General features: G+C 41.2%; 2 protein-coding genes and 1 long non-coding RNA gene across 8 annotated transcripts in view; 2 read left to right on the top strand and 1 right to left on the bottom strand.

Moving 5' to 3' along the window:
- Positions 1 to 4,557: 4,557 nt before the first annotated feature.
- Positions 4,558 to 43,261, top strand: LOC119025862 (dehydrogenase/reductase SDR family member on chromosome X-like). 3 transcript variants are annotated; one of them, XM_037109870.1, is made up of 7 exons: positions 4,560 to 4,782; positions 6,533 to 6,640; positions 17,556 to 17,624; positions 32,890 to 32,991; positions 34,017 to 34,224; positions 35,662 to 35,869; positions 40,765 to 43,261. In XM_037109870.1, the coding sequence occupies exons 1-7, from the start codon at positions 4,677 to 4,679 to the stop codon at positions 40,942 to 40,944; spliced, it is 981 nt and encodes a 326-aa protein (XP_036965765.1). In that variant the 5' UTR covers positions 4,560 to 4,676; the 3' UTR covers positions 40,945 to 43,261. The 3 variants fall into 3 exon arrangements, with proteins under 3 accessions (XP_036965767.1, XP_036965765.1, XP_036965766.1); XM_037109871.1 differs by lacking the exon at positions 4,560 to 4,782 and adding an exon at positions 4,881 to 5,252; XM_037109872.1 differs by lacking the exon at positions 6,533 to 6,640 and having other exon boundaries at positions 4,558 to 4,782.
- LOC119025861 lies at positions 26,736 to 30,822 on the bottom strand. Of its 4 annotated transcripts, XM_037109866.1 has the most exons (5): positions 30,429 to 30,822; positions 29,195 to 30,197; positions 28,906 to 29,061; positions 28,383 to 28,472; positions 26,736 to 28,048 (listed from the first exon to the last, which is right to left on the bottom strand). In XM_037109866.1, the coding sequence occupies exons 2-5, from the start codon at positions 29,990 to 29,992 to the stop codon at positions 27,731 to 27,733; spliced, it is 1,362 nt and encodes a 453-aa protein (XP_036965761.1). In that variant the 5' UTR covers positions 29,993 to 30,197; positions 30,429 to 30,822; the 3' UTR covers positions 26,736 to 27,730. The 4 variants fall into 4 exon arrangements, with proteins under 4 accessions (XP_036965761.1, XP_036965763.1, XP_036965762.1 ...); XM_037109868.1 differs by lacking the exon at positions 29,195 to 30,197 and having other exon boundaries at positions 30,429 to 30,820; XM_037109867.1 differs by lacking the exons at positions 28,383 to 28,472; positions 30,429 to 30,822 and having other exon boundaries at positions 29,195 to 30,412.
- Positions 43,262 to 69,074: 25,813 nt separating the features above from the next.
- LOC119026003 overlaps positions 69,075 to 70,816 on the top strand; it is a 7,116-nt gene continuing 5,374 nt past the window's right edge. The window contains exon 1 of the long non-coding RNA XR_005076987.1: positions 69,075 to 69,425. This is a non-coding gene — a long non-coding RNA (uncharacterized LOC119026003). The remainder of the gene's footprint in view (positions 69,426 to 70,816) is intronic.

Below are 70,816 nucleotides of genomic sequence, written 5' to 3' on the forward strand. Positions count from 1 at the left end.
ACAGGTGTACATAACAACGTTGACTACATTTAATTATGCCTCCTCTCCAGTAAGTGTCCTAATAAGCCATATCAGTGAGTAACCAGAGCCCAGGAACCTTAATCAAATGCAGCCATCATTAATCTTATTAATTTTGCCAGGTGACTGTTTAAAATATGAACGGATCTTCCAGGTCTGAACAGTGAAGCTATAAGTACCGTTAAAATGCTTTAAACGTGCAGTATTCATAATGAGTCCACTGGTTTCAAAAATAAGTCAGATTGTATGTAAGCTTATGAGAAAATGGCCCTAACCGACAGTTTTAAGTCTTCTGCAATACAGCATGATGTTTAGTTTGTAAACTATGGTTCCGTTTAGAGTAAAATATACAATTCAGGAACATGGCTACCTTTCCAGAGAGCACAAAGACAAATGTAAGTTATGTTGGAAAGAAACAGCATGGGGAGCATTTGGGGAGATATCGGCGATTTGTTGGCAATCATTCGACGTCTCGCCAATGTGTTCCCAATGAGCTCCCCATGCTTCTTGAAAAATCAAAATACATGCTGTGAAAAAAAGTCCTCAGCACACTCTATCTCTATTGTTTAATCTGTACACAAACTAAAATGTTGAACTGTGACGTTAATTCTCTTCCATTTTTCAAACATCTGTAAAATGCGTGACGCTCATTCTGTACATCCACAGTCACATTCAGAGATAGAAACACTTTCTCCAAGCATCTCTTCGCCTGCCTCTCACTTACCAACACATTCACATACGGCCGACACCCTCCAGATAACACGCAATCTCACTCGGTGCACACAGACCTTTTTTCAAACATTCCCCATGGGTTTCCTACATATACACACACACATGTGCTGTCTTGTTAGAGGTCGAACACTGCGTAGCCCGCAGCTCTGTCTGAGTCTCCGAGTCCATCTTTGATCGTCTGCCTCTCAGATTGGGGGCGGCTTCTGAGAATAAGAGGCATCTCCGAGAGAAACCGAGAGAAAAAGACAACATCAATTCAAACAAGCTGCTGCACTCTTGAGCCCAAATTGCCCGCGACACACCCGGAAAATCTCGCTTCTTCCCAATATGACACTTCACCTGCCATCTCCCCTCGGTGGGAGCAAAAACAAATGTGGGGTAAAGTGCTGAGGGAGCGGCGTGTCAAAATATTTGAAAACTGTCAGTGCTATCGAAATATCCAATATCATCCACCCTCTCTTCTCACCAGGAATAAATATATGTGAAACATGAAATGAAGATTACATTTGAACTGGCAGCACACACACACACGCAGGCGTCCTGTTGAGCTGTTGTCAGCCTGGATTTACTAAGTAAGACAAGTCGGGCTTTGCAGCCAGCCAGTGGTTGTCATATAAGACTAGGTGACTGTTGTTTGGAGCTATTTTGATGCTGTTCACATGTTATTTGCATCACGCACCCTCCTGTCATTTCCTGTTCCCAGCATATCTCATGCGCGTGTGTGCGTGCACATATGTCTTCATTTGTGTGTTGTAAAGGACTGTCTCCCTGATGTCCCATCAGCCCAAATAATCATCCCGTAGTCATGCGTGAGATGCGATTTCCTTTAAACAATAGCAGGCCAGCGCGCCTCGATGACCTCCCAACCTCTCAGGCTGCAGCGGAACAAACACTCACACGTGCACGCACACACACACACACACACTCGGCTCCCCTCGGCTCGCATTAGCGGCAACACGTGCACATTTAAATACACAGCATCCGCAGCTCAGCCTCCATCAGAGGAGCGGTGATGATGACACAGTCTCTTTATGTTGCTGCTCATTTAACTGCCTTCTAAGCAGACTTTAATAACCGGGGCCAACTTCTTGTCAGTGCCGCCTGACCTTAACCATTGGATTGCGGGCAAGACACAAACTAATACTAATGATTTCCCTGCCAAAGAGGAAAAAGGGAAGTGACTGTGAATGGCCCAGACCTGTCTTTAACATAGATGATTGTAATTTAGTTGAAATAGAGGACTTGGAGACTGTGCCTGGCCTACTTTGAGTGCCAGTGATAATTCCGATGGCTCTGCACTGCCGGCCAAACACAATCCATCACAGCAGCAGGCTGTCTCTTCAGATTTGCGTTGTATAGACAAGAACATAGGCCCTATATTTGGCCTAAAAATCTTTTTCTTTTGGTAAAGAGTGATTCTGATTTTGTCCCTTTCTTTTAGGCCGAGTCCTCGGTCCTGTGGTCTCTGTCAATCAGCTGTCAATCGAACACCATGGCAGGATTTTCATGAGATATCTTTGTTGAGTGGGGTTGATACTACACTTTACTTTTTGTTTATACATGGCTATATATACCAGCAACCAGATGTAGATTCATTAATTGCCCTTAATTCATTTCCACTCCCACACAGGACTGATTTGGTGATTTAGCATTCGAACATTTTGCTCAGGGAAGGTGACTCAGCGCAGCAGGTGTCCTTTCCTTCTATTTCCAGGAGACTGAAATAAACACTAGTCAAAGATGAAAACGCTGAATGACAACTTTGCTCTTTTAATAACTCATCAATTACAAGCATTCACGTCACTACTCTCAGCTTGTAACGACTTTCAGCTGAGCTCTTGTATGAGGGTACGTGTCATTCAAAAACAGGTGGGTGAATGTATTTCATTAAAATAAATCTGCTGGTATCATGCAAGCATATATTTACAAGGATGCACTTATCATTGACGTCGGGGCTCTTTCTAGTTTACGTAGTTGCTCTCGTAATCATAAACTTCTATTCGTGTAGATTGTAACAAATCCTAACAAGCATCTGGAAAAAACATGATCACTGCAGGACTGAAACATCCGAGGATCACTATCCCGAAAGTGTCAGAGTGCTGAGGTGGAAGGGACCAAAATGAACCTCAGATAAAACTTAACATTATCCTGAATGTTTCTCTGGCCTGCCTGCCTGCCTGCCCCACTTCGGGCTGCCCTGGTGTAGCAGATGTTATTGGAAATCCCACATTTATTTCTGCATATTTGTTTAGGGAAAACTTTGTGCTGATTAAATCAGAGGAATCAGTGCTCAGATGGTAGGAGGCAAAAAAAAAAAAAGTCACGATTTTCACAGCTGAGGTCCTATTTGGCTAATTATCACAGCAGCATGACTCGCCTCTAATAAGAGGAGACTGGTTTCATGGACTCAGGTGATCCCCGGAGAGGGAAACCTTACATCCAGCAGAAAGGCAGAGAGAGCTGCAGACGGGAGCCGCACCGCTCCAGAGACATGTTCTTAAAGCCCATATATCCTGGGAAATTATGGATCAAACTGGTGTGTCATGCCTCTGCTGCCTCTGTGGTGTGTGACCTATCTGGCAGCAGTTAATAAGATAGTCAGTGAGCTGAAGGGAGCAATATGCTGGATCTACTGAGAGGGATCATACGGCACATCAAGCAGCCAAGCAGCAGCGACGACTCGCCCCTCCATCATACACTAATTCCACCTCCACAGATAAGTGATGGATAGCTGCAGCCTGGAAGAGACACATTTTTTTTTTCAAGGTCAACTAGACAGTTGGCTGTCAGGACAATTAGTGACGAAGGCAATTTAAAGAAGAGCCCATTTTCAAAATAGGATTTTAGTGTTAGTAGGTCTTCAATAACTCACTTCTATGGAAGCAAATTTCTGACAGAGAAAGAAAAAACATTGATGAAACCTAATTTAAACAAAAGTTACATTAAAACAAATATTCACATGGACAATCATATTAATCAGATCACTCAAATTTATGAGAACAAAACTCATATTATGATGGATAAATTATTACTTTTATCTTGATTTTTTTCATCATTATTTGTTATAATTTTGACTTCTTAATCTTTTGTTTTTTACTCTTATCTCACAATTTCACTTTAAATCTAATACATTTTTTACTTTATCTCATCATTTTGACTGATTTTCGATCACATAATTTCAAGTCTCACACACTTGAATCACATTACTTTGATTTTTTTTGAATAATTTTGGCTTTTTAAAATGTCATCATATGACTTTTTATTCCATAATTTGTATTTTTATATCATAATTTCGACTCTGTATCACATATTTTTTTCTCTTATAATTTTGACTTTTGTCTCGTAATTATGATTTTTTTAATTTCATACATTTAATAATTGATTCATGATTTCAACATTCTATCATATATAAATAATTAGTTTTTAAAATTTCATAATTATGACATACCATTCACTTGAGATTATATACTTTATTATCTTATTTATTTGTCTGCTTTATTATTTAATTTTATCTTATTGTCTACTTTACTTTTTATTTATATCCTTATCTTTATCTCTTGTTTACATTCATGCTGTATTTCTGTTTCTACTTTGCACGGAGCATCTGGAACAAAAACAATTTCCCCCCGGAGAGATAAATAATAAAGTATTCTGATTCTGATTCAGATACCATGTTAATATTTTTCCCGTCGAGCTTAGGTTTCAGGCGGTAATAAGCTTCCATACTCTCTGCTGTCTCTCTGTAGAAAATATTCACTGAAAGATGTGACAAGGAAGAATAAGAGGATGGACGTCTTCATATTGGGACGTGTCCCATAGTTGGAACTGGCCTTTCCCTCCGGAGCAGCAGCTCCTCCTCCTCCTCCTCGTCCTCCTCCTCACCGCCCGCTCCGGTACAGGACTCATGACAGGACCAGGCAGCAGAGATGTTGTCTGCTGTTCGGTCTCAGCTTCTCCCAGTTATCAGACTCTACCTGCTCGGTTTGAGGCTTGTGTTGGTGCAGCTGTTCAGCAGACCGTTCAGGTTGCCAGGTCAGTTTGACTTCAAGTTCAGCCAAGTGTCTCACTTCTTGACCTGGCAGCCGTGTGATGTTAATAACAGTCATGGAGGTTGTACGTTAATTAGCAGCTACGTAAAGAAAATAAGTGTTAGGTTTTACTGTTAATTAGTACATTTAGCTCGAAGCAATAACTTCTCCCTCGCAGTGAGCTGTCACCGTGGTGCCTAACGTGAACGGCTAACTGAAGCTAAGTTGACGCTAGCTAACCTGACCGTATTAGAAGTGTAAAAGTCGAAACATGAGTGAAATAGAGTGCTGTCTTGTGCATTATGATTGCCGAATTCAACGGAAGAGCCTATCGCTTCCTGCTCTTTTCAAATTATGTCCCTCAAAGTTTTTACATGTGTCGCCCAGCGATGTGGATTTAAATTGACCGTTTTTATAACGCGGCTTGGTCCAGTATGGCTAATCACAGGAGTACAGGTCGCATCTCGGCTTCAGGTCAGTCCAGGCGCTGCATTGCCAGTGGAACCGACTCAACCAATACAGTACAGAACATGGCTAACAACAATATGCGTTAGTTGTTCAATTAACAGGTATTGTTCGAGGAGTTATATCGATGCATACATTTATATAACATACCCATTGAAAATTAGACATGGATACTGGGATATTTTAGTGTTTTTATTGGATTGATTTGGATTTTTGGTACCCTCAAAAAGTAATGTGAAACGTTTCATTTGACTTTAATTGCTAATCCATGCACATGCATTTACGCACCCATATTTCAATATTCCTTGCTAATTTTGAGTAGTGTAATTGTGTTGTAGTAGAGGGTGATGCAGTCTACACTAGGTCAGCAGTCAGACATGCATTTAAAAATTACTATTTGTGTTTAATCGGTATTAATTGTGATAATTAGTTGCAGACTGGTATTTGCAAAAATGCATGAAAACAACTTGTTTTTTCAGTTATGGAAAAATAAAAATATGTCTGATATTGTATTATTACCTCATCAATACTGAAAATCTGAGTAGAATTTTGTTCTCACAAACTGCAATGCCTCTTTAAAAACAAACAAAGACACCTGGATCTTAAGATATTACAGAGATAAAGAGTGAATAAATACCAATAAATACCATCAGTGAAGAAAAAGCCCTGCAAAATTGAGTTTTGAGACTTATACGAGGATACTGAGTTTAAGGGGCGTCTGGACAGCAAAAGCCTGGTCACCTTTGGTCACAAGTCGAGATTTTGGAGCCATTCATAGGCCCCTGTCAGAGGATCTCAAGCAGCAATTGGGCTTGTGGGGAGTTAGTAAATCACACATAGGCAGGAGCCAAAGCACTCAAGGCTTTACAAAAGAACACAGTAACATCTTAAAATCAATTTTAAACTAAGAATGAAGTGCGGCAAGGATTGCAGGATTTCAAGATAGAGTGATTTATTTTATTTTGTATCAATATATACTGCATATACCACTTTTGTGAGACATGCTGTCAGCTCACAGGGCAAACCATTCTGCTTATTTCTTGAATCCATTTTTGGGACGGTATAAAAGCAACTCAGAAACTGTCCAATACAACATCCTTTATGAAAGCAAAGTAAAATTGTCAGACAGTACCAGAGGAATTTAGAAACCTAGATAAGGTCTCACAGATCATCCACAGGTCTCACCGCAAGGACTTCTTATGTCTTGAAATAGCGGCCCGTCTTGCAGCAGCCACCTTATCAAATGACATTCTCCCTGATATCTGTGTGTCCTCTTCTGCCTCTGCCAGTGATGCCCAGACAAGATGGCAAGGTTGCCATAGTGACAGGAGGAGGCAGGGGAATCGGCTATGAGGTAGTCCGCCACATGGCCAGACTGGGGGCGCATGTTATCATAGGTACAGTATGAAAAAAACACCACATCACCTCTGACACCGTGAAAGACAGAATTGATTGAAATTGATAAAAGCGAGTATATTAAAGTGAATTTTGAAGTTTCATCCAATGTTAACCTCCATGAACAGTGAGTGTTGACTGACTCAGTATCAGAAAATATGTCAGAACATACATGGATGTAAGAGGGAAAATCTATACTAAGGATTACTGTATTTTAATTTGTATCACATGAAAACAAAATGATCTGGCTGTCCAACGCACATACACAACATAACAAAGTGATCTGTCACTTGTAGATGTGAAACTGATGGCAGAAATGAGCCTTGTACTGTCACAGATGATGGTGGGAATGCCTCAATCACTGCTAAACAGGCTGAGATTAGTTTCGCTCAGTTGTGCAGCTGTTATTCAGGGAGAACTGAGGAGACTTGTCAGGCTGCGTAGAGGACAGGGCTGATGTTATAATTTTATGGCCCTGTCCAGACCAGGTGTTAGCATCCATTCTGAGTGGACAGCTGTAAGTACAGGTGTCAATGCCCGAAAGATTTATGCAGTCACATTTGAGATCTGACTACTCAGACCCCATTCGGACGTGGTCTTAGCCACGTATGACCACGTTCTTTAAGCAGTGTGTATTTGAGTGTGTCCTGGGTCACGCTGAATGACTATCTATTCAACACTTTACTTACTTACTTACTTACTTACTCTACCGGGTGAGCTATTCATTAGCTTTTTTAAAAATATCATGTTTTGGTCATCCAACCTCAGCATGTGGGGTCGGCGTATATTTCAAGGTTGTGTGTCCAAACATAGTATTTAATAAAGCTCTCCTGGCAACCTTCATGCAGGCTACCTAGATTCTATCTACCTTGAAGCTTTTGCTGCTTGGAGTAAAATTGGCCATCCAAAAAAGTTAAATCTTTTTTTTTTAGTTCTTTATGCGGCTGTAACTGAGGTGAAAAGATGTCTAAAACTACATTGTGCAAGGGTGTCACTTCAATGTCACCAGTGAACATTGAAAAGATGTATGAAAAAAGACATCAAAACGCTTTCATTGTGTCTTTCCACTGGGCATCTTTCAACGGCATCAAAGATGTTGAATTGACGTCTTTGTTTTTGCTCAGTGGGGCCTGTGTGTGTGTGTGTGTGTTACAACCTTAGGAGATAAATGAATGACCTTTCAAATATCTTCCACACACTGGTCTTGAATACACAGGATTCACTCTGGAGGGTTTTCACCATCTTTGAATCCTGTTGCCACCGGGGTCTGTAAAAAACATAATAGGTGGAAGTCTTAAACTCTTAATTAAGTATCCGCATGGAGTGGAAAAACCCAGTACATTTAAAAAGTTTTTTTATTTTTTTATTTTTTTTTTTTTAGTATAGCTGAGTAGAATGTGATCCATGATCCATCTGAGATACCAGGCCACAGATCTTCTTCTAATAAAGCAATGTGTATGGTACAGTGAACAAAACCAGGGCTCTGCAGTGCCAGACATAATAAAGTGTGTGTGCCTGCTTAAAAAGCCTGTTGCTGTCAGGGAACCTTACTTAGCATCAGACGGTCAACGGCGCGTTCTTGACATCCCGTTGATCCGTCTTAAGGTTTGGAATAACATCAGAACAGTTTGTTTTCATCATTAGGAAATATGCGTGATGCACCATTGTGAGATGATGTAAAAGACTTTCTGAGCCGTGCTGGGATTAAAATGCCGTTATCAAACCAAGTGTTAAATGCAAATTTAGGATTACGAGAGGCAGCTTTGCATAAAACAAGGCCTGGTATTGTTCCATTAATTATTTAGTAATATTTTCGCAGATAGATGCAGTGCAACTATGTTTACATCTATGAATATCTCTGTCTTTTTTCTTTTTTTTTTTTTTTTACCTCCAGTCGAGTACTTACCTACCGAGGATATGTACCACATCCATCACTCTCTCTTCCTGTATCCCTGGAGCCTCTTGCTTAAATATGTTGATCACTCCACCTCTGATGTCTCCCCTCTCTTTCTCCTTCACGTTAAGCAGTTCAAGCCTCCGTCTGTGATTTAGGCTTCGACTCCTTTACACACTTTAGCATTTTTTTGGAGCCCTCTGACTGAGGTGAACCGTTTTTCGTAGATTGATGAAATCTGGAAATAGGCCCTTTTTTGACCAAGGAACGTGTTTTTCCCTCAGAGGTACTGATTCGTTTTCACATGGTCTGGCTGTTGCTGATAAGTCCACATATTGCTGTAATTTTCTCTGCACCTTCCAGACTGTTGCAGGAAGAGCCTCTTGCTCTTAGAGAGTTTTGTATTCTGGGTGTGATGTTGCCACGTTGTTGCCAGTGAGCCGAGGCTGGGTGTTTTCTCTGCAGCAATAGTTTTCACTGCTGATTTATTGTGTGTGTGCAAAAGTTAGTTGTGAATCTCTGTTCAGCCTTTATCTTTGACTTTTATCCGTCGGCATTTGTTTTGCTGGGGTGTTGGGAATGAACAAAATAAATTCCCTTCTGAGAGAGAGGCATTATCTCCAAGTTACTTGTGGATGAAGCGGGCTTTTCTGGCCGCTCTTCTGATCAGAGATGTTTGCATAGCTGTCTCTTATATACTTATCTTCGTGCAACTCCAGTAACATTTAAGTTTATTTAATTTTCCGTTTTCAGACCTCTTAATGAGAGTTGGCTCACCAGGCTCTTAAAAATACATAATAATAATACATCTTAGGACACAATGTCAAAATTGCCGGCCCCTCTGCATCCTGAGGTTACCCGTAACAGCCTTTCTGTGTGCACTAGAGGTTCACAGAATCATTTGCGTGTATCTTAGCAGAAGCCTTAGGCCAGATATATACTGGCTTTTTAACCACACATTTGGGTAGATAACCAGCTGTGTCATGGACCTAGTTGTTCAAATACTTGCCCGAATAATACAAGTGTCCCTGGAACTTAAGATGCAGAAAAGACTTGACGCTGTTACTAACTTATAAGTTTAAACTGTAAGCTCCTGATATACAAAGCAGACAAAGATGACTGTGTGCAGTACTGCATTGGTTATCTGCAGATCCACTTCACATATGTGCAGTTGCTTACAATTTTTTCAGAGGACGGTGATGTCACGTTTGTCTAACAAATTTAGAAGAAGGACAAGAAGGACCTGAGGTTACAAAATAAAAAAATGACAGTTTCAAAATATTTGTGGTTTGCAGAGATGAACATTGCCAACATTTATTTCTTCGATTAGGTTTGAACACCAGGCCAACCCAAAAGTGTGTTCTTGCCTAAATACAAATGAAAATGTTGTTACAGTAAGAATCCCATGAAAACACTCAGTTGTTAAGCAAAGCTCGGTAAAACAACAACTGATGTGTTGGAACAGTGACAGGCTAAATCATAATGTGCCCGACAGTCTCTGAGGCTGTTTCCATCCTGATCTGTAGTTTTCTCTGTGGAACAGACACAAGACTGCAAATATGACATTCTGTTTAATCGTTTGTATTGTTATACTTTGTTCTTTTGTCTGAAGGGTTTTTCTGGGGATTCTGGTGGGTGTGCATTTCCCTTTTCATCTAAGATTACTCCGAGCAACACGCCATAACTGGCAGCTGAGCTAACTGCCGTTAGCATCTTCTCAATTGTACTCTCCAGTGGGGCCTGATGTAATTTGTGCTGCTCCCATTAAAAGTAACAGGATTGAGTTTTATTTTTATTCTTTTTAATAGTCTGCAGTCACAGGTTTTGGTCAAAACTTAGCCTAATCATCAGGTCATCAGAATAATCACTTGCAACAGTTAAACAGGTACTTTACATTTTACAATCTGCAATAATACCCTCTTGACTACCACCTGATTACCTAATTTACAATATAGAGAGGTTGCTGTCTCTGCCCAGGGAGTGCAAATGGTAATTAACTTGAATAAGTTTTAATTGTACATGCCCCTTGCAAATTAAACAGTATACTGATTGAGGTTGTTGGTTAAGATGCCCAGGTGTAACCTTGTGACCTGTATTTGCAATGACTGATACTCCTAATTGGTCAAAATTAAATGATTATATATTTTTATTGCGCATGCAGTAGCTTTTACTATTACTTCTCCCCTCTGTTACCAAAGATGATAAAAGCAGTTGTTTTAGGCATGATTTATCAACACAGAAGAAGAATAAACGATTTCTAAAATATTGTTAAATTCATGCAGAACCTGCGATACAGCTTAATGCAACTACAAAAGAGAGGTACAGCAGGGGAATTGCTCATTTTGTTATGAAAAGGGGTTTGGACCCAAGTGCAGGACATGAAAGATGTTGAGCAGTGATGGGTATTTTATTAAAAATAACAGGGTTTGATGAAAGCGAATGGCAAGAGAGAGGGAAATGGAGTGAGACTGGTGTGAGCGGTAGTGAAAGGGAAACCAGGAAATGGCTGGCAGACAGACAAGCAAATGAGGATGATCCTGAGGCGCTAAGAGGATGGAAGTTAGAGCAGGAAAATCACAGCAAAACCACGAGAAGCAATATCACAGTGGTAAGACAACAATCTGATGGTGTGTGGATTGAAACCTGGGGTAGATGTTCTGCAGGTTGATGAGTTTATTAGAGGCAGGTGTGTATACTGAGTCGAGACAGACGGGAGAACCACTCCCACACCTAAAAACACACAGACAGAGACAAACATTACAAAGAGAGAGATGGTGTCCACAGTGATGTTTTTTGACACATGGCCAGCTTGACCAAAAACGGCTGCACCCTCCCGCAAAAATGCAAAAACTTACTGGCTGCACCTGATTGGACGGACGCTACTCGTGGGCCGCTGCTCCGGGATTTTCAACCAGACCAACATAGCGGCTTTGAGTGACATTTTCTGTTTTATTACCAAAATAGGTCAGTGAAATGTGTTTCTAAAGATTTTATTATAATAAGCCATGCAGTTATCGAAACTGGAGTTTTCAGAGGCAATGCCAGAGGCCCCTGATTTGCATGAAGTAGCCAGAATTCACTTTAATGCAAATGAGGAGTGGGCAATGCAAGGCTCCACTACAAGAATGCATTGCATGTCTGCTTACATAAACAATGAATGGGAAGCCTGGAAATAGTGGATCCTCTGGACACGTACCTAGATCGGCAGGGAAAACACAATGGAGGGAAAAACATTTAAAACACTAGAGAATACTGAGAAGGAGCTTTTAAAAACCGGTCATAGTGTGAAAATATTAGTATTTTCTTTGTTTTTCATGAAAGCGCCTCTTTGACGGCAGGATCTGAACAAACCAAAGATGCCGTGGACATCAATACGTTCTTTTGGTTTCCATGGTAAGTCTGCATTTTCCATTCAGTGCACGAGCTTCAAAACTTTGAAGAAAACTCAGCTTTATTTATTCAGCATGTATTCTGCAGAGTCAATGTCACAGTATCCTTGGAGAGAATCCTTGAGCAGAACATAAATGAGACTTAAGCCCTACGTATGATAACGCACACAGAATCAATACATGAAGAAGTTGTTTAAGTGTCTGTTGTAATCACAGACGTATTAGAGCTGATCCCACAGGGACTCTGAGTGTATCTCCATTTCAGATTCCCCCGACCTGTTGAGGTAATTCATGAAGGGAGAATATTTATGGTAAAGTGGATCCCTCTTTGGTAATGGAGTGGATGCATGTTTCAGGTGGAGTGGTAGCGTAGTGCTTGTGTGAGGAGAGTTTGGTTGGAGGATGATTTGAGCCTCTGCACTGTCAAATACCAGAGCTAGATATTACTGAGCAAGCAATTGCACTTGTGAAGTGTTTTCGAACAGATTTGGAATTAAGATGATGCCTTTTGAAAAAGAGTCTGAGTCTTTTTGAAGATCATATAATTAAACTTAGAATAATTTATGTTGAAAAATGTTGTCTTTGAAGTTGAAACGCAGAGTCAGGTAACACAGGGTAAAATTCCTAAAAGGCAAGAAGCAGGTGGGCTTAGATAGGAAGTCAGTCTAATCACACCACACAAATCCAGACCGGGAGTTCAAAATCCTAAAGCAAAAATCCTAAATCCAATGAACGCCTGAGAAGACACAAACAAACTGTGGCAGAGTAACAGGGAAAACAAGGGGGTATAAATCAGAGGTTGGAGAGTGATGACTTTCTCCTGCGCTGTGGAGATTGGTCTGGCCGGTTGAGACTAGTGTGAATATAATGACTGGAAATAAATGAATTACAGCATGCATGTTGTGCAAAGGAACATCTGTAAAATCCAACAATTGAAGAATGCACATACAATTTCAAACTCTACAAGAAAAGCAAATGTGCTGTGTGTAGGCCATTCTTATGAGTAATTGAGTATGATTTTTTTCTGTTCGCAAGACGTGATAACAATTGTCGTTTTGGACTTCAGTGCCGTAACTAATGTAACAAGGAAACTGATAACTGGGATGTGTCTTTGTCACAGTATGAAAAGAGTCAGTCAGCTAAATATCAAAGTAAGTCTTCATGTTTCCGTTCTGCTAATTGGACAAAACATTTTCGTTTTCCAGACAAGAACACTTTGTAATTCAGATATCTTAAAGAAATCAGCATGTGCACATTTCCTGTCGTCAGTGCCAACCTCCTACACTTCATAAAACCATGAAATGTAGGAGGTTGGCACTGCGTTTATGTAACACATTATATGATATGTGGGGTAGATAAATTGGACTCACACAGGAAATTATATATTATCCTCTGAAAAGCTATATTATTGCATTTGCTATAGAGGAAGAACAATTCTCTGTAGGCAAAATCTGTAACATGAGATGTATTAGTCTCTCCTATCCTATGAAGTGCAGATTAATCAGATTTACCTTGGTAATGTACACATCCTTTTACACAAATAAGCCAGGTCTTGTGAGTGTTAAGAAACCGCCGTCCTCTTACATTGTCCAACACCAAGAAAGGACAAATAGCACAGTAATGGTATCTTATTATCATTTTCTATCTGCTTGTGCTAAATTCCGAGAAAATAATTCATCTACCAAATCTGAGCTGACGAGCCATCAGTCTCAAGTTGTACAATGATTATCTGCACATCCCACTGATACACTTATTGATTATCAAAGCATGATTCCAAGAGCCTGACAAACAATTACTCTGATTGTGACATCAGGAATATACGTGCAGGAACAGGAGCAATCCATTTTACCTTAAATCAGCTAGTTTTTTCATGAATCTTTCTCTGGGCAAAACAAACCTCAAACCCTTTGTCAATCAGATCTGATTGAAAAGCAATAAAGCAAGATTGTGGGACCTCTAAGTTGCTGTTCAGTCAGGTTGTTAGGCTTTTCTTTATGTGATCTGGCTTCTGTAACATAAACTTTGATTTCCGTCTGTCATCTTTGAAAAGCTACTATTTCTATCAGCCTCTACCAGCCCCACCACTGTGTTTGTATGCCTTTGTGTCGGCCATAGTCACGGCTAAAGGCATTATGTTTCTGGGCTTGACCCACCATCCATCCCATTCTTCTAAACATGATATCCCAGGAGCACCTTGAGGGAATTCCAAATGTTCAATTGGACTTAAGGATGAATTGATTCAGTCTTGATCGTCATAGGTCAGATTCACTGTGACCTAACAAAAAACATTGTTGCACCAAAAACTAGCCCTTATATATGTATTTTTAAGTCCTTCTTTGTCTTCACTACATGTATGATATCAGTCCGGACAGACATGATTGTAAACTACAACTTAACTGGTGCGTAAAGGCATACAACCACAAAGTGGTAATTCTAGTTTATTATGTGCCACTATGTTGATGATGTGATGCTTTACCAGAAAAATCAATAGGATTAACATGATTAGGAATTCACCATGACATCACAACTGACCTGACAATTATAAAATAAGTGCCTCAAAATGCTGCAGTTTGCTTTTTAAATAAAAGGGCTTTAACTTTTTTTATTTCCCTTTTGGATCTCTTTAAAACGTGCCAAACTGGCAACTACAATGACTCTTGATTTGTTTTTGGCCTGCCAAAAAATGTTAGCAATCCTTTTAGTCCATATGTTAAGCAAAGTTAAGCATTTTGGCACAAGTTGGGACATGTTTAAGCTAGGTGAGCATTAAGACTTAATCTTTAAAGCTGAATATCGGTTTGCACTTTTATCGGTGAGAGTTACATGCTGGAGCTTTTTCTTTGCCAGCAACAGCCAAGAGCAGTGATTGGATGAACCATATCTCAAAGTCCTGTTGTCACAGTGAAGTTGCCAGATTTTGGACCATCATGCATTTACCAAGATGACAACCAAAACCTCTCGAGAGGTTGATAAACTGCTGTCAAGAAGTAGCCAAAACAAATAACTCTGCTTAAAATCTGTTGCATTTGCAAGTAAAAAACAGGAGAAATTGTATGAATAATACTTAAGATTAAGATCTCACACATGCATGAGATTAATATTGAACTTATTACAAATGCAAGGTTTAACTTTTAGAGTAGGACTTTCTTGCTCTGTGTCAGGCTCAGTTTATCAATTTGTTCAGCTGCAGCAAGATTATTTAAGTGAATTAATTAGGTTACATTTTACAGCCCAAAATATTTAGTAGGCAAATTAATACCTAGGGGCATATTTTTAATAAGTGGCTATTTTAATTGTGAAATTCTGATATGCAGTTTTCACAGTGGCTGTTGGTCTATAAGCAGAGGTGCCTCTTTTATTGTGTAAAAAAACAATATTGAGTGTGCGATCGCTGTCTGCTTGTCCTGTGTGTGGGTTTGTTTGTGTGACCCCCTTGCCACATCACCCAGAAGAGCCACATCCTTCAGCCCAACCTGACCCAAAGTGCATCAGGGTAAATGATGCTGTGCCCTTGAAAAAGGCCTGCGTGATAATCCAAGATTAGTGTGTCTGTTTGTGTATGTGCAGAGACAAAATGAGAGTGTGCATGTACTGCAGGCCGCATGAGTTTGGATAAAAAAAGCGTTTGTGTGTGTACAACGTGTAGCACATTCGACAGCTAGGAACCAGTAAATGTTTTAATGTTTTATCATTCAGTGGTTTATGGATTGACAAGTCCTCTGACTAATCGACTAATGGTCTGAACTGATTTGTAGTCAGTGCGAGTCTGTCCGTGTTTATCTGCGCCCTCTGAATGGCGCTTTTGAAAATGAGGTTCAGTAAATTAGACACCAGCTCTCTTTCTCTTTCTCCTCGATTTGTCTTTCGCACATCCTGTTACCAAATATTTTTCTTCTCTCCTTCATAGGAGCAGGCTTCATTTGTATGCAGACAAGCTCTGTAAGCAAAGTCTGTCCTAGAGTTATAGACGCAATGTCTGTATCTTTCAGTGGGTATCTGAGCATGTTAAAAGCATTTTAAAAAGCCTAATGCACTGTATCTAATGTTAAAATAACAAAATGTTTTTGTTGTGTCTGGAAAACTGGCCTATCGTTTAACCTGTCAATTTAACAATACACATAAGTTACCAGTTGTAAAGTTTGTGCACTTTTTTTTTCTTTCCTAACAGTACAAATCCTTCTTGTAACCTTTTAACCACTAATCCTATTCATATGCCTTAAATAGTCTTTTAGAGTTTTAAGTTGTGTTTTTTTTTCCCCAAGTGATGATATTACACATCTTGTTTGGGCATTTAGAGACTTTGTTCTGAAAGCAGCTACGCCATTAGGTTCTGATTTGTCAGTGAAATCCAAGCAGTTTCTTCCTTTGGGCTACTGTTAAATGGTTGTGGCCAAGCTTCTTTATTGTATGTGTGATGGATAACCGTAAAAAGTAGTTTTTGCTTCAAGGCCCTCTGTATGATTTGATTAACTCTGTAATCTTTGTAATCATCAGTGGATGAAATATATGATTACATCATTTTTTTCACTGAAAAACACTGAGGGCAATATGTAGCTTGCTTAGGAAAGGTTAGATGAAGACAAAGGTTCACATGGAAGTCCAAAACATCCAAGTAAATATTTCTGAAACATTGAACTTTCAGGGGTTCTATCTGAGTTCACAGTCAAACATTATATTTTGATTGGCCTTAAAACAAATCGGGTAAGTTCATCCATTTTCAGATGAAGTAAATGTCTATGTGTGACTTTAAATGAGCCAGATTGAAATGTAAGCTTCTCCTGAATCAAATGACAGATGGCACTTGAGACCGACTGCAAGAACAGGGTCGGAAAAAATAAATAAATACAGGCGAGTGAGATGCCCCAACAAACTGGTCTTGGAGGATTAATAACAGACGAAATGAACCTGAATGAGCCATTGTCCTTCAGCTCCAGTAGCTGGAAAAAGCAATGTCAGCTGTTAATAAGTACATAGTTAACTGCTACTAAATTAATGATAAAGTGTTATTGACTTTGGTATAGCGACAAAAATAGGTAGAAAAGATTTAACACATACATTATAGATATGAAAATTCAGTCATCACCCGCTCGTCATTATGCCAGTGCAAATTCAGGCAACGTTTCGTCCACAAATCATTTCTGGAGCTTCAAAGCAAAACAGCCTTTCTGTATTCTGCTAAACAACTGAAAACAACCAAACGGCTTGTCTGCCGTAATCCATATCTCCTGAAACACTGATAGCCCAGATTGATTTGAAAATAAGTTATTTACACGCTTTTACAAGCTGAAATCTGAAGAAGATGCACAAGCACACATTTTTGGATGAAATGTTCCTTGCTTGAATCAAAGTGTCATTTAGCCGTCAGGCTTCCTTTTTTATTTGACATCTTATGCATATTTGATGGTATAATTAATTGTATTTTTTAAAGTACTGTGCAGTCTTTGAAAAGAGGGGTTGCAGATCTTCCTCAAGGGCTAAATGGTTGCATCAAGCACTCCTTTCATTTGAAGATCCTCTTGGTAATATGTTCTCTACAAGATGAAAGAACACAAGACACGAAGCTGAATGAGTGTTATTTTATTAAAAGACTCTGAGGGCCCCATTGTTTTTATCTGTGTGTGTGTCGTCCTTCAGGTGGGAGGGATGAGCAGGAGGGTCTGGAAGCCATCAGACGGATCTGTGAAGAGGACAAAGAGGCCAAAGGTAACATTGCAAACATGTGTGAGAACACTCGCACAAACACAACCACATACACACAGGTACATGTGTGTGTAGTTGTTTTCATATGCCAGCGTGTGAAGATAAAGGGCAGAGCTGCAGCAGTATGTCCCTCAGGCTTGTTTTTACAGTCTTTTTCCAGGCGCACACACATAATTGCACACTTGCAGGTATACACTCGTACAGACACACACTGTGCTTCCATGCTCGGTTTGCAATGTCAGGCGTGAAGAGGACGATACAAGGGAAAAGGCTACGAGGAGAAGTCCAGGAGAGATAAGTCGAGCAACCTGTGAGAGAGGAGGGGGGAGAAGGGGCAGGCATGAAAGGAGGCAGAATGGTGGAGGAGAGCATGACAAATGGGCAAATGCAGGACAATAAAAGAGGGAAAAAGAAAGATGAGGTGGAGGGAAAATGGAGGTGCAGAGGAGGTGATGGAGATGGGAGGAGACAAATGATATCAGCGCAGAGATTTATTACTCCATTGACTAAAGCTTACAGTGTTCTCTGTAACTCCCATGTTGAGAAATTGATTTCGCTGACCTTCAGAGCACCATAAATTCCAACATAGTCTTGTGACTTAAGAGCCTCATAAGTTATTTTTTTCTGATACAAATGGCCTTGATTCTTCACCAGCTTGTAGAGCTTGTCAGAAGATGTTTGCCTCAGGGGGATGAGCATACAGTGACCACATATTTGACACTTTTTCCATGACAAGCCTTTCATACATACAGACTCAAAAGCTGGGAGAGCGATAGGTTGCTGTTCATTTTAAAAGCAGCCTGCCATTGCACCCAAGCGCCTCCCACCGAGCTACATAGTAAAAAGGCACCTAGCAGCACGACAGGGTAAGTTGAGAAAAGCCCAACCTCATGCAGATTTCTTCTTGATGCAATGCAATCGGCAAGCAGGCGAGAGCCAATCGCGATTATTTTAAATACACACCGAAAAAGTGAAAGAAGAGTTTTTCCATTTCAGGCACCATCATTATATGAAAAACAGCTTCAATATTGTGCACAGTGTTAAAACAAAAGACAAAACAAGCTATTCCTCACACTGGAAACAAACTGCGACCAGAAATTAACAAGTTATTAGTGTGTAGCTACATCAGGACAGAACTGTATGTGGAGTATGCAGATAACATCCTCAGAGCATCACACATACACAGAGACGCAGCTTTATGAAAGGCCACAGATTGCCTGAGAGCTTGAAGCCACTTATAACTTCACTTGCAACTTGTAGCCATCTACCCTCAGCTATTTAAGCTATACATTCTAGATGTTGTAGGATTCATCGTGCTAGCACATTTGTATGGAAGCCAGCCAGCCGTCATTCTCAATAGAGAATTTTTTTGAGTGCTACTTTAAGCCACTGGCAAACTCCCGCACACTCACTGCTGTGTATATCCTGACAGGAGGTATTCTAGCAAGCTATGTTATGTTTCATGGGTCATTTCAGGAACAGCAAAGGAAAAAGACTGACATAAAATCACTGCAACAGGTAATGGATATAGCCTGTCTTAGCTGTTAAAAATCAGAAAAGTAATGTGGTTAAAAACTGTTTGAATTGCATGATAGCCAGATGGGGTAGTGTTTGAAATCTATGAAAGATATTTAATGTAAGCTATTTATTGTTAGATCAGGTAGTAGTCAACTTGACAAGGCTTCGCTGATCCCTGCCTGAAAATAAAGTGATGCATGTATAATAGATATTTCCTCACATTAGTTGACTGACTGCGTGACTGAATGCTTACAGAATGATACAGATCTTGTGCACATCACTTGTTTATTTTTGCCATATTTGTATTACTGAGAGTTTGACCTCTTCTACATACTCAATTTCTACAAATGTTGCTTTGCTGCATTAGAACGTGAAATAATGTCAAATCTGACCTTCAAATTGGTGATTACAAACATTTATAGCACCCATTTTTTATGATAATTCATTATTACTACCTGATTAAAAAAGGTAAAACCTGAATTATATATTGGTCCGTGATAGCTGTATCGTATCCACAAAGCACAAAAATGTTCTTGGAAAATTTATAAACATCAGCTTTCAGGAGACGTTAACCTTTTCAGTGAGCACTGGTCATTTTGCACAGTAACGTTTATTGATAATTGTAGAATATAAGTGTTCAATGCATTTGTATAGGCTGACCAATATCAGAATTATTTTACTACCTAATGTATCGAAATCTGCCCGAAAATCGGACCCAATGTATCGGATGTTCTCAAAAAAAAAAAAAAAAAAAAAAGGTAATGATAACCATATCAACTTAAGCTTAATCTTCCTACTGAAAAGTTAATTTGATAAAAGCAAACTTGCTCTAACGGTAAACATTAATACTCGCTGAGTTGACATCAGTGTATCTACGATACTGAGTGAAGCGCTGCCTATTGGGAAGCGAGCTGTGTTATGCCTTGCATGGCCTTGCAGTGGAGAGCAGCAGAGAGCCGGCTGGCTGGGTCCCTGCCTGTGTGTAAGTGGCTGTCAGGTACAGAGACAGCGGCCATGTAGCTGGTGTCATTGAAGTCGATTTCCCTGGACGGGGCCGTGGTGGAATTGATTACTTCTTTTGTAATTGGCAGGCACTGAGGCATAGGGGACAAGGGGGGTGTCTGTAGCCAGATGCTTGTGCACTGAATGAGAATGTGTTGATGTGTGTGTGTGTTTGAATGAGACAGTAATGGATTCTCATTAGTATGTGAGGCAGGAGCTTTAAACATCTCTCTCCAAACGCCCTTTGGCATCTTTCCCAGTGTTAGCACATTTGTCTGTTGTGAGAAACGGGAGACGGCTCATAATATACATGTGGGCTGCAGAGGCGGTTCTCAAACCGGGGATGTGTGAACAGTTTGGGGATTTCAAGGTGTCACCAATGAGAGAGAATTGAAATTCAGGAGAAAATATCATAATGTATTGTATATAATACATTAGGGTGCTGTGGCCCCAGTAGGTAGAGCATGCTCCCCATGTACCGAGGCTGCGTCCAGGGTTCGTATCCTACGTGTGCAGATGAACAGGCATCTGGTTTTGTCAGCCAGCAAGTTGCCCTGTAAGTTGATCACTATGCAGTTAGCTAGAAGACCTAATTCATGCAGCTAATACTTCATATTCACAGATAGATATCGGAGTAGTTTCACACTTTTCATCTAACTCTAAACAAAAATCGGGATTCAAATTTTAATCCCAAAATGTTGACCTGTTCAATTTGATTGTTTAATTTTATCTAGAATCTAACATGCAATATTAGCTGAAGCAACACATTGTTATGTATTTAATGTACAAGAGACTTGATTTAGAATAATTTAATTCCAGATGTACTCACATGTGCACCTGATCAGCCTTGTTCAATAAACCAGTCACTTCATCTATATTGTATGCGTTTGTGTTATCATCTGAGGTTATATTTTGAGTCTCTGTGCGTTGTTCAGTTCTTGTAGAATGTATGTATAGGCCAATGTGTAAGGTGTGTTTGGTCCCATTTGGTATCACGGTGTAGTGTGTTGCCTGGTGCATTAAAGGTCCCTAGAAAACGTTGAGTACAATCCTGTGGAAATATGCTAATGGTTTTAGACTGCAAGTGGGCTTTAGTCAATGAGGCTTAGAGCATTTCACACACACATATACAAACACGCACACACACACATGCAGATAGAGGGTATTTCTGTATTTGTGCCACAGGCAGCGCTGTCTGTCCACTAACTTTAGTCACGGTGCACTTGAAAGTAACACTTTGTGCCTCAAACCATAGGCCTAGATTAACAGTGTGAATGTGAAGCAAGGCAACCTGTGTGTGTGTGTGTGTGTGTGTGTGTGTGTGTGTGTGCGTGCGTGTGCTTAACACACATAAAATGTTCTCGCTTAGGTAACCCAGCTGCTCCCTCCTTACAAACACTGTTCTTACTCTACCTCAGCTCTTTCACAACAATTAACAACATTTTTTAGTTACAAAAGTAGTTGACCCAGTTACTGCTAAGTTGAAGACTGACCTTGTTGGAGTTTTTTTTTGTACTTCAACAAACACACACACACACACATTTTTATGTAAATATAAGCATGAAGTTGTGTACATTTTGTGAAAAGTGGTATTGCAAGTAATTTGTGATTGTGTGTGCGTTGAGGTTTTCAATATACACAAATTTACTATAGATTTAGTTAGAGCTGTCTTGACTTGTGAGAGTATCAACCCTTCGACACCACAAGCTTGAGTTGACTGGGGCACATCAGGTGAATGAAAATGTCTGTGGTGGAGCTAACACTGGCACAACGCCCAGACCTGATATTCCTGGATATCACTGTGTTGTTTATCAGTCTATACTATATATTTTTCACGTCACTTCATAAGAGGTGGCTTCAGAGAGGAAAGTCCATTCATCCTTTTGTAGCTTCAGTCTTCCTTTTGACCGTATTGTAGTGAAGGAGAGATGGAAGTGGAGAACATGTGGCTTGAAATTCAGGCGACGTGTTGACTTGACAATCATCTTTTACTGTGTTTTATTTGGCGCAGAATTTTTTAAAACATCATTCAAACACATCTGATAGTAAGTCATTGTTTACCTCGTATTTCTAGTATGTCTGAGAGTAAAGCATTTTCCCAAAATCAAGGTGTTTAATGTCTATTATTTTTTTTTTTTGGCTTTTTGGAAAGCAGAAGAGAAATTTGATGCGTTTACTGGCGATGCATTTTAATATCAGATTTAGGTGTAATCCAGCTTAATCATATCTACTGTAGGCACAATCAGGACACAAGATTCATGTTAAAGCCAGGGGATTTATGGTAAGAGAAACAGGTAGTCCTCCCTCATCATTGTTTTAATATATTGCTTTTTACGGTTATTAATTTTTCATGAAAGAAACATGAAATAGAGCGGAAGAAGGTGAAGGCCAGAGCTCCTGTCCTATGAGTTGTGAGTTGTGTGAGACGTGGGCATTAGCAGGCTTACATAAATTACCTGATGTTCAGGATGTAGTGCAGCAGAGGAAAAGCAGGATTTTCATGGGAGTCGTGTGCCGTCTCATGTTGAAGCCTGGCTGGAAAAACAACTCCAGAGTGCATTTGTACCTATGTACCCCCCCCCCCCCCCCAAGTTTGATAAAACAGGTGTAATCCTGGATTACTTGGAACAAGATGTTTTGGTTCACAGCCACAATTAGGTTAAATAGATTCAACTTTGTAAACTGTTCAGTGACTTACCATTGCATTTATCAGGTTTTGATTAGTGCGATAGAGATTACCCATTTATCAGTTTACTACAAAGGATATTTTTGATATCTTTTTTCTTACCCATATTGGTCTATAGCTCTGTGGAAACATTTCCATCAGAGTCAAATGTGACTTAAATTTATGTTGCTACTCCTCAGTGTAGTAATAGTACTTGCGCTATACTGTACCACATTAAGATCAAGCACCGTGCTGCCATCTCTGAGGATGGCTCACAGTCAGAGATGACATTGCTGCTGGGAAGGAAGTGTGATGCGATGGTCTGAGGAAGTACACTGCCAATCAGTGTCAGTCAGCTTTAGCTCTGACAAGCGACTGCTGTACAGCTCTCACAAACGAAAGTTAACGTCACATCTACCTGCAAGTTCATCAGTGCTGACCGGGAGATGCTGTCCAGTGTGGTCTTTTCTCCAAACCCAGTGTTGAAACAGGTTCAGCTAAGCGAGACGTGCTCATCACTCAGAGCCTCTCCGTCCGGTACATGTCAGACAGCCTGGCAGAGAAGCTGACATGGTGCGCCAGAGCTCATCGAGCCAATGTGGCATCGGTTTAAAGAAAAGTGCCCCTTGTATTTCACATTTTTCTTTTCTCTCAGTTAACTGCTTAGTTACCAATTAATGGGTGTCAGGCTTTCGACAGCAAGATCAACCAAAACTGACATCCCTTATAAATACAGAAATTATTTTTACCTCTCCATTATTTCCCTTGCCTGTAGTTAGCAGGGATTTTTTACTTGGAACAAACTCTAGAACAGTGATCGTAAACTGGCAGCCCGTAGGCCACATCCGGCTGGAGGTAGCAGAGGATCAGTCTGTCCTGAGATCATCAATCAGCTTGCCGACCCCTAGCATGAACCTAAAAGGTCATGACTGATAGAAGATCACTGTACAACAGGATCAGATTGTTCTCAAACTCCGTCATCCCTTGGCCTGCTTAGTGAACCTGCCATCAAATGGCCTGGTTCTTAGGTTATTCATTTCCTGGAGCTAACAGCAGCACACTGGCTGAACTGAACAGGCGGTAACTCCAGATGTGTTAGAGAAACACTAAGCTTTTCTTTAGACCATATAGTCTTTTAGTGCCCACTTTTTAAACCGCCATGGTTCAGGAGGTAAATTTCCCATTCATTCACTTCACTGGCTTTTCAGAAATATATATAATGAGTCATACACCTGGAACCATGCCAACCAAACAACACTCTCTATTCAGAATGTGAATGGGATTTTTCTCACTGTTAAACTCTGTTCGATACAAGAGACGTCGCTTGGGTTTATATCCGGTGGCCAACTGTGTTTTTTTTTTTTTGCCTCCTGGGGTCCTGAATAGGAGTTTTTTTGTTGAGATAAGGACTCATTCACTGGTAGTTGAACTATGGATTTTGTATTGAGCACTGACTTCCTCCTTGGCGGTCTGAAAGCATTTTTATCAATATAGATTAGATTAGATGATTAATTTTGTATGTAAATGTAATTATGGAAGGCTAATTAGGCCTAGATGCATTACTCTTTTTTTTTCAGTCCATCCCCCCCACAGTGTCTGTCGAAAAACCTGGCTCTGAGCTGAATGTAGTTGATGACCACTGCTCGGCAAACCCAGAATAAACAATTTGGATATTGAGTTGGCGCAACCCTTCTTTGCTTTTTCAGTTACTCTGATTGTGCACTGTTGTGGCAGGAACCATTTATGATCACATGTAGCCTTAACAATTACAGACACAATTGCAGAACTCTACACACTACGTCTGCTTTTCCATACAAAACGAGCATCTGGTTGAGATGTTCAGACAGGAAATGGAAAGGAGGGAGACGAAGGTGACGGTCCTCAAGCTCTGAAGCACATTTACAAATCACTACTCTTCTATGAAAAAATCTGTTGACTTTTGCCCCCTTCAAGACTTTGCAAGTTATAAATGTGACATGGTGCATTCAGGTGACTTTGTTTGGAAGTAATACCAGAAAGCTTGCTGCGGCAAAAATCTGCTGTTTTGTAGGCTACAGTGAAGCAGAATATGGAAACATGACAGAAATGGCCCCTTCACCTTTCACAAGTAACGGTGCTTTTCTCACAGCAGACATTTTGACCTGTCACAGTATGAAATTCACAGGTGTTACCAAATGTTAGCGATAGCTTTGTTCTACATTAGTGTCCCAGATAGCCATCTCAGTGTGACAGTGAGCCAGCATGCAAAATACCAAGACCCATATCTATAATTAAGTTTTCATTAGTGTATGATCACCTGAAACTAAGAATTGCCGTTGTGTCTTAGTTACCTGAAGCCTGAGCCTTTTATTTTTGCAGATGGAGCTGGAAAGGGACTTTAATGTTTTTTTTTTGTTTTGTTTTTTTTTTTTGCATTTTTTAGCAGCCACTGTTGCTTCTCCTACAAAATGGAAGGTAGGGTGAGGTGAGGGCTATTCAGTAGGTTACAGTTTGCAACATCGCTGCTTGATGCACTGGATCTTTAAAGGAAAACATGTTAAGGTCATTTTCAGGTTCATCATTTAATTTTGGGTTACTGCTAGATCAGGTTTACATGCTTTAATGCTCAAAAAACACATCTGTTCTCTCACACTGTCCAGTTGTTTTGTATTCTCCCTGTCTGACAGGTTCTGCTTCAGTTCCTGTCTCTTTAAGACTGACTTTGACCTTTTTAAGTTTAAAAATCTTATACATGCACAAAACACTGGAGGAAAGAAGGAAAACAATAATGCACAGGACAGCACATTGCACATTACACAAGTACTAAAAAAGGTTTAAGACCATTTGAAAGTGTGGTATCTGACAATTTATAATTACCAAGTTACTATTTAAACATTTTCATTGAATTAATGTCAAATTTTGAATAGCAGTTTACATCAAAACAACAGTTTTTTCAAAGTCAACAATATGGACATAAAATGTTGACCGAATACTTGTTCTGTTAACATGGTTTCATGAGCTGGCTTTATAATATATACTGGAACATTTTCATTTAAGAAACTCCTTTGACACATCGAATAAAAAAAAACAGTCATGCTTTGCGACTTCATTACTTCACAATTGATTTTCTTCTGCAATTTAATTTAATTAACACAGAGATTAAATGATCAGAAAGATAAATTGTATAAATGGGACTATGAATGGATCCAGTGGCTTTTAAACAGCATGTGTGCGTCTCCAGAAGCAGTTCCTGTCGTCACTTTCAGAGAATCCCTCTGCAACAAAAACACAGTTGGTGTGTCATTGGCTGTTGGGTCAAAGAAGCCGAGCTTTATAGAAGTATAGAAGATCCTGGGGTCTTAATTGAGGGCTGGCAGCAGCCGGACTGTGCACGATCGATGGCATTTCACTCCCAGTGGACTTTCTTGATATGACTGGCCTATCTGAAAGAACCGGGCCCCAGGAGAGGCAGCTCAAGAGGACAGGAGAGGACTGATGGGCAGGATGCATACACACACACACACACACACACACACACACACACACACACACACACACACACACACACACACACACACACAAATACCTGCTGTCAGGCTAATGCACGTTTGCTTGCTGGTATATACAATGGCAATGCGCACACCGATAGACTTGCACACACTCTCTCTGTGTTCCTGTTTTCCCTTACCTTTATCCCTCCCTCTCCCCCTCTCTCCCCTCTCCCTCTCTCTCTCTCTCTCTCTCTCTCTCTCTCTCTCTCTCTCTTGCCTACACACACACACACACACACACACACACACACACACACACACACACACACACACAGCAGGAGGTGAGTGGTATGGCTCAGAGATAAGGCTGTTATCAGACCTTCATCGGGGACGGTTGCACTCTCATCTGTCACAGCAGTTTTTTCTCCATCAGCTCCATCACCTATCCTCCTGCACTGAAAAAAATTTGGAGTGACATTTACTTAAAAAAAGCTAGGCAAGTTTTTCCACACGGAAATCCCTTGTAATTTTTACTCAGGATAATTCTAAGTAGCATTTACTTCCTAAAAACACCTTTTCTTTACAAAAAATACTCAAGTAAATCTCACAAGCAGAACTCACCTATTGGAAGTAAATTTTACTAAATTACCATTGCATTTTAATTGCAAAATCCAGTTAAATATTTCAGGTGGTTCTTACTCTTATTTAACTAAGCTTTTCTTTGTTTAATTCTATGAAATGATTAAGTAATATTTACTTGAATTAAATTTAATTTATGACTTCACATTACCACAATAAATTTGTTGCCATTTCTGTGAAGTGAATAAATAAACATTTTCAATTTTTCAAATGGACATTTTATTTTCCAATTTGCACTGACATATATGTATGTCTACATAACATCATAACCTTCCTTTGGTGTACATGAACAAAGATTGAAAACACACACACACACTTCTGTCTCATTACAGACAGACACCCACTCATGCACACATGCACACGTACGCACACTCCTGTCCACACACAATAGGGCTGAGAAACAGTGAACATCCTTTAAAATCTAATAAACACAGCCTTTGTATTGCAGGTGAGGAATCCTCCCACACACTCAATGGAGAATTAGTGTGAATATCCTCTTAAAAGAAAACATGACCTGCTGCTGATGACACTTTCTTCCAAATATTCACAGATTTCTAAAAATCGGGGAAGAAATGACTTTCAGAAATGACACACGCACACGCACGCACACCTTGGCAATTTCCCATATGTAGGGTATTCCTTTCTTTTAAACCTCAGAACAGAGAAGAGGTATCACTGCAACAACAGCAACTGAATCAACTGTCTACTAACACTGGATCGCTGTGATCACAGAAGGAAATGTGAGAAGAACAAGAACTATAAACCTTTCCTGTGCATGGGCACATGGATTCAAAACACTGCAGCATTCAACACACTCATGCTAGTAGTTTCCTGTGGAGAGCCTGGACCTTTGAAGACATTTTGAGAGCATCGAGCTCAAGAAGCATTTTCTGAAATACCTCAAATGTGTATTTGAGTTTCAGTGGGTAACTCAGATTGACTGCATAAATGACACCCATGAGGAGCAGACAAGCATTTGCCACACTCCTGCAGTCCTCCAACACCTCTTTCCCCTCTATGACTACAGACACATAGCTGAGGTCTTGGCTTTCCTGTTCCAGGTTCTGACAGATGACGATGACTTTCATCAAGTGTTGACTGCAGTCCTCCTTCACTGCCTCTTGGCTGACATCCTGTGAAAACATATACAACTAGAATTAGAAATCAATGGCTGAGTCTAGATTTCAAACAGTTTGTGAAAGGGAGGTTGAATAACATGGAACAGTTAAAAATGCCTAGACTGTTGAGGAAGGTGTGTCTGCAGACCCTGAGACTGCAGACACAGACCTGCAGGTCTGTCTGAATCTGCAGTCTCTGCATCTGCAGACACATACCATTGGGGAGTGTTTGAGGTTAGTGTAAAGAAATGCATGGAAATATAAATACACCACAGTGAAACACAATTCAGTGTAGAGGATGGTGAGATAATCCTTGTGGTTTTGATCATCCAAAAATCATAAAATTTACCTCGTATTCTTTGATCAGCTCCTCTACAGACTCTCCAAGGAACTCAACCAAGCAACGGATGATGATGTCTCTTCGGCCTTCGATATGTTGCTGTTAAAAATAAGAATATTTAATTTCAGAGAACAATACAGCACACACAAATGCAAACAGTTACCTATAGGGAATGTAAGCTTGCAACAGCATTCTACGTGGGTAAGTGTATTAGAAGTGTGCAACATAAAATAAGTTTCTTAATGGTATCTGTTGAGACAATGTGCTCCATCAAGGGCTCGATTGTAGCTATAGGAATAGGAATCAAACCCAGAGACCACTCAGAGATTCACAGTGAAGATTATGTAAATGTCTCTGCTTTTTTGAGCACATAATATGAGAGAGGACAAGATTGTCTACATTTCTGTGAGAAATCACAAACAGTGATGAGATACAGAGAAAAGTTTGAGGTGAACAGACACTATCAAAATAAGACATCAGCAATACATTTATTAACATTAGATAATGCAATTACATTAATTAAAACATTTACCTCACTTAGTGAGTCCAACATCGGTCTTATCTTTGTTCCTGCAATCCCGCCTTTCTTCCTAAATATCTCCACAAGTTTGGTGGTGTGCCTGTCCAGTTTGGACAAAAACGTTTGCTCCAGATGAACTGTGGTTATTCGTTTGAACTCTTCTTTGATCTGAAATGAAAGATATAAACACAAAATATAGAAACACAAATATCATACTCAACAGACCCCTGGTACACTTAATTATTGAATGAACAGGTCCCCATCAGACAAACCTCGTAGTGTAAGAGAGAACTGGAGTTACCTGAGTTTGACTGAACAGACCAGGCCATCGTTCCATGAGGTCTTGGACTGTGGGGCAGTCATTGACAACCTCTTTTCTTCTGAGAGCGAAAGACTTCTCCATTTTCTCATTGATTATCTTCCCGTTGTTCTTCTTCTTTATTTCCTTGAGCAGATCTAGTCTCTCATTCTCTAAAGTTTCCTCTGTCTCTCCTAATGGCAGTGGTGGCAGGTAATTCACTTCAGCTTTCTTTGCCCTTTTGATGCCTTTTGGTGAACCCTCTTCATTGATGCATCGTTTCTTCAGTGTGTTAACCTCCAGTTCTGGAATGGCTAGCTGGCGGCCTCTTAACTTTGCCCGGTAATTGCCCATTTTATACTTGATCCTCTGTTGCCAGCCATATAAGCCATTAAAAGACCCTGGCTCTTTGAGGCACGGGTACTTTTCTACCAAAGCTTCAGCAACAGCTAAAATCTGGACACCAGTTGGGTATGCTGTGAAGCTAAATATTGTCTCTGATAGCTTCTCAAGTATGCTACTTGTTACTCTTGGGTTGTTCAACAGTGTGCCTTCCTTTTCATAATCCTTGTTTCCAGCTTCCAGTACAAGGTCAACATCATAAGAAAAGGGCGGTATTTCAAACTTACTTGGCCATGGCTTAGACCTGAAAGATGTTCCACTTTTATCTTCTGGTGAAAGCAGGATTGTGTCCTGTGATCCAGATGAGTGGCCAGAGCTTGCATCTGAAGACTGTGGTACTGAGGATTCTATGTCTGACAAATCCACAGGACTGATAGTTAAGACTACTGGTTCAGTCATTACAAGTTTCAGGGTAGCCTTATCGTGTACTTCCTCAATTGAGGTCAAAGTTTTTTTTTTCAGAATTTTGTCCCCATGTGGATGGAAAAACACACCATCACACACACGCGCGCGCGCGGACGCGATATTCCTCTCAAATGTGGGTATCCGGTTTTGCACTTGTTTTCATCCAAACTTTGCAAACATGGTCGGGAGTTGCAGAAGACTATGGGGCGACACATACACAGACACACCATGCAAGCCAGCCATTCCACCCAGCAACATATCCAACTTTGATAAAAGCACAGCCTCCAGTCAAAAACGACAAGTGCGCTAGCTAGCTAACATTAGCAGAAGACGACGACGACGAAAAACGAGCCGCCGACTTACACAAAAAATAACACATAAAACGGACGTTACAACGTTTGTGTGCTTGTTAGCTTTTGTCAAGACTTACCTCCGCGGTCCCATGTCGACTAAAATCCCACTGCTGATCCACGGTCTCAGGTGTCCACATGTGCGAGGGCAGAGGCACTCAACAGCACAGCATGCAACGAACGGCCTGACGTCACACACCGAGTGCAAGGGAGGTTGCCAGGTTCACTGATATCACCCAAGTACATTTTACTTGCACATTTCAACTAATAAAGTTAATGGAGTAGTTTAGTGAATATTACTTGGAATACAGAGTAAAATTTATATGCAAAATTGAGGATACATTCTTACAAACAAACACCAAATAACAAACCACATGAAAACCGACATTTTAAAGTAAAAGCACTCAAATGTTATTTGCTTGTAGAATTATATACATAATTGAAGTAATAATTACAGGGACAAAAAATCATTTTTTTCAGTGTGCCTGCTCCTCTCTCCGTCCTCGTCCTGTCTTTGTTTATTATGTTTGACCTTTCACAGGCTGATTAGTGCTATAGGGAGGAACAGCGTACTTTTTCCTTTGTCTTTGTGTGTGATGGCAGTGCTCTCATGTTTAAGCACTTAGGGAGCAGCCATGTATCCACTAACAGATATTTCAAATGCTAAAACAGTCATTCACAGTCCAGACAAGATTTTTTTTTTTTACATAAACAGGAATTGGATTGGTTGCTCACTGTAATACAGTGTAGATTTAAAAAAACTGTCAGGTCCTTTTAGAAAAAAAACAAAACACAAATCTTTCACTTTGATTGCACTGGTGTGCCTAACTTTTTCATTTAGGTGCACCTTATACTGTATTTTAACTTAATTTTGTAAATTATTGTAAACAGGTACGAAAAAAAGGTTGAAATACATACATTTCTTCATGTAAATCACATGCAACAAGAAACTTCTGTAATCTCAACTGTTTAAGAAATAACCTGCTTTATTATTCAGGTGGGGTTCAAACTCCTGTCCATGTTGAGGGTTTGGGTCAGTACCAAAAAACAGGATCCAAACAAGTGAATGAAGCAGCTTGTCAGTATTGGTGACCTCCTGGTTCCTCATTGTAGATTCTCACTGTTGATCCCAGAAGCACTGCTCTCTCCCATACTGTGATACGGAATATTACTCCTGTCAGCTGCACATCTAGAGTATGTTAGAAAGGAAAACATTGACACCGCTGTGTATCATAGTGCTTTGGTTTCCGCTGCCATCCTGAGAAAAGATATCAAAGAAACACTTCAACCTGTCGCAGTTTCAAACAAACAAAAAAGCTGTAATATGGTACGAGGGAACATCGCTCAGTAAATATGTTTTATATTGTTGATATGTGTTTAATGGTTACTTTCATTGTGTTCATAGGGGATTTGTGGGATTGCTGCATGTTGTGGGTCAGTGTAAACCAGTACCACTTGGTTTTTAAATGTTATGTACATAAAAACAAAGTGGATGTACAGTTTTACATTCTTAGAATAGGTTTTCTACCATCCCACAGATAGGAGCTCTGAAGTAAATGCAGAGGAGAATGTAAGACAGAGGTACAATTTAAAGCATTTGGAGAAGAGATAAGATTTCAAATTACTGTTTCAGATCGGGAATGACAGTCCGGTGGAATTGGAGAAGGTCATTCCACCATCACCGCGCCTGCTGGGAAAAGAGAGATGAACATTTACTTAAATTTATTACAAAAGTAAATAAAGGAGCAGACAGAAACGAGACAGGAGAGGACAAAAACAGAACGTCTAAACACAAAACTTCAGGGCTGGCCAGAAAATATCTAATAAATTGAATTTGCCAAACTCTGCCATCAAACTGGCAATGTTAAACTTAGTCTGAATCTGCTATCTCAGCAGTCGCGGCATTCGTGAGCTACATTTTAACAAACCACTCAGATTTGTTAAGAAGCCCGGCAGGTTAAAGTTGCGCCGGTGGATTGAGGGCGATCACACGAACATATGAACACTCGCATCTTTTTTACACCTAGATTAAAGTGTAAATTGATTTTGTATCCTATAGACATAGAGTAGGATGGATATAAGTATATTGATAGACACATATATACTTTCTTTGACACACAAAAAAAGTTGTGTCTGAGTACTGTGTTTGTGTGCGTCTAAGTAGATGAAATGTGTTTCTGCAGCATCCCAAAGTGATTTCTCTGCATACACACACCTACACTTAAACACACAGAGTCACTTTCACGCTCTGATGATACCACCTACTGGGCATTGCTTCCCTGCCTGTGTCTTATCATACGTTAGACCCGATATAACGGTGTGTGAAGCTTTGATGGTGCTCAAGAAGAAGTATTAGGTTCGATATAATGTGCCGGAGCAACAGAAGCATCGTGCTGCCAGCATTGTGCTGTAAGAGCCCACCGAGCCTGCTGTAAGAGATGATTAATACACTCTTTGATGTCTTACCGCTTGCAGAAATAATCCGTTTAGAATGGCTCTGATGTGTGTGCCTCTCTGTGTGTATGTGTGTGTCCATTCCAGTGGAGTTCATGAAACTGGACCTAGCTTCTGTGCAGTCTGTCCGTCAATTCGTCCGAAGCTTCAAGGAGCGGGACCTGCCGCTAAACATCCTGGTCAATAATGGTGAGTGATGGAGCTGTCTTTCTCTTGCCGTTTTCTGTAAATGTGTCCATCAGTTATTCAATCTGAAAAGTAGAAATCCTTTGCAGAGAGGTGTCATTTAGATGCCGTCACCTGACTGAATTAAATTCAGCTCACTAAAAATATATATTTTAAGTATAATTTCAGCAAAAGTCTGACATTTGAATCACCCATAATCATTTCCAATGAAAATATGTCCCCTTTATTTTATACAAGGTGCGCTTAAGGATTCTGGAGCGAGACTGCTGATTCTGTTGTTCTCATTTGGGTAGCTGGCTCAAAATGAGATTTAGCAATCAACTGTCTTTCTACTATTTCATCTGAAGTTGGGTTTCATTTCAAGGCTGTCAAAAGCAGATTCTTTGAGTTGGTGGAGCCTGGCATCAGCAGTCTCTCTTAATTGTTTGTAAGCCCAAAAAACATGTAATTGACCTACATTCCTCTCTTTTGTCTGGGACATTGAAGTCTTTCAGGACTCGAGGATGAACATTTCAACAAAAAAAGCTGTTCAGTATTCATGAGGAGCCATTCACCTAAGATCTGCTGTTTGTATGTAATGTAGCGCATAGCAGCAAGGGCTTGTACTGACCTTGAGTGGAAAAGACATGCAACACATGTTTTACCAGACCCTGGAATAACGTGATTCTCCCAAGGCCTGAAATAACGTGATACTATTTCGAAAATCATGACTGGCACCAATTTTATTCAATGAAAATCTTTGTCTGAAGCTCGATGTTTGAACCATGTAACCATTACTTCTATCTGTCTATTTCAGCTTCTTTCGCCATTTTTTCACACACTCTCACTGTCAGTCAGGCATCAGTCCCCTTAATGATGATCCCCTAATGAGAACATGTAGTTCTGTCTCATCAAGCCCACCTAAGAAGTTAGACATTTGTGATCTAAAAGTTTGATAAGCGTTATGTTGTAAATAGTTTCAAACTTCACTGAAATGAGTGTTTGTGTGCTTTAAATGCTTCTGTACCTGTATGTGTATGTTTCTTAAGCGGGTGTCATGCTGGTTCCTGAGGGCCGTACTGACGATGGATTTGAGCAGCACTTCGGCGTGAACTATCTAGGCCACTTCCTGTTGACCTGGCTGCTCCTGGACACGCTGAAGGATTCTGGGAAATGTGGCTACTTCTCCCGTGTTGTCAACGTCTCCTCGTCTGCACACTGCGTTGGCGAAATCAGACTAAATGACCTAAATAGCTGGTAGGCTCACACACACACACACACACACACACACACACACACACACACACACACACACACACACACAGTCATACACAGTCACAGCCAACAATACAAAATGACCAGCTGTGATCTGGCTATTTGTCATGTTACTAATAATTACATCGTGCTCAACAAGTTAAGTGATGAAATGTGTGAACGGAATGCAATCAAACCCCAAATGGACAAAAATAGAAAGCAATACCATAGTTGTATTAAACACTAATAATCCCTTAACTGTGTTTGTTTTATTTAAGAGCATTTCCAGCTCCAGATTGTCACACTCACCTGTTCGTCCTCTGTGCTGTCGTCACCAGCACAAGTGTCTGATTCTCTGTTGGCATTAGGTGGCAACTGTTGGCTCCAGTTGGCTCGTTCTCATTCCAGCTTGCAGCGCTCCTGTCCAGAAGCATTAGCCTTCTGAATATCTTCATTGTGTTGTTACATTACCTCAGCCAAGCTTAATTCAAGGGATAACTGTGGCCACACTTTACACGTCTAGAAACGGACATAATACATTTATTAACAGCATATTATAACAAAATCCTGTGTCGCCTTTGGGATGCCAAGACAACTTTTTTGCCTTCGCTTTTAGGACATTGAGAAATTCACTAAGCGTTAAGTCATGTGCCACACCAGCACAACATTTTTGCCTGATAAGATACAGAATATGTATTGACACGAGCCCTAAGCACAGCACGACATTCAAAGGCAACATGCCCCAGCAACAGCTCTGCACTTTGGCTTAACAGCAAGTAGTACGATCTGAAATGTTGAAGGTGAAGAAGACATTCGTGGGCCAGAAAACAAACAAGCAATGGTGCAACAAGTACTGCAGCAGTGGCCACAAGTCCTCAGAAGAGCTCAAGAAATGAATGATGAACGAACAACTAAAAAACTGACGACGTTCAAACAAGAGTGGCAGGAGAACTTTAACTGATCAGGCGGTCATTATGATAATATTAAGGCATCTGTGCATCAGCAGTTATGTTAATATAGAATATACTCTGCATGTTGAAAACATGAGCTGCAAACCCTCTTACAGGAACACAGTGTCTGGAACTGGATGTCCTCAGACTTTACAGCTTTATACATTTCTGGCACTGGCTGCGCAGTCGAATGATCATGGCCGGGCCTCAATTCAGATGCGTCACATCAATGACACTGTGTGTCCTTGTTTACCAAATGTGCCCGTTGAGCCAGAGGGTTCAGAGATGTCTTGTTAAAGTTTTCACTGTAAGAAGAATTTGTCCTTTTTCAGCAGAACATGTTTTTCTCTTACGTGGGAAAAAATGTTAGCGACTGAGGCAACAGTTGATCAGAATGAATGGAATAAAACTGAACTGTCCTTGTTAAATTTAAATGGAGCCATGTTTGATGTGAAAGTATGACACGCTGTCGTTCTCTCTCCCTCTACAGCCAGTGTTATTCCGCCCACGCCGCTTATTGTCACAGTAAGCTGGCCCAGCTGTTGTTTAGTTCTTACCTCCACCAGGAGCTGCAGCGTGGAGGTTCCCCTCTGAGCTCATGTGCCGTGGATCCTGGCATGGTGGATACTGCTCTCTATCGCCACCTCTGGACGCCCCTCAGCCTGGCACAGAGCGTCATCGCTCGTCTACTATTCAGGGTAAAACACTCTCCAGATTTTAATGTGATTCACACAGAGACCAAGTTTGATTTATGTTATCCAGCAAAGACGATTTGATAGAAGATATTAAACTACACTACACATTGAACATGTTCCACCATTTTTGAACGAGTGACTAAACAATAAAGACTTCTCAAAAGAGTATTTCATTTTCCACTAGTGTGACTTTTCCATGGTACACTTTTCTTGATTTCTCTCTCAGTCCACAGCACTTTGTCTCTCACCCTCTGCTCTGTTACTTTACACTACAAGAATATTTTAAGAACACCAAGGCTGTCATTTTGGTTGAATCATTTTTTTCCCCTCAATCCCCTGAACTGCAGTTTATTCTGGTGTTGTCCTTGTGAAGTTTTTCTTAGCTAAATAACTAGAATATAAATGTCTAGTGGGTAAAATTGGGTATTTAAAAGTTTTTTCTGATGATTTGCAAAGCCTTAAATGCCCTCCAAATTTTAAATCACATATCAAGGAGCTTAGATTTTTATTTTAAAACTTAACAACTGAGCCAAACTATGTCCTCCCTCATTAAGTCAAGTTACAGTCTTGGATATCTGCAGCAAAACAGTCGTACTTGCAATTATGTTAGCCATTAAAATCAGTAGCTTTGTCGTCTACATGGTCTGCTCTCCTGGAAAGAGGCTGCTCTCCTGTTAGATTTTCTTCAAGGAACTCACAGTGACCTGAAAAAATAACAACCTCGAATGCAGACATTGTTCAGGATTTTATTATAAAAGATAAAACACACACTCACGAATTTGCTCACACACAATCTATCTACACCACTGAAAATGGAAGTGCTGCAGAAAATCACGACAGGCTGTTTTTGCTGTGTGTTATATTTTAAATTATTTCTCGCGCAGCTTAAAGCGCTGGCCACAGGCTGCTGTTAATGTCCCTGGGATTTAATAGAAGGAGACGTGTGCGTGTGTTTCAGCCCCCCAAAACTGCAATTGTCACAGGCATTTGCCTCCAAGCGCAACCTTTGGGAGGGTTCTGCCCCACATTCACAAACACATTAATCACACAAACTCATGCATGTAACCATTAGCACCCACACACACACAGCGTGATTCTTGCCGGTTACAACACCTTCTTTTTTTTTATCATAGCCATAACATTTAGGTTTATGCAAAAGCAAAGGCTGGATGGTCAGTACAAAGAAAACAACTGAGAGAAAACATTAGTAAGAACTGTATTCTCAATATAATGCATACAGAGAAGTGCTCGGTGCTGTGTTGTACAATGCCATGTGTGTAATATTCATCTGCATTGTGCAAATCTGCAAAGTACTACAGAATATATTTAAGTTCATCAGTAGTCACAGTGATTTATTGAGTCGTATAAATGTAAAAAAAAAAAAAATAAATAGCTATACAATGAATCTATTGTTTAAATACTCAGATGTGTACAAATATGTAGTGTATCTGTAAGACTGTGATCCTTACAGATATAATAACTCATCATATAGGCTTTCATACAGATTTTCACTGTCATTTCAAAAACACACCTAATGATAAAACAAATCACATCAAATTTTGTCAATCATAATATTTTTTATTATAAAATAGACAAAAATGACTGTCCCATTAACATGCAATAAAATCTGTAGTGAAATTAAACATGATGAGATTTTTCTAAAAAAGACTTCTAAATGTTTAGTATAAAATGAAAGGTTAAAAATGGAACAAAAAACAAACAATATGAGAACCAGATGCCACATTTATATCAAAAAATTTTATCTAAATTAAAGTTGTGCAGGGTAAACCTTTTAATGTAACTAAAAAAGTCAGTGTTAATGTTTTTTGTGGTGTGGTGTGTTCACAGCATTTTCTGTCTGAGCAGACACTGATGGTTTTTGACGAGGAAACCGAGGAGATACGCGACACTGAGACTGGCGATGCTCTTAAAAAGTCGATGAAACCATCAGCACCTCTTGGCAGCAAGACGTGATCAATATTCAGATGAAACACTCCTTGTAATTGGTGAAAAAACTAAAAGTGCAGTATCCTCAGTAAGAAAAGCAGTCAGGTCAGACACAATAGAGCAACAGGTGAGCCGGTCCAAGAAGTCTTGAGTTGCTCGTGCGCCAATTTGCAGCAAAAAGTAAGTAAGGATTGGGGTGTGAAGGAAGCAAGGATTATTTAAGCACTGAAAACGTATCACTGTCTGCTTGTTTTGTGGTTGAGCAGGGACGACATGGGTACAAATACTGAACTGCTTGTGTGGATTCTGATGCAATTGTTGCGTCCACTCCATAGAAATAGAATGTGTCCAGGGAGCTGCTGTGTCTGGCTGTAGCTCCCAGACCTGTCGGCGACCCAAACAAATATTTAGTCTGCTTGATATTTTTATATGTGTCTATTGCCTCTGCTGGATGCAGAGCTCACGCTGCTCTTGACATTATATGAAAAAGCCCTCATATGTGACTAGTGGTGTGGCAGCCAGAGCTGAACCTCATACAGTGTACAGAAATCTGTATGAATTAAAGATGAAACCAGTCCTTCAAAACATATTGCAAACACTTTATAAGCATTATTTAACAGACTTACTGTTTTGGATGAGGATGAATCATCCACAAATGGTCTTTTGTCTGCTTTTGGCAAACTGGACATCATAGTAGAACTCATACTGTGGCCCATAGAATGATTGATTATTATACAAGCAATCATAAAACTCAATACTGTAACTCATTCAGTATTGAGGCAGGAGAGGCAGGAGCCTTTCCTTACCAGAAGCCAAAATCTTGATTGCAGCCCTGATCTCTGACTCTGAGACACTTCACTCTAAATGTTCTGTCTCACTAAGTACTTCCCTTGAGCTGTATTTACATTCAGGAATTGAGAACTTACTCCTTGTGCCAACATTTTCCCCGCTTTATCAGCACTCTCAAAATACTTTCCTCAAAGTCTGTAAAGTGCAAATTATGTTTCTTCATGCAATATAGCCCTCAAGTCTGCCCGAGTGAATGGAACTAATTTCTTGAGCTCTGAATTGCTAAGGTCCTCGATACGCTGTTGCTCTAATTTTTCTTTAGTTCAGCCATCAGAGTATATATTTTTTGCACATTTCCAGTCTTTGTTGTAGCGTATCAGCCTCAATATGTGACTTTAAAAAGCCCCCCATACCATCTGAAGAGATTAAACAGGATTCAAATTTACGTCAAAGAAAATCAAAGGCACAATGTGTTAGAATTTGAGATGAAAATGTTTAAAAAATTGACTCATTATCAACAGAATTGAACATTACTCTCTTGGTGCACGGCAAATTTAGCTAACTAGCTAACAGCAGGTAGCAGCAGTGGAGGTAACTCGGTAAAAAGGGTTTTTCTGAGATTTTGAAATTGTTGATTAGCATCTGTCATGATGGATGTTTTCATGGCGTATGTGCTCTCTCTGGGTCTGTTGCTGCCTTTGTATTTATTGTTTGTATTTAATTTTTTTCGTTTTATTTATTATCTCTTATCTAATCGTCTTGCTTCTATATTCTTATAAAATTCTACATGATTGTTATATAAATAACAGAGAGAAGCCAAACAAAGTTTCGTTGTAGCTGGGTATAATAATAACATCTCCAGAAAAACTGTGATAAATTGCCACATAATTGACTGAGGAAGCTGTTTGCCCATTTTTTTTTTTTTTTATCAAAGTGATATTTTGAATAATTTTCAAGAAACCCAGAAGATATGATGTACATCCATTTTTTGTCAGCAACTTAGTCTATTCATTTAAAAGAACGTTTTTTTCACAGTAAGACACTTCCAACCCTTGAGGCTCCACTACCTTGGACGGAAAACACTTGTTCTTGTGCTTTAATTTCTTTGCCTCAGTCTCGTCTCAATTGACCTTCTTGAAGCACTGCAACATTAACACGCCAAGGACTCTAAATGCAAGATTTTTTTATATCTCGCTTTGCTTTAAGTGGTACCCCATTTAAAATCCTTTATGTAGTTTTAATAGCATTGGAACTCATTTAAGACGCTGATTATGTGACATCATTCTCTCTTGGGTTAATAAGAGTTCATGCATCTCAGCTTGAGAGCAAAAACATGGAATAAAAAACGACATGTTGCCCTTTCACTGCGACCAGACAAAGATTTTAATCAAGAGCCAACGAGATAATAACAAGGGCGAAGGTCTGACAATGTTTTTGAAACTCAAAAGCCGTATGAAAACGTGATGAGCCTGTTGTCGCGGAGACAAGCTATTTTATTTTATTCCCAAAAAAAGTGATTCTGGGAAGTGTGTGAATGAACCTTTAAACTACAGACAGCAGCATTAATAATGAAACAGGAGTTGTGTTTCCCTGTATTGTCGCTCATACTGAAAAGTATAGCCCCATAAGCAAAGTAATAATTCATTCAGAGAAACAATTAAAATTCATGTTTGGAAGTATTGTGCAGTGCTACAACACACACACACACACACACACACACACACATCCCCACTGATTCACACACAAAGCATGCAAGCACACTGTTGATGCTCGCAGGATGTGATCCCCTCTGTGCTCTGAAACCTGCTCCTGGTCTCACAGCTGACACTGAGATCATTGTTAAAATGCATCAACACTAACACGCACACTTATGCATGCAGACACACACACACACACACACACACACACACACACACACACACAGAGACCCTGAGCTCCCTGCTCACTGACACTAACATACAGTGACATCAGCCCTCCTCTGGCATCCACACACACCAACACACACACACTCGGGCACTTTATTTGTTCGTTGCAGTGATAACTTGTTGTTGAACTTGTCATCCTGCCATCACCCCGTTCCTTCGGTGTGCAGTTTTTTTTTTGGTTTATTTAGATGTGCATATATTTATATATATTTAATGACGTGTGTGTTTTTTCCTCAGACTCCCGCAGAGGGCGCTGCCTCTGTGCTTCACGCCGCTCTGTCACCGGACCTGGAGGGGGAGTGCGGGGGAGGTTACTGGGCCAATGGGCGTCGGGAGATGACAACACCGCCGACCTTTGACCCCCAGCTGCAGCTGAGCCTCTGGGAAACCAGCCTCCGGTTGTTGGGCCTGGATTAGCATGGGACTAAAGGATGTCTAACTGGACTTAACACTCGGGCCAACCAGCCACCTTCCCCATCTCCCCTTTTCTCAGTGTTCTCTTCTCCGTGCGAACCTCACATCCAGGCGTTCGTAGCGATTTTACATTTGACAATCGCATATCCCACCGCTGGACTGTGATTGGTTATTTGGAGAGTGAAGACCTCCTTTTTTTTTTTTTTGTTCCAGACCGGCCAAAGAAGGGCTACAGGGAATGGACGATGTCCTTTTGTCTTTGTTTGCTAACATGTTACACACGTACACACACGCGCACTAAGGTCATAGCGATATGTGATTTTGTTGACTTTTCTGACGTCGAGCTTCAGTTATAAACAGATTTTCAGTTATCATTCATCTTTGATCTGATAAAGTTTATTCCCCGATCGTAGCTGAACTCCGATGTTGTTCCCTGGTGTCGTGTTCAATGACAACCGCCTCACTCTGCCTTAATATCATTAGTCTGGCTTTGGGTGATGCTTCTTTGGAGGCTTTTCCATCCTAAAAATAGAAATGTAGGCAAACCATAAAATGCTTTTTGACCTTCTATTCAAAGGCTGAAGTTTGGCATAGTATACTGACTTCAAATTCACATGTTGGTCAAACCTTAGCACACACACACACACACACACACACACACACACACACACACACATGCAGACACACACATTCAAGCACCATGACAATGATCTGATTTTTCAAACCTGGACCCGCCTCGTTGCGGCAGGGGAATGTGATGTCAAATCACATCGTCTTTCCCATCCCGCTCTTTTTAAGCACTTTATTTTTGTCGGTACATTCATGTTGACTGCTGGTACGTTTATGATAAGCTGTGTTTTTCCCGTGCTGTTTTCATGAAGATGCTGGGAAGACAATACCAACTCCTCTGTCCTCTCTCTCTCCACCGCTCCGCAATCCAACAAAAGACGCTCCTTGACTGGACCGATCGGGGGGATTTGGAGAGGGAAGGGATCCGATGTAAAATTTGGCCTAAATGTGGAACAGTTCCCCCTATAGAGCCCGAGAGTGACGAGGCACTCGGTTTTTGTTCTGGGGGAATTTTCTTTGCTGTCATTTTCTGAGGGATTTCCAGTCATTTCTGTTTGCTTTTGTCTGCTCGGAAACAAAAAAAGACAGCCACCCCACTGTCCCAGATTTCCTTTGTGATGTGTGTTAATCGGTTTTACTGTGTCTGTGATACCTGTGTGTGTTTTATGAGTTAGGAATTAACTCATGCTATAGACCCAATTCATGTTGATGGATAGCACAACAATGGCCGGTCCTGGAGGAACAGCGGCAGGAAGATGAGGGAGAGAGGGAATGCACCGTTTTTATTTCCAGTGTTAAAGCTGTGATTGGTTCCTCATTGCCGCTGCTGCCGCTTCCTCATTTGGCGCAGCTCCCAGTGCATTGTGGGATTGAGATTTCCCAGTGGTGAGAATCAAACTCCATCTGCTGAGCTGACACACACAGACACACTCAGAAACAGTGGAGGCAGTACATCCAGGCACAGGCTTATCTAAACAAGCACACAGCAAACAAACACGTCTGTTACTCATGCAGGAAAATACTCACACATACACACACACACACACACACACACACACACACACACACACACACACAAACACCGCCATAATACCATCTCCACTGTGATAAACCATTTTAGCTGTGAAGATGAAAAGTTTTATCTGAAATTAAAAAGTTTGGGCTAAAAATCCTCCCCCACATGCCATCCCATGGCTATAAGTGTCTCGTTGCTTTGAATACTGCCACTAAGCATCCAGCATTCGTTATTACCTGCCGTATGTGAAGCAATAGTATCACTGTGGGAGCTAATTCAGCCAGTAGCAGAGAGCTAGACACTCTGAAAAAGGGAAAGAAAGAAAATTCATAAATGACGAAAAGATAGCAGCGTCGAGTTACCCATATATCAGGTATTCAGAATGTCTACATGTAGGAAAATATTTAATGGACACTGAAAGTGTCTATTGTTTTGAGTGGTTTCTGGAAAATCTCCAGGTTTTCAAGCAGTTTGAAGACGTGTCCCAGCTCAGGGGCTGGATCCTCTGAAGGATGTGGCCCTCAGAGGTCCAGGCTGAAACTGCTCCTCTCCCCTACATGCGGCAACGGTTTAGACTCAGAAATAAATAAAACTAATGGTGTGTTCAGGCGCTCTTTGTCAACCCATAAAGTTGAAAGTGTCCACGTTCATTGTAGGATGTTATCATCAAAAAGGCAACAAATGTCAACACAACGCAAATAGTGGACCAGGTTAATGAAGAAAAAAAAAAAAAAACATCCGTATAACTTCCATTGATTTGTAATGCCCTGTGATTAACATGCCCATGCTGCAAATAGTGGAGTTCAGGCCTGGCTTCCATTATTTACAACCTTTTGTTGGTTTAGTCCATGTGATACATTTACCAGTGATCGATCACCTTAACACAAGTATAGGGCTGGGTATCGGTGCTCAATACCTTTAATGGAAATAACCTGATACCATACCAAGAAGTAGTAGAGTCTGCGGTTCAGCAAGGGGTGGTGGTGGCATTTTACACAACTGAATGCTTCTCCTCACATGATGGGAAATGAGAGAACAATACCCAGTCCTGCACTTGTACGTGATAAATAAGACACGATTGTGTGGATTTATGAGTAGAAAAGGATTTTGCCTGAACGCCCAGTTGAACACTTGATCAGCACATAATGGATTGTTGACTTGTGTCGTCCAGTTTTGGGTAAAATAAATAGCAGTGTTTCATCGACATTTTTTTGTGGAGGAGCCTTTGAAATCGTCGGAGTCTAGTGGCCTCATTATGAAGAAATTCTTCTGTGGAGGGTCGATCTTTAGAGGAATGCTGTGTTCATGTCATATGGGATGGATGGTTGGATGACCTGACGTAGGTTGGTCATGTAATTGTTATAAATACTATTAAATGATAATATATCTATCTGGGGTATCCCTAACCTTGAATGTCAGACTTTAGCTGATATTTAGTGTCCATTTTTGTTTGGTTTTTAGGCATCTCCATGTCAGGCACTTAACATATTGAAAGTATATAGAGAAAGGTGTCTTTGTAATAGTGACTTGATTACTTGGATGTTAATGGGAACACTTTGCAAGACTAAACCTGACAATATGACTTGAACACAACTCCTCAAAGTGGATCTGATTGGCTCTCATTATTAATTCTGTCCACCTCATTTGAATTGGAAATTCCAATTCAACCCAATCACCAGGATAGTTGTTAGCGTTGTACTTTGCTGCAAACTATTTACATGTTTAAACTCTTATTTATTTCCAGTTTTTAATTTTACTCTATGACAGCACTGTGCTTTTGGGCTGGTTAGGATTAGGCACAATAATCACTTGGTTGGGAAAACATCCTGTTTTGGCCTACCTAGTTCTGTGGCCACAAAGAAAATGGCTGGACATTTCTGAGACATCTAGTTAAAAGTACAAGGTTTAAAGCCTCAAACTGTCCTGATGACATGTCAAAACTTTCTGGCTGTGATACCATTAAGACTGCTAAAAACATTCTATGGTGTCCTGTTTCCGAATGTTGAAATGCCTTTCACTAGAACTATCCAGTGGTTTTCACGCTTCCAAATGTTGGATCACTGTTTTTAACAATAGTTTCTCCTATGAAATATTCAGTGGTGTCATGCTTTGACATGTCTCAAACAGTGGTCTCTCGCTTGGCAGCCACCAAGCCATCACACCATCCCCATCCCCTCCTCTAGTCAGGTCATATACATGTCATATAAATGAGGTATAACACATATTGTATAAACATTGATCTGATATGCAACATTTCCGTGGTTTGCAGAAATGTACATATGTCAGCCAATCAGGTCAACTTTGAACTTACCATTATTTTCATTCATCCTTAATTTAAAGCTGCATGTCCTCAGAGGTGTGATGTGTGTTTTTTCTGGTGCTGCAGTAGTGTGGGAATCGACTCTAAAATGCCAGCAATAGTCATCAGCTTTTTGGGATCAAATTTCTTTGTCGTCAGACTGCTCGGAAACAAACTATTTATCGCCTCAGTGCTTCTTTGTTTGACTGCGTGGTTCCCCGAGACTACTGCGAAGGCACTGACTAAATAACAGAGCAACAAACAAAACCAAACCCGTTCCCAAATAAACAATCGCGCTCGCTTTCCTTCACACAAATAAAAAAAAAAAACACCAGCTTTCGACTTTTGTTTTCCTTACAGTCCAGCTGCTACAGTCGATGTTTAAAAACCTGAGCGAGAGGGAGCGAGGTAGAGGGAGAACGTCACCCACTGTCATTCCTACGTGAGCACAAGGTTTTTCCAAAGACGAGACGAGCAGAGGGTGTGAGGGTCTGTCCCGGTGTTCTCGTCGTGACGGTGTGCAGAGGAGGGCTGCTAAATTATCGATGAATTACCTTGTTATATATTTAGTGTGCTCCTCCCCCGAAGCGCTCCACACAAACAGGACAACGCAGTGAACTCTCCGAACTTGAATTTCAGAATATAGAAAAAGAGCTAAAAAAGGGAAAAAAAAACAAACAAACAAACAAAAAAAACAGCTCAAGTAACCGTCTGTGATATTGTCTGTACGTGATTTACTCGTGTATGATTATTTCAAAGCGTTGTCACCCACTGGACATTGACGAGTGGCGCTGTATGTAGACTGACAATGCTCTAATAGCCATTCTTCTGTATGACCTGGGATTACATTTATATTAAATGTTTCGGTCCCAAGTTCTGCAAATCCTAAGTGTGTATATGTATAGGAAAGAGAGATGATATAAAGATGTATACAGGGGGTCAGCAGATGAACCGAGTGCTCGCTCTGGTAGAGTTAACACATCCATATCCTCCCCCCCTATAACATTCTCTCCTGTAGTGTGAGCGCGACCCTTCCCCTCGAGTCCCCTGCAGGGCTGCAAATCGAGGATGTTCCCACCTCAGATCCGGCGTAAACACTCAGTCCATCTGGGCCCCTGGAGGATTTTACGAAATGTGCAAAAATGATTTTTTTTTTTTTTTTTTTTTAATGTTTATTTGGTTGTTGTTGAGATACACATCTTATTGCTTTTGCCGTGCCTATGAAGAAAAATCTCCCTCATGTATGTGTAACTGTGAAATTTTCCATGTAGAATATGAGCTCGTAGGAAAAAAAAAAAAAAACTGTGATTACCGTCTCGTCCTGTGCATTGCTGTAAGTTTTTTCTCTCTTTTTGGAGTGATCGGACGTGTACGTGTGTGAGTGCATGTCTGCGTGCGTGTGTGTTCGTGGGTGTGCGTGTCTGCGTGCGTGCGTGTGTGTCTAGATAAGGGAGTTCATGTCCATGTTTTTTGTCAATGGTTGTGACATTCCAGCAGCAGCCACCACCTTTTCTATTATCCAAAGCTTCTCAATAAACATATCATTGTGCCACTCCGGCTCTCCCTCTTCTGCTCTGTGTGTGAGTGAGAAACTGTCAGACTGATGACACGCAGCATGAGACAGCGAGCCTCCAGCGCAGTCTGAACTTTGGAGATATTCTCAGATCCATCAGTGACACACACACACACACACACACACTTACTATCAGGTCACTAGGATTAACTCTTTCCTGTCATACATACGAGATTTAGTGCCGTCTTCAAGTATTTCACGGCAAATCCCTTCAGAAACTACACAGTGGTGGAATTGTAATGAAGTACATTGCTCAAGTATTGTAAGAGCAAATTTGAGGTTCTCTTACTATATTACTATGTCTTACTTGTTTTATTGTAAAACATATTCAGAACATACATGGAGCTACATTTTCCTGATTATACTTTAATACATTGTCAGTGCAGGACTGTAGTATTAGTACTTCCTCCCTTAAAGCATGTTAACCAGTGAGAATAAGGAATTAGCACATTGTATGCATAAGTCTATTTCCACCAGTTCAAGGGGAAATAATCATAATTCTGATTTTATAGCTCATAATCATGACTTGATATGATCACGTGATTACTTTTATCTCATTATTTAGACTTTACGTCAACATTTTGACTTATCTGTAGTTTTACATCTTGTATTTTTATGTCATAACTTCATAATTGATTCTCATAATTCAGACTATTTATCCTCTTTTCAACTTTTATATAATTATACATTTTATTCTATTATTATCTCGATTTTATAATTGTGACCCCTCATTCCTCTATTTTGATCTCATGATCATAATGTTTCATCTCATCATTATGATTTACCATGGGAACATATTTTTCAAGCTTTCTAGTTTTCATCCTTCTTTCTTTAACTGGCAGAAGTGGGCTTCTATACCATAATGCTCTGTGACAGGTATTAAAAACGTTGAGCAGCTGGCGTTACTGACTTTGATTTTGGATCAAAATGTCAGGAGCAACAGCGTGGTGACTTTATCCTGTAAGGAAAAATAATCCTCTCCTGACATGAGTGATGTCTTTAATGATGAGCGTGCCATCATCCACAGTACACGAGGTGTCACTGAGTGAATCGATGAGTAAGAAAATGACATTCTTTGGTCTTTAAAGTCAACAGATCTCAACCCAGCTGATCCTATGTGAGAGTCATATTTCAGGAAAACCCACAAATCTCACACAGCAGAAACTCTGCACTTAATATATTCATATATCTCGGTCCCATAAGTGCAACAGATGAATCAGACTTGTCTTTTTCTGCATATGTGACATGAAGTTTTTTGTCAGAGAAGAGCTCTTGTCATCATGTCCTGAAGAAAAGTGCTATTGAGACACTTAATTAGGCCGCAGCGCCGCCGGGCTTGAATCAGAACGCTGGGGAAAATGTTAAGTCAACTCATCAAGGTGCATTTGAATGGCAGGCGAGCGGCGTTACATCATGTACACGTCGACTTGCGAGAATGAATATCTGACACAATGAGGAGAACAAGGTGCTCTCACATACAATACTGTGTGTCTGCTCCAAATTGACTGTCGTCTGGGCTCGCTCAGGCAGAAAACAGAGAGGGAGAGACGGAGAGAGCAACCTGAAATGACAAAATGATCATCCTCATTTACGTCTTGGTAATTGATGCTCATATACTCGGGACAGATTATGGTTTATAACAGTGAGTTTAATCCTCAAAGCATTCTAAACACACTTAATAGGTCCTTATTCAAGCACTAAGTGGCAGCGCTCCCTCCATAAATTCCTTATGGGAGATTTAATGAACTCATCGCATCCACACTCATAAACGAGGAAGTGGCTAATAAGCATTCATTTATGTAATTACCTGCAAATGACTGAGAGGACATTATTATTCATGGCAATAGTCAGGAGGGACCTGGTTGTGCTCAGTCACTCACCTGTTTCACCTGCAGTGCCACAGTCCACTCAGTGCAGAGCTCCACAGCCTCAAGGATCATATGTTGCTGTTATTACACAGCCATATGTTCAGTTTTTAATGACGTTATCTTGAGATCACAAGTTAATTATTATACTATCTTGAGACAACAGAGATGTTTGCTGGCGATAATAGATACGTTTGTCTTATCATCCCGAGACAACGAGATAAATTCAAGAGAAGACGAAAACATATGGAGGCCTCTTGTCATTAGATGTTAGATGTTTCTTTTATCTCAGGAAATCAACATTTGTAATTCTGTGATAATTACATAAACATCTTGTGATCTCATTAAGTTGGATCTATGATGCATTTACTGTATAAAATACTTCATCATATCACATTATTTTAATGGTAATCATTTACATTCTAAGTATTTTATCTATGGAATTATCTACCAAAATGCAAACTTTAGATCTTTCCAACAAATATATTTTATTTTACATATTACTATCTTAATTATTCTATCAAACTATCTTCATAACTATCACTTTTTAGTAGGTATCTATTAGTTAATGGTGGCGTTGACTTTTCTTCATTAGTAACTTAAACTAGCTTAAATTTAACCTTAACCTAACTTAACACTCTTGTCTTCAGTTTCACAGAAACTGAATGTCGGGGTCCCTCACAAACTGACCCCAGAGAGTTCGGATTGTCAGATTGTGCAGTCACACCTTTTTCTCCATAAGTGCTCGGTACAGGAGCCCCCCAGGGCTGCATGCTCAGCCCACTCCTGTTCACACTGTACACCCATGACTGCGCTCCCAGACATGAGGAGAATATTATCGTGACGTATGTGGATCGACACCGCCATCATACAGTAGGCTGCATTACAAACCATGCTCAGCGCTCATATCAGGAGGAAATCAACAGTCTTGCAGGGTGATGCACAGGGAAGAATCTACTGCTTAACGTCAGCAAAACCAAGGAGCTGATTGTTGATTTTAAGAAAAAACAGGAGGCAAAGACACACACCTCTGTCTGCATCAGTGGAGCTGAGGTGGAGCAGGTGAGCTTTTTTAGGGTCCTTGTAGGAAGAACCTGTCATGGGCATCACACATCTCCACCCCAGTGAAAAGAAAAAAAAAAGCACAGAAAATAATCTAAGCAGGCCAAATTTCAGAGCCAAATTCTTGTCTTCTCACATTGGAGTAACAGAAAGCATCCTGACTGGAACCATCACAGACTGGCGTGGATCGAGTCTGTGTCACCTCCCACAACCGCAGTGACACCTTGCCAGTAGTTGCTGAGAGAAAGATGAGCATTTGAGCGTTATCACTCATTTTCCTTCATGTCATTTCAGGGATTTAAATCACTGAGCCTCTAATCGCAAACTCACAGTGGCCAAACTGTTCACAGTTTTTGCTCAAAATCTATCAGACATGGTTAATTAGCTTTTCCTCCCCCTGATCTGAGGTCAGTGTCCAAAACAGATGTTTCAGACAGATGTCTAATAGGTGCACTGAGTTTTTTTATCAGTGACTGGAGGGAAAAAAAACAGAATGACCTTTTCTTTGACCTTCAGGAAACTGAGAGGAACAGGGCGGAAAAAGAAGAGTTATGAACATAGAGTTTAACACAGAAAATACATTTGTATGTATATTTTGGTCATATCTTATCTGATTAATAGAGAAACTAAACCCTGTGTTACAGTCATAAACCAACAGAGAAACATGAATTCAGAAGTCTTATGGTTGTATGTTTCTGTTTAGTAGGGAAAGCAGAGGTAGAAGATTGCATTACTTGCCATTGTGTGAGTTTGTTTTAGCTAATTTATTCCACTAACAGCTGGCATGTATCTGCCGTGAGCAAATGCACTGGTGGTCGTACCGTTTTTGTCCACAGGGGCCGCCAGAGTCAAAACTGAATGAAGATTCTCATGGCAGCTTTAAGTGAGCCTGTCCTCACTCTCCGGTGGAGAGAGCGACAGAAACGCACACGTTGCTCTCCCAATGGAGAAAATGTGATAAAGTGCACTAATGGGTGCCCTTAAAATGGAGAATGACACGGTGCCGTGTCGGCTGCCCTACATACTACAAAAGGGACTGGAACGTGTCCGACACTTCTCCGTGTTTAACGAAGGCAGGCGGACAAACAACAAAGCCCTCAAAGACAAATGTGGATGTCTTTTCCCGTGGAGTGTGAGAGAGGTCTGTCCATCTGCGTCTATTAGCAGGCTCCAAGTGTGAGATTAAGACAGCCATTAATCTTCTAGGCAGCGGTGGCTTATGGGAAAGGCCTGACAGCCCAGGGCTAAGTGATACATGGACCTTGTCAAGGCCCCTGATGGAGGGATAGATGGGTGGACAGAAGGACACACACACACAGACACACACAGACACACACACGGCCACCTCACCTGACCAATAAGGTGTGAGAAGTCAAAGACTGCAGACACAGTCGGACTTTAGATTTTACTGCCTGAAGCATTCAGAGAGCGGCGGAACTTCACCAACAAGCTTCCCCCGATGTAAACATTCGCTTTTATTGTTGCATTCAAGTAATTCAGATCCAATCTAACACAGCCCCTGTTGTTCTATATTCCTCTGCTTTTCTGTGAAACAACACCGATGATAAACAACTTTCGGGCGGACAGATAAAACACAGAGGTCGAACCCTGCTTCAGAATCTGGAACAGGTTGCTGCTTCGATGAAAAACTGCTCCTCTCACCTCACAGCGACACACAGAGCTCACATCTCTCACAGGTTTTCTGTCTGGTTTGTTCGCTCTGCGTCTCAGTTAATCTCTTTCTAATTATGGGCCGTTCTGTGCTCTCTGATTGTGCCGCCAGATTGGTTTGGTTTGGACTCGGGTTTACAGGCAAGCGGTTGGAGCGAAGCCAACAGAAATACAGATGGAGATCTCAGCTCTATATATCATACTTAACACTGTTTGTTTTCATAAGCGGTGGGTTGTTTTTTTGTGTCTTATGATTTTGTATTCAGTATACATTTGCTTTATATTGAGGTATTTTAGGTTTGATGAAACTATATTTCTCTTTGATGAATGTTAATGTATCATGCCGTATGCTATTAATAGCCCTTTAAGATTGAATCATGCGATCCATGCAGTATATTGAGAAGGTAATTACTCAGAGGTGACGTGGCTCTCTCTCCCTTCCCTTCATTCATGTTGTAGCTCCAATCAATGCACGTGGTTGCTGTTTAAGAATAGACCGGGGAGATGAAGGTCATTCTGTTCATTTTCGAAGATTGAAGTACAGTTATGTTTGTTGCGTTTGTGTTCAAAAACATCCTGTAGCTTTCACGCTCAACGCTCCTAAACTTGTTAGTGAAGGATCTCAGTCATCCAGGTCGTGGTAATTCTGTAAGAGCTGTATATAAAACTTGTTTCCAATAACGTTAATGCCAATTACACATCAGTCAAGTGCCAGTTGTATTTTACCAACAAGCAGAACTTGCAAAACCTGTCACAAAATACAAAGATCAAGCTCCAAGCTTCTGTGGTATAGATTTCCGGTGAGGTGAGATGAAATAGCTTTAATTAAAAAGCCTCTCCTTCACCTTATTGTTATCCAGCTTCTAAACCAGGGGCGTCCAAACTTTTTCCCTTAGCGGGCCAAAACTGAGACTTAACGATGGGCCACAGGCCAAAAACAGCGTGCGTGTCTGGCATGCATTCCTTCTCATTTCCTCAGAAGTTGAAATATTCTTAAGTTTTCAGTGCAAAGCACAGGGCAGCGCCGCTTGGAACACAAACTTTTAATGTTTCTCCGGTAGCAGCAAATAAAACACAGAGAGGTTCAGTTACCCAACTACTTTGCTGCTATCTGAGTTCATCCAGACACCTCGTCACTGGCTAAAGTAACATGAACAGCATGCACTTTTCTGTGGCTATTGGCACGTGCTTGTACGCTCACTTCCACTCTTTTACAACACACTTTCTAGACTACATCACACGCATGTTTCCCAAAAAGACGCAGGAATCAGTAAGGCCTGGTTTTGTTATATTGATTTTGGTTTGTCTGGCACAACCATCCACACTGACATTTACATTTTAGGGCATTTAGCAGACGCTTGTCCAGAGTGACTTACAGTAATTAATTCACACTGATGGCGCCGCCTCGTCCCACTTACCGCAACATTTGAAGAACAGAGGCAGAAAAAAATCACCTTCATTTTCCACCTTCTTTGAATGCTTCAGTGACTTCGGTTGTCATGTTATGGTCTCCGTTTACGCATATTTTCACAAAGGAGACTCAACACACTGAAAAAAAAAATCAATTATTTGTATTGTAGCTGGAGCAGGAGAAATACTGTGATTGGCCTTCAGCAACCTCACCTTGCAGAGAGTAGAAGAGAAAGAAAACAGGCTCAGCTCAGCCACAGTAAACAAACCTGATGAACTGAATCACAGCACAATGTATTGTTTCATTTCACCGAATTCAACGTTTACTGCCATAATTTGTCTAACGATGCATCATTTTGTTAGCCAAATGCCGTGTCAAGCCAATTATTCTGGCGCAGAATTGGTTTCCCTGACTTTCCTCTCTCCCCTTTTCCACGAATGCAGAGGGGATTATCTGTTTACAGTGGTGCGTTAGTATCATATCACGGTCACAGTCAGCGTGTTTAAGAATTTACAGTATGAGGGGTTGAGAAGGTGAGTGCTGGCATATTGCTCAGTCTTTCTTTGTGTGTGTGTGTGTGTGTGAGTGTGTGTGAGTGCATGCCTTACTATCACTTAGAAAACACACACACTTATATACACACTGAGACGCTCGCAGAGATGTACTGTAGGAGAGGGATGGGATTTACTGTCTAAAAATGGACGAGGAGGAGGAGGAGGAGGAGGAGACGAAGGCAGGGTAAGTGAGAAGATATGTGGAAATATTGCGAGAGAGGGAAGGGGGATGTATTCCTCTCTGAGCCAACATGGAGAGGAATAAGAGCAGAAAAGAGAGAGACGGAGGGGAAAGAGAGGGGAAAATAAAGGAATAACAGAAAATCAAGAAATGCAGGGGCGAGCCGGAGAAACAGAAAATTAGCTGTCATTTTCTAAGTGAGATTTATCTATTTGCTGGACAACAACGATGAACCAATAACTCAGATCATTTATTTAAGCCGGAGTAAAAAGGGAACGTCCATCCATTTTTCTTGTTGTGTTAAGGGGCTCCGCAACTACACACACACACACACACACACACACACACACACACACAAAGACACACACAAGGACACACACGGACACGGCGAGGTCTGGCCCGTCTGAAAAAGCTGATGGCACAACAATCTCCAGGGCACAATGCTTCACTCCACCCACTCATCTCCGCTGAGAGCACTGAGAGAAGGAGGAAGAAGAAAAGGGGGGGGGATGGAGAGGTGGGAGGACAGAGAGCTCAGAAGAAAAAGAGAGGGAGAGAGGACGAGAGTGGAGGAAGGGACAGAAAAATGAACTGAGAGACAAGACGAGGAAGTAATAAGAAGAGGAAGGGGAGGAAAAGTGCAAGAGGAAAGAGGGGGTGAAGGAGGAGGAGGAGGAGGATGACACATTGGGGGGAAGAGAAAGAGGAGTGTATGTTTGCGTCACATCTGCAGTGGAGGAGAACTGCCTGACAGTCATCAGACGCCTGCTGAATGACAATCTCCCCTCCTCTCTCAGGTGGCTGCCTTTTTTTTTTTTTTTCCTCCCCTCCTTCCCTATTCTGTCTTTTCTGGGAAGAGAACACTTCGCCTCACTCGCCTTGCGCCGCGTCCTTGAGAAAAAACTCACAATGCGGGGTGATTTTCACACCTGGCAATCCATCTTTTCAACGGCAATATGAGCTTCCTGTAAGTTTGTATGGCCGGAGCCAATACCGCGTCATCTCGGTCGATAAACTATTACAGTCGAATCGATGCTCGGCCGGAGACATGAATTGAATACAGTCAAGGTGCACCTGGTGTAATCTCCAGCCGTCAGCTGCCACAGTGCTGAAGCAGGGAAGGAGGGATGGGTAACAGGTTGTGGCCCCCAATGATGACAACTATGTGACTGAATTTGTAAAGAGTTTCCTAACAGCCTGTAAGTGCAGTCTGTGAATTGTTATTGGAGGAGTTAATGGGCGCTAACATTGTGAATAATGTTTATCTGACAGGTGTTTGGTTGAAGCAACGGTGTGACATTCTGGGAAAATAGGCTTCGACATCACTCCCGCAGTGCGATGAGGGATGATCGATCAATTAAACCGCTGTTAGGTGCAGGACAGGAAGTAAGGGGCTCTGGGTAGATTTCCAGCTGTGGCGCCATCAACTGTGAAAAGAAAAACAAAAGACGACACTGAAACCTAGAATACTGATATCAATATAATTGATGTTTAAGTTATTTGTCTCACCAACATCATTTCCATGATTGGATGTACATTCCTGTTTTAAATTTTCTGCTGCACACCACTGCCCCTCAAGCTTCCTGATGATGATTGTCTCCTCAAGACATCTGAAATATATATTTGTAATCTTCAGTATTTATTTCTCTTTCTCCATTTCCATATCTCTTTTCTCTCACTCACTGAGGAGGACGAGGCGCCACAGTACAGCATCAGGAACAGGTTACGATAACGAAAAGGTGAGATTGATCATTAATCTGTCATAAATCAGAGAAATACAGGAGAATTGTGAATGAAAAATAAAATATGACTACCTCAACCACATGGAAATTCATTTACATGCTGAAAAGAAAACACACAGTTGCGTGCCAACGTAAATTCTGCAATGCAATGGCTGCTGAAGCGAGGATTTTGCATGTCGCGTTGACATCCTCACTGAGGTCATGACGTTAAAGTCGCTGATGTCCGGACATTCATAACCAGCAACGGAGGATAATAACAGCTAATCGAGGCCATTTGCAGACATCCAGAACCATACATATGTAACAAGACAGGACAAAAAGGGAGCTGCTGTGAATGAAAGTGAGCGAGGAAGTCAGACTACCTTGTAAGTTATGGAAATATGTCTCAGCACAGCCAAGCCCTAAGGCGGCATTGTGATGTTGTTATTTCAGTGTCCTTTTGATCCATTTATCGCAGTCAGACCACGGCAAAATTGCTTAGTTTTAGGTTCCTACCGATGTGGTTAAACAGATTTTTTTCAGTCTATATCTACTTAATGGTTCCTGTTACTACTTATTGATTTTAACACACCTATTATGCTGAGAACATTGCACCGGTCAGCCTCAGGTAGGCCTCGACAGTGTCCTGGTCTCGTCTCAGTCTCAAATCTTGGTCATGACCTGGTCACAGTTTATTGTCACCTTGCTCAAACTCTTTTTGGCAGAGCTTTTAATTGGGACATGTGACACCTATTGACAATGCCTGTGTCTTCAGTGGTAGCTGTAGGTCTTGTTGTTGTGGTTGCATCAGTTGATTTTCCTCCTCTTACCTGTTAATCTGAATACATTCCAAGAAGAGCCGTATGTTCAGGAGAAAACAGGCCAAAATAAAGATGAGGGACAACGAATAACTAAGTATAGCTCACCGATCCGAACACTGTTTTTCAAGTTTACAGTCTTTAGCTGTTGACGACACAGCCAACTCTTTGTTTTCCACAACTGTCATCTGTCTGGTCAGTTCAGCCATGTTTATTTGAGTCCTTTCACCGTTGATTAACGAGAGCAGATCATGACATGCTGCTCTGCCGGGGGTTTGACAGTTCTTTGCAAACTGAATCAATGTTCAATCAAGTTTTTGCTCTTGCTCAATTTGAAGTCAGCTGAATGAAATCCATTAAAAACAATTCTTTTCTTTGCCTCTAATGGATTTTGACAGAACAATGTTTGTAAGTTTTTTTTTTCACTTTTTTTCAATTTGTCAGAATGAAAAACACTTTGCAGCACAGCGCAGTCTTTTCTTTTTGGACAGTTGTCTTGAAAATCGCCGCAGGCTCCAGATTTCAACATGTCACAAAGAAACATGATCAGGATTTCATTGATTATTGAGACAGAAAAGTGAACGAAGCAGAGAAAATAAAGCCTCTGTGTTGTCATTTTTGAGGCTAAAACTGCAGAAATGTCACGCCTCGGGAGAGACAACTCATCACGAGGTTTGCTCCACACGCACAAAGTGTCACCTTTTCAAGTTTTTATTGTGCAGCTGAAATTGCAAAAAGAGAGAAGAATTCACAACGGAGACCAAAGTGATTAGACCCCATCCGGAAATTAATTAACAACCTGTGAAGACGGCAGATGACTATTTTCCCCCGGTGGCTCAGTATCTAGACGATGACGGTGGTGAGAGGACTTCAGAGATTTCCTGCAAGTGACCGATGAAATTACGAGGAGATCTCATTAGTACACGCAGTCACACCTTGCCTGTAAAAAGTATTTACACGTATAAATGGCCTAACACACACCTCAAACATTAATTCATATAGACAAGAAATGATCCTGTCTTTTAACTATCTTTTAAGGCTGAAATCTCTAGTAGTTTTACGACAATCTACTATTGGACTACCCTGAAATATGTTGCGGACACACACAGCCCCTTCCCCGTGTCTCGTACTTTTGCAATCTAGTTTTTTTTTTCTTTTAGTTTAGTTTACATTTAAATCCAGTCTTTTTTTCAGTCATCGTCAAATCATCTGCCAAGTTTCCGTGATCCTGCTTTTGTTGTTTCCTATTCCTGCGATTGTGTTTCCCTGCACCATCCGTTTATCAGAAATAAACTTGACAGTGCCATCTCGTGCGTTTAGGTCAACCTCCTCTTCTCTCTGTGTGACAGTGATATTTTTTATAAAATTCAAACTTGGACCACATCTATAGTGTTTGCAGCTAGTAGGGGCAGTAACAGGTCATCTGCATCCTATAGATCCTATAGATCAAACTAACAGAGCATGATTTTATTGGTAAAAAAAAGAATCTGACTGTAACCTTCCGAAAGAGCCCAAAACCACACATGTGCTGCAAATGGTTCAACAAAAGCTTTCAATTTACTTTGGACTCGACTGGCAAAGACGTTTTAACATCATTTTACGTATTTGTCCGGCTCTCTATTTTCCATTCTTCACACAAGAACTTGCTGTGAACAACCCAGTGAAACACTATGAGTCACTTTTCAGGCCAGATTGTCTACTTCCACCTTCAAATTGTCCGCTGCTCATTTCCCCCATGGCCAAACGCCTGTGTAAATAGCAGCCTTGATCGTCAGATATTCCGTTCCAGAAAGTTGCGAAAACTGCCGGATGCAGATCCGCAGTCCCAACACCGGAGAGGTGTTTGTGTGTCGGAAGAGTTCAGATGCTGTTTTACATTCAACAAGCGTTCCTCCTGTGTTCTGATGCCTTTAATCTTGTCTAAACCAGGTAAAGATCCTTGTGTGGATTTTAACATTTCTTTGAGATTTTCTACATCTATAGACAAAGCACTAAACGGGGCCAGCGAGGCCCATGGGAGGACCCTGAGCTGCCAGATAATACTGGGGAGGCTTTCAATGCATCTGAGCCCATGTTCATGCCAATGTGGGTAACACAGCTGTACTGCACAAGCCTGTCATAAGATATAAAACAAATAGCATATGGGTTTCAGTAAAAGAAAGAAAGGAAACATGTATTTAAACATAACACACACACACACACACACGCACACACACACACACACACACTGTACATCCAAGCTACCCCTTGTGTCATCTGACAGGTGAATGAAGGGCGGCTTTCACCAGACACTCAATTTCACTTGGATTGCATGAAGTGTGTGTGTGTGTGTGTGTGTGTGTGTGTGTGTGTGTATGTGTGTGTGTGTTTGCGTGTGTGATTGTGTGCTTCGGGGAGCTAAAAACACCTTACGCTTCTTCGACTTTCATACCTCGCCTCCTCCCTGTTCGCTTATGTAGGACTTTGAGGAGAGCGCGAGATTATAGAGAGATTGGGGAGATTAAGAAAAGGAGGGAGGATCAGGAGGAGAGGACGTCCATGAGATGGGAGGAGATCGTGGGTGGTGGTTAGTCGTGGAGAGAGCGGAAAAGTGTGGCTGAAAGAGGAGGAGGAGGAGAGGCGTCCATTAAGCAACCATTTGGTTTAGGGCGGCGGAGTGCTGTGGTGTCCTTGGGCCTCAGGTCAATAAAGCCATTAACACACACACACACACACACACACACACACACACACACACACACACACACACACACAGTCAAGGCTGTCCAGAGACCTGACAGAGCACGCATTTGTGTGTGTGTGTGTGTGTGTGTGTGTATGTGTGTGTGAGCAGCGTACGGGAGACAAATGAGTGACACTGCCTGAACACGCAGTCTGCAAGAGAGACAATTTGTCATCATGTGAACACGAGCTCTACCTCTGACAGGAACACACACACACACACACACACACACACACACACACACACACACACACACACACGCACGTTCCCTAACCCTCAGGGCTTCACTTTCCAATATGCTCACATCAAAGCGTATGTGCTTTTAAAGAAACACTCTGCTATTTTTCATCTTCTGCCCTGCGTGTCTACGATAAGGATAACATTCGATTAGCTGTCACTGTGCTTTTGTAGCCGCCCCGTGTCACCAACAGACACCCAGGCCGCATCAACAAAAGTGTCTGGACTTGTGACACGAGAGGGGGAGCTGAGACTACAAGACTACTACAGATTTTATAGCATTTTGTGTCAAATATCTGACAAGAGTATCAACAGCTGGCTTGTCCTGATCAGATCTCGATGCACATGTCGCACGGTGCTTGTATTCAACCGGACAGCACAGTAGATGAGTGAAGTGATACGCTTCTCTTGTGTTATTTCCCCTCTGAAAAACTGATCTGCTGGCTCTATGGGGTCGATGAGCTTGATCAATCGACCCTTTTTCACACTGTGCTCCAGTGACCCTGTGATTCCACCGGGCGTGTCTCTGTTACCTGTCGTGTCCGAAGCTGTTTTGTTCCGTCCTTCACGCGACTTCATTATCCCACCGGAAGCATTTCAGAAGCGGAGCGTCATGCCAGCCTTGATGTTGTTGATGTTGTCGCTCAGATTGTGTCCATTTCGTAATTTCTTCTACTGTTTGTGAATGGGATGCGCAGGTAAATCATTTAGTTATTTGTCCCTTTTTCAGTGTGTTTGTTCTCAGTAAATCCTGAGTCGGAACTGGGTGTTTTATTCTGAAAACTGATTGGCTGCACCGTGCCGCTCTACTGTCTGACTTCCTGTCAGGCTAAATCTGCTCTGTTAAGACTGACGCAGCTGCGGGATGCTGCTGGAGTGTGCCGCAGTGCAGCCGGTGGAAACACGAGTATTGTCTAAAATGACAACAGTCATGGGCGGCTGTAATGGACGCAAGTACCGTCCCGATGGAATCTGGAGGTAACAGCTGAGCAACTCTGTCAACCTTCTCCTTTCCTGTTATATGTGCCACGTGCTAAGTTTGTAAAAGAATTTGTAAAGAAAAACAGATTAAAAGAGGGGGGACCTGTACATGTAACGCTCAAACTATCACCTTGTGAGGTTAAATGGTGACACATTACAAGACAGGACCAACCAAGTTTGATTAGATTAGTTAGGCCACTGCAACACAATACATAAAATGTCTTTTTTTCTTTTTTTGTCATACTCTACTGGTAATGTTGGTTCATCTTTTTGAATGTTTTACACAAAAATTCTGGCCATAGCTTATAAATTCCACCTTAAACCAATTCGTTTTGGGGGGCTACACTAACCACAACTAGGAACAGCGCTCTCATCATGTCTGTGCAAGTAGGAAGCAAAAATGTGTTCTTCTGTTATTTTTTGTTTTCGACAAAAAAATAGGGGGAAAGAGAGAGAGAGAGAGAGAGAGAGAGAGAGAGAGACTAAAAGAGATGTTTTTCCCTCATCAGGCATCTTTTAGTGAATTTACACCCCGCTGGTACCTTCAGTCGCCCATTTTTCACAAAGACGTCCTCCAGTTGGTGGCGACAGATTTTTTTTTTGCCCTGAATGGAGCCATAGGAGTTTGTTGGAATTCAAAGACATCTGGAAGCATTTGCAAATCGGCATGGCTTTTTATCTTCAAATGTTCACTTATGGTGAAACATATGTCATACAGCAATTTCACGTATCACTGACCAGGCCTGGGGGCAGACGTTTCCATACTGGTGAAGCCCAAACCTGCGGACAGACTGTGGGAGGTGGTTCTACCCTCCGATGGCACCAGTCTGAACTAATACATCATTTATTATGATAGCTGACTTCTGATCTTCGAGGGGAATTTTTCAAGGGAGGAAAGAGTTTCACATCTATTTTCCTTATAAAGACAGAAAAATCCAACCGTGCACCTTCTGAGTTCAAGCTCCTCTTTTACAGAACAAAGACAACTGCCTCGTTAACTCATCGTAAAAAAAAAAGACACAGAATCAAAATAAAACCAAACCACTTTGTGTATCTTTCCACTGTTAAAATAATGACCAGCTCTGGTTTGGTTGTAAGATGTAAAAATATTCAGGCTCTACATGCTGTTTTTTTTTTTTTTTCCCCCACTGCCGCTCTGATGCTCGACCTTTCTCTTGCTCCTCTTCATGTCCCCCCCCCACCCGAATCCACCTTGTCGTTGTTGTCAGAGTCCTGGTCGTAGCTGCTGTAAAACACCTTGGTCCTGTATTTCCTGTCATCAGGCTGGTCTCTATCGGTCTCGGAGGATGTGATCGATGCGCGGCACTTTCTCTAAGACCTCATTACCATTGATTGTGTCAAGAAAATCCACGCAGGGCAACTAAAATGTTAAGATTAAACGGCAAAAACGATAACATGGACAGGAACTGATCTGAGGCCATGATCATAATCAGCTGGTGTCCCTGTGAACTTGAGCCTCAGGAGTGACGTCACCTCATGACTGAAATGGAGTCAAGTTAAGAGGGATCATGACCACAGACGCACAAAAGCCCCCCTCACCTCAAATAGTAAAATGGATTCCAAATATTGCTCTTTTTATGCCTCTATTGTCTATTTATTTTATTTGGTTTTCAGCCTGTTTCCTAGACTGTGTGTGTGTGTGCTTGCGTGTGTGTGTGTGTGTGTGTGTGTGTGTGTGTGCATAAATCTGTCAAGCCTTTTATGCAGTCTCACTTCTCAGACCTATTTCTTTTTCTCTCTAGAGTTTTTCTGTCAGTCACTGATGCTCTGCAGCGTGTGTGTGTGTGTGTGTGTGTGTGTGTGTGTGTGGTTGTGTGTGCATGTGTGTGTGTGAATAAGGATGTGGCAGAGCTGCAGAGAATGTGTGTTACTTTCTCATATTTGATCTGCTTGCATGTGCCTGTCAGTATATTTGTGTTTTCTTTAATTATCTGTGATCTGTGTGAGCGTAGATTTCTTTGTGTTTGTGTTAGTGTGTGTTATTGTGCGTGTGTGTGTGTGTGTTTCTCAGCTCCCCTACGGTGCAGTAATGAGACATATTGGCTAGACAGAGCTTTGGGAAGGTCACACTAAATCGAGGCATTTCGGAAGAAGGGACGGCGTGACTTGTGCGACTGTGAGCCTCTAATGACGAATCAGAGTAAACCTTTTCGTGAAATTAGCAGGCGAAAATCAGCCCACGATGACCCGAGGAGGAGAAAAGAGACAGAGACGGAGACGTGAGGATGAAAAGCACCTTCACACGGCAGCGAAGTATAACACAATTCAATCTGTCATCTCGCAGTTATCAACGCCTCTCGGATCCGTTTCTTCAGATTCGTGGGTGGGTGGTGAGGGAGCGCAGGAAGATTATTATAATCAAGTTATTATCATGTAATGTGGACCTGATGACACAAAACATGATGCAGCTGTCAGATCCATCTGAATGAATAAAGCGAAGGTGTGCTGGCCGTCGTCCAGCCCCTGGAGATCAGCCCTTCTGGCCCACATCCTTCACCGCACTTGACCGACAGCCAGGCGCATTTCTTCTAATGCCGCTTCTGCCAACCCTAAAAAATGTGACTGAATATGTTTGGAAGAAATGCGATGCTGCCCGGATGAAAAAAAAAAAAAAAAAAAAGAAAAGAAAAGTTTAGACTGAGCTTATTCGCAAAAAACATTCAGTCAAAGGATTTCATGTGTTGTACTCACTTTATCTGCGAAAGAGTCTCAGAGACAGCTTCATTCAGATGTTTATTGTGTTGCTTCAGTGAGAATTTCATGATTATTTGAATTAAAAGATTATTTTAGAATGTAATAATTTAGAAGTGTGTTACTTAGAATGATTGGTTTAAAAACATATTGCCTTTTTATGTAAGGTCTTCTTCATTTACTGCAGGATGTAAGGGGCCCACAGTATAGTGGAGAGCATTGTGGGAAATGTTGATGCCATGCTATGATGTCATCGGTCAACAGTCTTATAGGCCAGAACCAACGTGGGTCCATAATGTTGTTTCTACATGTGGTCCAAAAGACGCACATTTTTCAGGAAGACCATTCCACTAAATCAAGTAAGTGAGAGTGATTACATGTTTCATGGTAATTAAGATTAACAATTAAGATTTTGTCAATCATCATTGCTGTTTAACCTTTAAAAATCTGTTCACTTCCCTTCAGCTTATAAACAGATCTTCAGGAAATACAGCTGTTATCCAGATCATCAGAAACTCTGTTCCCTGGAATCTACGCCCTCACTGATAATGTCTTCAGTTTGTCTTATACAACGTTACCTCTTAAATACAACACCAGATAACCTTAAATCAGTATACAAGTTCACAGGTTGTATTTATACTTTGTCCTTGTATGTTAATCAGATGGTGATTGATCCTGCACTCCATCCTGCCAGCTGTCAGACCACAGCTGGACCCCCAGCAGTTCGCCCACAGGGCCAGACGAGGGCCAGACGACGCTGTGGTGCGTCTCCTCCACTCCCTCCTCTGACGTCTGGACCCACCAGGCAACTTCGCCTCAGCCCATTTCGTTAACTTCAGCTCCTCCTCTCAGTGGCACCAGATTACCAGGACGCTTCGCCATTTCATCATCGACAGAGGTTCCCAGTTACCTCAGCAACGGGCAACAGGCAGAGTGACATCATCAGCTGTCCTCTCCAACATCGGCGCCCCTCATCAGGGTGATGTCCTCGGCCCTGTTCTTTATACCATCTACGCAAACTTCTATACCTGCCTGTCACTTTACCACATACATCAGATACTCTGATGATACTGCCATACTTGAACTACTCCATCACAATAACTCTGTTGCTCATATTTCTCACCTCACTGTCAACTACCGAACAACACGAATAAAACAGAAGAACTGGTCATTCAGCCTAATGCATGGACAAAATGTTGGCAGTTAACTGTAAATATGTTCACATTTATATATATCATGAACATTTCTGCAATGTGTCATATCGCGTTCACATTATACGTTCACGACCCGACTTTCATATCGCAAGACGGAGGGGATGGTGGTAGAAATACAGACGAGGAGTCCACCGAGCCATTTCGAGAGTTATGCACAAAACCACTGGATACTTTATAAGAAGACCTTGGGACAACTTCCAGCAAAGTTTGTGGCAAGAATAAACAGACACTTTTGACAAGAAGCCAGAACATCTCCAGCCCTGTTTGTGGTGAGGAAAATACATTGTGCAAGAAGTCGGGACATCTTCCGGCTGTGTGCATGAAAAATACAGATATTTGGATGGACTGGGCCGGGTCTCGGGTGTTTTTCCATCTTGGACTCATTATAGACAGTAAACTCACTCTTGTACATAAAAGATCCCAGCAAAACCCAGAAAGGCGTAATTCAGCCTGTCCTGCCGTACTGATCCTCCTGCCGCTCTGCCACGCTCACCATCTCCAACAAAATATGAGGATCACGCACACTGCTTCCAAATGTATCTGCCTTCCCACACACAATCTCTCAGACGTGGCATCACACGTCTAGCACTCACAAAGGCAAATGACAGTGATCACCCCCTCAATCGGCACTTCACATTACTACCATCTGGTCGGAGATACATGGAGAACAGCTCACTTCAGCAGGAGTTGTGTGTCCCCTGTGCTGTAGCAGGCCTGAACAAAATGCATCGATGACTTTACCGGGGGAGCCAAGTGAACATATAGATATTGTCTGTATATTTCTGTGTGATATTGGCTGTGAATCTAATCTCCTGCTGGGACAATAATTACATTTCCTCAAAAACGTGTTTGCAGAAGCAAATTGCGTGTGTACAATTGTGTCTGCAGGAGATTGGGAGAGGTTTGCTTTGCTCCTGCAGCATTAGCAACCCTGCCTCCAGGTATTGCCTTTTTAATCTCTTCACCCATTGAATGATTTATTAAATGATTCTATGAGTCATGCACCGCTTCATCCCTGACCTTGGAGGAAACTGGCGAGAATGAGCGAAGCCGGCAGACAGCCCATCTTTTTGTCTTTCTCCTCTTTAATTTCTCGGCGGGGGGCTGCAGCAGCGGCACTGACCCTTGAAGCATTGTGGTGTTGAATGTGCAGCTGCTCCACCGTACAGCTGGACACCACTAAAAGATGTTCTGAGACCGTATGAATCAGGGAGGAGATGTAAATAAGCTTTAAAAGCAGTCACTCCCAAAAGCTTGATCATCTTGGGTTACTTCAAGTCTTCCTACTGCTTTTGTTTTAAAGCAGCTCACCTTCAAAGTTTTCCCCCCTGTACAAGAAATCTGCGGGATTTCCACTGACATGATGAAACGGTTTGCAACTCATCCTGCATTAGCAGTCTCCTTCCAGGTGCTGAATCAAAGGCAGATGCTGCAGCTGTCATTCAGCCGCCTGGTGTCTTACTGATAAATCCACATGAGTCACTCTCTGTCGGAGCGGCTGTAAAGGTGGGTTGTAACAGAGCAAGAGACTCGCTGGCGTCTGTGTGATTAATGCAAACACAACTCCCTCCGGCTCAGCCAAGTGCTCACCTTTGTTCCCTTTAACAAAGAGGTCAGAAACAGATTCTGTGAGGGCAGGTAAAACAATTATGTAGCTTAACAAACAGCTGTTAGGTCTGGGGGAAGAAAGTAAGACTTTTGATGGGCAACTATCCACCAAAAATAAATTAATAAAGATAGGCCGAGTTATCAACTGGCAAAAAATTAAATAAATAAATAAAATAAGATAAATGAACAAATAGTGGCGCTGATATCCGCTTTAAAAACACCATTCCTGTGCTCTCACATTTTCCACCGATTTATGGAAGAAAGTGTCAGTTCTGCATCTGCATCTTTGAAATAATGTCAAAATGCGTCAAAAATTCTGTAGATCTCCATTTTTCTCCATCTGTATGAGGATGCACATGCACGGGTGTCCTACCAATGGTGCCACACAATTCCACCGGTCTAAGGGGGTGTTTACATCCCAACATACTGTAAGCTGTAATACACCATCAACGACAGGGAAGAGTAAGACTTCTAGCAAATAAACAGGGAAACAAAAGTAAATGCTTTGGAAATGCACCAGACATGTATGTTAGACCTCAAGGACACTCACAACGTGTTTAAACACAGTAAGATTCGATCTAAGTAAAACTTGTGTTTGTTGATGGGAGTGAAATTGTTGACATCACCAGTGGTGCCTCAACTATCATCCCATTTACCTGTGGATTTATACATATAACAGTAAACATCGTGAACAGAGCATGAATCTTTCTTCTCTTGACAGCAGTTTAATCTGTACGGTGCTGCATTTATACCCATATGAAGCCATTCATCACCGCTGGGAGCTGCACGCTTGGAGCAAGATCAGTTGTGAAATCGAAAAACAAAGAGACAGAGCAAACCCTGTGTGTGTGTGTGTGTGTGTGTGCGCGCGCGCGTGTGTGCGCGCGTGCGCTTGTGTGTGTGTGTTGACAATGCAACATAAAGAACCTCACATGTAAGGCAATGAAATGCTTCATAGGACATGGCAGCTGAGAAATCTCAAAGTGGCTGAGATTCATACGGCCGTCAGCAGGGGAGGCAGAAGCACCTACAGCGTGAAACTGAGCATCACACTGCAAGAACATGCAGATTTTAACAGATCACCACTGAGCTGTGCATTCTGAGCTTTATTTTTTTTTTTTTAAAAGAGAGAAAATATACTAAAGAGTACGCTCATATGTGTTCAAAGAAATTTCCGGTAACATTTTATTTGACAGGGTGCACAAGACTGACATGGCACCAGTGTTTACGGTTGTTTGTACTGTTGAAATTAACCAAAAATGTATATTTGGCTACATTACACACACACAGGCTGTCATGAGACCATAATTATTGTAACATAATAATTTTTCTTGACCTCAATTACAACTTGATCTTGACAGTAAAATGTCATTTAACATTATAAGGCCAGTTTGACAACAAGTACCAATGTGAATTAGGGAGTTTTAAATGTCGCCTAAGTAAACTAACCGCATTTGCCTATAGCTAGTTGGCTTAGTTAGCTGTTGAGCTGTTAAATGCATTTCTCTGGAAAGAAAATAGGTGATGAAGGGAGTAAAAGCAAGCCAACGACAACGCTTTGATAGCTTTCAAAAATATTTTATATTTCCATTTTGGTGCAGCAAGCTGCCACTGGCTGGTTGGCTTCATTGGCCCTGGAGCTAGTGCTCCGCTAAGTCAGGAGTCAAGCTGGGCAATAAAACCACATTGCTATTGTTTTACTCGGTGTCAAACAATTTTCTTTGACCAAGTGTGTTTTAATGGTCGGATAAAAATTTCAGGCAGAATATGAACATAGTTACGACTGACATTTTTTGCAGCGTGCGCCCCCCTCCTTCCTCTCCTCTAGTTATTATTCTATCCCAGTCCGCCAGCCTCTTACTCTGTGCAGTGGAGTGCCAATTATTATGGTAATGACTGAAACAGATATCAGATGGGTTTCCCTGGAATAAGCTTTTCATATTTCACACACATCACTCCTAGTGTGGATGTGTGTGTGTGTTCCTGTCCACACGTGTGAGTTTGTGGGGAGAAGAGGCAGACGGCAGCAGGAAGCAGCAGAGAGAGTTTCTCCATCTGCAGAATTGAGTTTTCTCACCTTCGCTGGCTGAATTAAACCTCTACGGGGGGAAAATTCAATGCAACCTACTCGACTCTGCCCATCAAAAACACATTCCTTTAAACACGTCGGACATAAATTCGGGATTATAGGAGGAGCCGATGTCGGTGCCACTGACAGGAATTGGACACAAGAGAGAGAGATAGATGTGATGACAGCCCTGTTTCCAAGGTCACTGCTCCATCTCCTTCCTGTTTCATCCTGGCTTTGCAGGATGGGGTCGTGAGTGTCGCTCACTGTCATCCTCACGGCATCCTATAAAGTGTTTCATCAAACGTGTTAGAAAGGCTCAGGGACGACAGTGAAGTTCAGGTCCATTTCAGGACCGGCTTGTAGTGCGGACATCCTGTCCTGCATTCAAGCAACAGGACGACAGACTCAGAAGGAAGCAGAGAGAGCATCACACTGAGAAAACTTACCTGGACTGAAAGACAGTCAGTGGTGGAGGAAACAAGCACTAATACCTCACCATAAATTCTCTGTGACAAGTCAAAGTCCTTCATAAACATAAAAAATACTAAAAAAAAAATTGTTAAGTATTATATATAACACTCGATTATTATGACACATTTTATGGTGGATTAATGTGCAGATTTTTTTCTTCATTAACTGATTTCCAGCGATTCACATAATACTGGAAAATGTTGTCACACCTCAACAATGTTTGTCGCAGTCCAACATTCAGAATTATTATGAAAAATACATGTAAATGATTAAAAGGAAAATCAAGAAATCTTCACATATGTGAAGCTTAAGCCATAACATTTTTTGGAAATACAAAAAAAAATAAAAATGCGTCAAACACTGAATAGTAATAATACTCTGCCATTCCTTGGCTTGTCGTTGTAGCTGTACTTGTATTCTGTTGTGTGACAACAACATTTTTTAACTCTCTCTGTTTTGTACGCAATTTTTAATCTGACTTAATCTGTAAAATAGTTTTCTCACTTAGAATTGTAGTCATAAGTAGAAGGTTGCCTGACAGATGTACCTCAATTTTGTATTTAAACACAGTGCATTGGTAAATGTACTAAGTTAGTTTCTAACGCTGCCTAATTCACATTAGGCTGACACAAGGACACAAAATTGACTATTGTGTGTTAATAACTATGATGTCAAACGGGTGTAATCAATCCTTCAGTGACTACACCTTTGAAAAGATGAATTTGATTGTCACATTTTAGTCATTTCATTCTTGTTGGTGCCACGGTGAAGCAGAGTGACGGTGGACCCAAATTCACCAGGCGGCAGGTACGTGTAATGGATCAAGTTTGAATCTCGGTCAAAGGCAAAAACAAGGAACAGGCAAACACCAAGAAACATCAGAGAAACAGACCAATCGACTGACTGACTCGTGATTCTCAACAGCCAGAGCACAGAAACTAAGCAGATGACTCGACAAAAGACCGGACTTAAATACAAACCAAATTATTGAGGGAATGAGTCGCTGGTGGAGGGAGGCCAAGAAACTCTGTAAACAAGGGAGAAGCTGTTCGGCTGGAGGAACACCGAGAGGGAGGAAGGGGAGATAATGAGGGCGATGCAGTGCGGGTGTGGTGGGAGAGCAGACCGGCGGGGAGAACTCAGGTAACAGGGCTGGGCTCATTAAACAGATACAAGACAGGTGTGGAGGGGAAAAACCAGGCTGGTGAAGAAAAACAGGGGGTGGAAACAGAACGCTGGAGGAAGGAAAACCAAGAAATCACAACATACAATGAAACTAAGATGACAGGACCGTGACAGTTCAGCATACACTGCAACATAAGCGCCCTTTATCAGGGAAAGTTTCTGCAATTGTGAGGCTCCAGCTGGTCTGCAGTCTGTATTGCGCAAAGTTAAGATGGTTGCAGGCGTCATTCGGTCTTTCCTGAATTTAATGAAAGAAAAAGAAAAGGTGTCATACATCAGTGTCATGTCACTCTTGCCCAGAGGTAATACAGCAGACTGACTATCCTCTCTGTGAAAATAGATACGTGAGCTCTTACTGTGGAGCAGCACATCATTCAGACCCTGGACTTACTCTCTGGTTCACTGTCCAGCTGACCACTGACATTAATCCTGCACCTCCGGCAGCAACGTGAAAGATGGTCGACTAAAAGTAACATTTAGGTGACCTCCACATCCACGGCTCCTCGATGGTGTTGAACTGGTTTCCTTCGCAGTTTGTCCCAGGTGTGTCACTGCTTCTTTTCTAACTTTTAGTCGGATTGTAGATGTCAGTCTATTTTATGATATTGATGATATCGGACATGTATAAAAGAAGGTTAAGGTAAAAAAAAAAAAAAAAAAACGTAATGCGGCCGTCATTTTTCAAAAACATTATGAAACAAAATGTAATATACCGTTTTATCAGTCCAGAGCCTCAGTATCTGGCTCCACAGACACATGCTAATTTGAGCATTTTTCACACTATTAGTCTCATTTTATCGCAAATAAATGTTGCCAACAAATATTTTACGTCACAGCTATTGTGACAAAATGGACACCGGCCTCCCCCGTTGTGCTGGCAGGAGATTCAATCATGTATTCTCACTCTCGCTCCTTTTGTTTCACTTCCTTTATACTTCACTTGCTTCACATAATAGATAAATGACAGATAAGATATCAACTCCTGTTTCCAAGGTGAACAGATTTTCCGACAGTGACAGACACTCTGTAGGTGTCGACAGATGTAGTCACAGAGGATAATGATGGCAGGGTTGGCACCGTTGTACCTTTTGTCCGCTTTCTACAACTCCAAACTGCCTTGTTTAGAGGAAAAAAAATATTTTAGTGATAATTGCAACATCAAATCCTCACGACAAGTAATTTTGAGCATGGCTGCTGTATCAAAACTAACTCGGCCCAGTCGCCACTGGTGTGTTCACATTTGTTCGCGTCATAGCCTGCGTACTGTATTGACATGGCTACAGAAATCTGTCGTATCATGTTAATGTTACATTATTTATTAAGTCGGAAGGAGGAGGGGTGGTTGTAGTGTTAAGCGAGAAAGCTGCCAAGCCAGTGACCACAGTTCAAGATGGTGTTTCAATATTTCTAAGTGTGAAACCCACCAAAAGTTTTAACAAAACCTTGGGACAGTTTTGAAGACAGTGAAATACATTTTTTGATGGGAGCTCTAGACGTCTCCAGCCATGTCTGTGGAGATCAAAGTGATATTTTCTCAACATGAATTAATGTAAAGTATGAACATGTCCATGGTTTGCGGAAATAACATTGCCAGTGCTCATTTTAGTGATTGTACTGTTTCACAAGCTGATTTGCATTTCAGGCTTCATCCTCAGGATGTGAAGTGTTGATCCTCGGATAAAGGGAGGGCTGAGGTTTATTGATGAGACTGGATGTTGTATTTCAATGAGGTCAGATACTTTCAAGGCCCTTTTGTTCAACTCCACAAACTTCAAAACCAGTGGGACCAGGAGAACACAGCGTGGCCACAAGTGTATTTTTAGTAGGAGAAAGATATAACGCCTGAGTGATGTTCTCCAACGGTATTCCGCTGAGTGAATCCAATAATTGAATAAGAACAATACGATTAGGGGTAATATCTGCTGCAACTGTTG

Source organism: Acanthopagrus latus, chromosome 9 (assembly GCF_904848185.1).
Source record: "Acanthopagrus latus isolate v.2019 chromosome 9, fAcaLat1.1, whole genome shotgun sequence".
In the NCBI taxonomy this organism is placed as follows: Eukaryota; Metazoa; Chordata; class Actinopteri; order Spariformes; family Sparidae; genus Acanthopagrus; species Acanthopagrus latus.

What these genes read in the sequence shown, in the direction of transcription:
- LOC119025861 (XM_037109866.1), bottom strand. Translation starts at nt 29,992, where the DNA reads ATGACTGAACCAGTAGTCTTAACTATCAGTCCTGTGGATTTGTCAGAC. An exon ending in TGTTGGACTCACTAAGTGAG is followed by an intron (nt 28,473 to 28,905) that starts GTAAATGTTTTA and finishes TATTTTTAACAG; the next exon opens with CAACATATCGAAGGCCGAAG. An exon ending in AGCTGATCAAAGAATACGAG is followed by an intron (nt 28,049 to 28,382) that starts GTAAATTTTATG and finishes ATGTTTTCACAG; the next exon opens with GATGTCAGCCAAGAGGCAGT.
- LOC119025862 (XM_037109870.1), top strand. Translation starts at nt 4,677, where the DNA reads ATGTTGTCTGCTGTTCGGTCTCAGCTTCTCCCAGTTATCAGACTCTAC. An exon ending in AGAGGACAAAGAGGCCAAAG is followed by an intron (nt 17,625 to 32,889) that starts GTAACATTGCAA and finishes TGTCCATTCCAG; the next exon opens with TGGAGTTCATGAAACTGGAC. An exon ending in TCGCTCGTCTACTATTCAGG is followed by an intron (nt 35,870 to 40,764) that starts GTAAAACACTCT and finishes TTTTTTCCTCAG; the next exon opens with ACTCCCGCAGAGGGCGCTGC.